At 37.9% G+C, this 72,089-nt stretch overlaps 4 protein-coding genes and 1 non-coding gene across 5 annotated transcripts in view; 4 read left to right on the forward strand and 1 right to left on the reverse strand.

Moving 5' to 3' along the window:
- The first annotated feature begins 17,153 nt into the window (after nucleotides 1-17,153).
- On the forward strand, nucleotides 17,154-18,756 carry LOC112199424. The gene is made up of 4 exons (XM_024340446.1): nucleotides 17,154-17,170; nucleotides 17,398-17,653; nucleotides 17,804-18,138; nucleotides 18,282-18,756. The coding sequence occupies exons 1-4, from the start codon at nucleotides 17,154-17,156 to the stop codon at nucleotides 18,754-18,756; spliced, it is 1,083 nt and encodes a 360-aa protein (XP_024196214.1).
- Nucleotides 18,757-27,197: 8,441 nt separating this feature from the next.
- LOC112201192 lies at nucleotides 27,198-27,301 on the forward strand. The gene has a single exon (XR_002936650.1). It is a non-coding gene; the product is annotated as a small nucleolar RNA R71 (small nucleolar RNA).
- Nucleotides 27,302-50,790: 23,489 nt separating this feature from the next.
- Nucleotides 50,791-51,914, forward strand: LOC112200800. Its single transcript, XM_024341812.2, has 6 exons — nucleotides 50,791-50,872; nucleotides 50,987-51,053; nucleotides 51,177-51,230; nucleotides 51,335-51,424; nucleotides 51,503-51,541; nucleotides 51,632-51,914. The coding sequence occupies exons 3-6, from the start codon at nucleotides 51,207-51,209 to the stop codon at nucleotides 51,743-51,745; spliced, it is 267 nt and encodes an 88-aa protein (XP_024197580.1). The 5' UTR covers nucleotides 50,791-50,872; nucleotides 50,987-51,053; nucleotides 51,177-51,206; the 3' UTR covers nucleotides 51,746-51,914.
- A 9,153-nt stretch (nucleotides 51,915-61,067) lies between these two features.
- Nucleotides 61,068-62,640, forward strand: LOC112195975 (divinyl chlorophyllide a 8-vinyl-reductase, chloroplastic). The gene has a single exon (XM_024336224.2). The coding sequence runs from the start codon at nucleotides 61,172-61,174 to the stop codon at nucleotides 62,414-62,416; it is 1,245 nt and encodes a 414-aa protein (XP_024191992.1). The 5' UTR covers nucleotides 61,068-61,171; the 3' UTR covers nucleotides 62,417-62,640.
- An 8,114-nt stretch (nucleotides 62,641-70,754) lies between these two features.
- LOC112200432 (CASP-like protein 1D1) overlaps nucleotides 70,755-72,089 on the reverse strand; it is a 2,181-nt gene continuing 846 nt past the window's right edge. The window contains exons 2-3 of the mRNA XM_024341463.2: nucleotides 71,332-71,458; nucleotides 70,755-71,228 (exon numbers count right to left, since the gene is read on the reverse strand). Of these exons, the coding sequence (XP_024197231.1) occupies nucleotides 71,004-71,228; nucleotides 71,332-71,458 (352 nt within the window). The 3' untranslated portion in view covers nucleotides 70,755-71,003. The remainder of the gene's footprint in view (nucleotides 71,229-71,331; nucleotides 71,459-72,089) is intronic.

Consider the following 72,089-nt stretch of genomic DNA (forward strand, 5'->3'; position numbering starts at 1 on the left):
TCCACAAAACTGATCATACAGGGATACTGCAAAATCATATGGAGATTTTGAATTTTTTTATCTCTTCTAGCTAGTCTTTCCCTCTGGCAGTCTCTTTAAAAGAGAAGTAATACTTTTTTGCTACTCCAGTAAGAGTAGTTTCATAGTACACCTGAAGATCTGGTGCTTCAAATTTTCCAAGGGTTAAAGCAAAAGCCATCATCAGGCTATCAACCCATTGGTCAAGAGTTTTTCTCTTGTCTAGAGCTTTGTCTAGATTTAGCCAGATACCATGAGTAGAAATTGGTATTCTGGGTATATTATCCTCTGGGACAAATCTTTGAGAATTTCTTTCTCCATTCTTGCCCGTGGGGGCTTTTTGTGTAGGGAGTTTTATTTTTCCCTTTTCTCTTATGATGACTGTTTTGGAGTTTTCTCCTTCTTCCATTTCAATATCCTGATAGGGAAGGAGTTTTATTTCCTTTCCTGTTTTGAAAATTTTCATTTCTTCGATTAGTTTTTCTAATCGTTCAGGATCTTCGCAGGATTCTATTTCATTATAGATATCATAGAGCTTTTGTGCTCTAAGCATATTTACTGGTCTGTTCAAATCAGCTTCTAGTTCTTCTTCAGTGATGCATTCTGATGGTTCTTCAGAGGTTTTAGTACCACTAACACTAGCTTCTCTAGTGCTGTAGCTTCTTTTGGAAAGATTTTTGTTTATCCTGATATTTTCAGGATAGAGGTCACTTTTTCTATGATCGTCAGATTTTAGACTGATATCTCCAGTCTTTCTGCTTTCATAAATTGCTGCTTTGGCATTTTCTGCTGGTTTTTTCGGACCAGACAATTTCCATTCAATAGAAAAGTTACTTCATTCCAAGTAACCTTGTGAATATGTTGTGAATGGTTTTTCTGGATGGTGAGGAAACCAGTAGTAAGACCTGAGATATTTGATATCTTGGTTTTAGGTTCTACTGTGGTACTCATCAATTTATAGTATATTCTGTATACTATAGCCAGTTCTTGCATATCTTTTTTCATGGATATGCCATCTGTCTTGACTCTCAGTCTTAGATAATGAGCTGCATCTTTCAGGTTGGTTGGGAAATTTGGAAAGCAGTTGAAATAAGCCACTTGATTGCATAAAGATGCTTCAAGGGTTCCCAACAAACTAGCTTGAAAATCTGTTAGTCTATTGTCTTGGAGGACACATAGAACTGAACAGTTTATACCTTCTCGGGCAAGAAGTTTTATGCCTACTTGGACTACTCCAATATGCATAAATTGATAATTTTTTGTTCTTGCTCGGGCCACTTCTGCAGGAGTGATCATCAATAGATCGGTTTCTCCTATTGTGGAGGGGGTTGTAAATTCCAGTAATTTGAAGTGATGGCTATCCATCAGATCAAACGTTCCCCTTTTGTAGATTTGTTTGAAATCTAACTTTGGAATTTATGAGTTTTTTACCTCATGTTCGATTTCATTGTATTCAAATTCTTCAGCATTTAGGAGTTGTACTCCTTTCTTTTTCCCAAAGATGCTCATCATTTTGACATCTCTTGTATATTTCGGGTTTTCATACCAAATACTAGTATGACTAGTAGATGGTTCTAGAAAAATCATGTTAGGAACAAGATTCTTATCTAGTTTCTCTAATGGTTTAAATCCATTAGCTTTCTTTGTTTTTACTGTAGACACTTTCTTGTCTTTCAGTATATTTTTCATAGAATCCAGCGTTTTTTGCTGTTCATTGATTTTTCTACTAACACTTGTTAGCTTTTCTTCTTCCGTTTTTGGAAGTTCCTTGATATAATCTATTTTGTCTTCCAATATTTCTAATTGGTAGATTATAGCAAGTAGTTTTTCTAGATGATGTTGGCATCTAGATAATTCCTTTAGTAAGATCTGATGTTTCTCATCAAAGGATTTCAGTAGAGAATTCAACTTCGCTATTATTAAATCAGACATTGTCCCCATTGGGGGATTCCCCTTTTGAGCTATTTTACAAGCTCTGATACCAGTGAGGTGCAAATCTAACCAATGCTCAAATAATCAAGAGGTTTTTGTTCCTCTGTAAGCACATACAAGAGATTTTCAATATCTTGTTCAACTTTATAAATTCTTGTCTGGGTATGGAATATGATATCCCAGTAGCCAGGAGTTTCTCTTTTAAGACTTTCTCTAAAGTCTTTCAATTTTCTCAACTTTTCTCTTTCTTTCTTCAATTCCTTGCTAGTATTTTTACAGATAACATTTAACTCAAGTCTGTCAACAATCGAAATTATGGATAGTAAAATTAACTACTTACCTTTGAATATAGAGGATGAATTATAGTTGTAAATATAGTCTAGACAAATAAATTCAAGATGCCCACCACGCTTTATCAAAAAATAATAAAGATGTAATAAGAAAGAAAAAGATGATGGAGAGGGGTATTAGTGGGATGAATAGTGAGTGTTTTGACAAGTAGGGAGAAAAAGTGGAAAATTTTGTGTGAGTGGGAATAAAAATAAGTTGGTGGGGTGTATGGGAAGTATATTGCTAGATTTTGGGTGTATGAGAATTTTCCCTTATAAAAAATGCCCCCACGTGCGCATCATTTATGTGTCAAAATTTAGACAGAAGAGTTTACTAAAACTAGCTAATTTGCGAATCCTACTTACAATAACAAATTGGTAAAAATAAATGCTACGATAGTAAATTGACATTGGAACACTAGAGTGAAAGCTAAAATAGCAAATTATTTAAAAACATCCAGCCACCCTTCCACTTTAATTTATTGAATAGATAGAACAAATTCATCACCAATGTGAACATGATGTAAGATCATACCTATTGCACAGTAACATATATGAACTAGCTATTATATACTGTATGCATCAGTTAATGTAAATGAGCTATTTTGAATTCATATATAAATACATTGACCAATATATATGAACTTATTAAGTAATTGAATTAAGTTTATATATTAAAATATCTGTTAAAGAATTTGAAATTCAAATGTGTGGTTATCTAGACAAATCTATTAGGATAGGAAGTTATTTTGACAGTTCCTTAATGGAAGGAACTGCCATGTAACTGCTGTGTTCAACAACTTTATAAATAGAATGGTATTTGTATTTGATCCGTGCTAGAACATAAAGACACTCTCATTGCGTTTGTCCCATCAAGCAATAAAGAGAGACACAGTGTATATCTAGGAGAAGATCAAATAGATAACGGCATCAGATCACCAATGGATAACAACAACAATCCACAAAGTCAGTTTTATGATTTTATTTTATAACATTGATCTCACATTTGAGATAGTATACTTGAGTTATAAGTTTATGTTTCATATTGAATCTAACAATTGGTATCAAAGCAACTATGCTCGATAATAACTTTTACTATTGTTATATGTATAAACTGAGTATTGTTTTTATTGAATTATATATTGATTATTTGTTATATGTATACATGTGAAAGTTGTATCTAACTTCAGAAACTATTGAATATTTCATGTAGATTCATATTGCTGCCAAAGTAGCCATGATTATACTGATATATACTACAGGCTAAATGAAATTTTATTTTGAATGTGTTCTGCATATGTATATAATGCTATCAAAATAGTTGTAATGTATATGTATGAACATACATTCACAAAAAAAAACTTGAAAGTTTAAATTAAACTCTAACTTCCAAAGCGGTTGGATATCAAGATTAGACTTTCTGGTTTAACATATGTATGATAATGAACATTCATAAATATATCACTAGAGACAAGTGTATCACAAATGATACCAGCATCTTGAACATAATGTATGTTTATTTATCTATCTGTATTTTTTTTTTTTGATAAAATGGAAGCATACCAATAGTATGTCCCGGTTCATAGATCAAGAATAGTACAGAAAACTACTCCAATAAAACATTTCTGCTCAGAGTAGTCTATGCCACATAAAACACCTCGCCTTGCAGGCAATCTATTCTACCTAACCTTAAACGCCGATCAGGCAATTGTGGTACACTAAAACTAAATACTTCCACAAGACTCATAGAGATAGTTTTACAGGCATAGACAATCAGTCTAACTCAAACATCTAAACGACTATAGGCTCCTGCCCTGTAAAAAGGGCAGACCTCTTAACAAACCCAACTAGCCCATAACCTGAGAACAAAGCCAAATCTAGTCCCAAGCCCAAAGGTACCAAAGACAACACAACAGTAGACGTTAAGCTGCCTCTGTCAACCATCGTCGCCGCCGCCAAGTGTTCCAGCGGACGGCCCCTCCAACGCAGCATCAGCGCCACTCCGCTTAGCGACCTTCACAAATCCACAAAAACTCCCACCGGTGTCGGAACTGGGAAGAAAGAACAATGAAATCAAACACCCAGTCGGCCAAAATGAGCTGCTGATCAGGAACGCCGATCTCAAACCAATCGTCTCCGCAACAGCAGCAACCTCCTCGGCAAACCAAACCTCGACCTCCGCCGCTACAGATTCGCACTTAGTGCACCACCGTTGCAACTCCACCGGCCAACTTTGCTGCAAACCACTCTCCAATCCGCAAAAAAAAAACCTCAAATCCCCTACCCCACCTTAGAACCACGCTTGGCAACGATGAATGTGATTCATTTGAAATGTTTATTCTATATGAATTGACATTTGAGATATGCATATGATTCTAGTATATAGTCAAACTGGAATATATGTTGAATGACTGATTTAGATTAATTTTATTCCAGCCATGCATTTTCTAATGAGCATTAATCAAATTAACGCAATAGAGAAAATGACAAGCTTGACTCAAAATCAATAAGTTAATATTTTATTGGTTATTTAGAGAAGTCAAAAGGATTCAAATTTTACTCTTGTTCAAGATCAACAGAATTTTTGAGACACATAGAACAACCATCTATTATGAAATGTATGATCAGAATGAAGATGCATGTGAATATGAGGACCAGTATTGTTCAAGTGAAGCACTTTTACTAGCATCACAAGGTGAACAACTCATAACAGCAGCACAAGGTGTGAAGCACTCATACTAGCAGCACAAGTTGAAAATCACTCTCAAGCAGTCAATTTTAGAAATCATAATTATCCAAATGATGATGTTCAGAACAATGAAAATGCAGAAATTCCATCAATAGAAGCACATGAAGTCCTGAGAAGATCAGAAAGATCAAGAAAATCTGCAATATCCAGTGATTATCATCTATATTTGACTGCAATTAAGTTTGATTTGGGGGAAGAAAATGATCATGTTTCATTCAAAGAAGCTATGTAGTCTAATAACAGCCACAAATGGGAGTTAACAATGGAAGATGAACTTCAAAGAATGTCACAAAATGGAGTGTGGAGTTTGGACATTAGTAGATAGAACTGTAGATTTGAAACCAATTGGCTGCAAATGGGTTTGTAAAACAAAAGGGATGCAAATGGCAAGATTGAAAGATACAATGCTAGGTTTGTGACAAAATGATACAATCAGAAGGAGGGTATAGATTACAACAAGTCCATTTATGGACTCAAGTAGGCATCTAGACAATGGTACTTAAAATTTACTGCTGTGATTTCTGATTTTGGCGTTGAAGAAAATAAATTAGATGAATGTGTGTACTGCAAGGTTAGTGGGAGTCATTTCATATTTCAAGTTTTATATATGGATGATATCTTATTAGTTAGCTGCAATATTGGTTTGCTGAAAGACACAAAATAATTTTTGATGAAGAACTTTAACATGAAGGGTATGGGAGAAGCTCACTATGTACTTGGAATAGAAATCAGCAGAAACATAAATCAGTGCATACTGAGATTACCTCAAAATAATTATATAGATAAGATGTTGCTGAATTTGGTCTAGAAAAATGTAGATTAGATCGTGCTCCTATTTCTAAACGTGATAAGCTGTACAAAGGGCAATGTCCTCAAAATGTTCTAGAGAGAAAAACCATAGAGGATGTACCTTATGCTAGATTGGTTGGAAGTCTCATAAATGCACTGGCTTGTACCAGGCCAGATATAAGTTTTGCTGTCAATTTGTTGTCCAGATAACAATCAAATGTTGGCATGAACATTGAGTTGCTGGAAAGAAAGTTTTGAGATATTTGAAATCTACCAAAGATCATATGCTAGTATACAAAAGGATTGAAGATCAAGAATTGAAAGTGGAATGTTATACAAATGCTTTATATAAATAGGACTTGGATGACTTGAAATCAACAGCTGGATATATTTTCATGTTTGCTAGGGGAGCCATTTCATGGAAGAATAATAAGCAATCATTAACTGCTACTTCAACTTTGCAAGTAGAATACATTGCAATATTTGAAGCTACTGCACATGCCTTGTGGTTAAGAAATTTTATTTCAAGAATGAAAGTAGTGGATTCAATTGAAAGGCCATTGACCATTTACTATGACAATGCAACTGCTGTGTTCTTTTCAAAGAACAATAAAAGGACTTCTGGATGCCCTATTAGGATATTGGGTCAAAAGCAAAAGCATTAACTTGTGGGCCTGAAAATTAACAGAGCGATGTCTCTCAAAACCCTAGCGTCGCCTTCTCTAGATGGCTTCCAGGGAGGTCCTCGTCCCCTCCACATCATTGTTCGTCTCGACGAACAAGCTATTCAGATCGCTTCCATTCTTCCATTCCAAGGATGGTGGATTGTGTGTTGCTTAGCAGCCTTGGCTGCTTTGTTAGGTTTGTGCAGCTTCCGTCATCGACCACGACAGGGAAGGCTTCGTGGTCAATCCTGTTTTCTGGGGTGGAAATTTTGGATCAAGGTAGGTAGGCGCCTTTCATATCCCCGGGCTTGGCTGACCTTTGATGATGGTATTGAGATAGCTCTGCAATTGCGGGTGTCGATGATGATTCTGGGTTTAGGATTTGTAGGCATTCTGGTTCTGCAGACACCAGCTGCTGCATTTGGCTGGTCGAAGGTCCTGTGGTTCATCACCCTAGACGTGCTGCAGTTGACGGAATTGAAGAGGTCGCCGGAGATGGTGAGGATCTGTATCGGGGTGCCCTGTTCTTGGGTGTCCAGATCAATATGGGTTTGGGCCAAAATCTGAGCCCAACAGTTTGGCCTGCATTTCCCATGGGTCTGGATTTGGGACCCAGGAGACCTTCTACCTAGTTCCTGGTTATATTTCACTACTTGTAATAATTTGGGCGTGCTGCGCTTACTCTTGGGTAAATTGATCATTGCCACATTCTATGAAGAGTCTCAGTACAATCACTCTGTGAGTACCACAATTGAGTGCCTTGGAGAGCAGTGTGTTTTAGGTTGGGATGAGTTTAGTTTTGATTGGTCTACCAAGTCCTTGCATACCCGAATTGCAGATACTGATGATTTACCCTACAAATCTCAAGGTCATGATAATGGTACTATCGTTGGTAATTATCTTGAGGAGGCTGAGATTTTATCTTCAGTTTTTGCTAAGTTCCCTATTGGTGCTTCAGAGCAATGTTTTATTGTAATAGGACAAACCGTTGGTGTAGTACACCTTCTGATTTGTTCTCATTTAGCTCTATGGTCAAGCCGAATTTGGCTTTTGTATGCTCCCAATCTCATGTGGGCTGCCCTCTTGAACGATTTCTATCGCTAGTTCAATGAATTCTCTTCTTTCAAAAACAAAAAAAAAAACTTCTGGATCGAGAAACATTGATGTTAAGTATTTCTTTGTGAGAGAAAGTGTGAGAGACAATGAAATAGAGGTGAACAAGATAGGTACAAAAGACCAACTTGCAGATCCATTGACCAAAGCATTGCTGGTCTCTGTGTTCATCAGCCATGTGGAAAATATGGGAGTTTTAGGCAGTATTGATGGTTAGTTATGTATTTCACTATAGTATGTATTGCAACTAATTAATAATGCATTGTTATTAATCATCTCAGTCATTATCAAGTTCATTCATACAATTTTGAATGAAATTGTTTTATTCAAATATAGTACTGCATAATTTAGCGTGTATATACGTTCAGATATTGCTGATTTCACATCAATAAATATACAGTTTGAATAACTTCATCAGGATCACCAATGCTTGTGAAAATCGATTACTACATAACAAACATGATCACACTTGAGGTAATCCATGTAATTTTGATTACTACGATGTGATTATAAAAGACTGACAACTTGCTAATTTGTCATTCTCTTCTATGATCCAGCTTAGTAAAGCTTAATTGACAGAGTTTTGTAAAACATATAGTATTTTTGAATTCAAGTGCACAATAAAGAATGGAAAAATTCACCAACAGTGCCTGGACACTTTGGTGACTTTCACAATGATACCTGAACTCTGAATGTTATCAATGTGATACCTGGACTCATTTTTTCATATCAATGTCGTACCTACGATCAATTTCCGTCACAGAGCCGTTAAATTTTGCACGTGCAATGCACGTGAGTTACTTAATGAAGATAAAAAGACCGATTTACCCTCCGAAAAAATTCACCAACGGTGTTTGGACACTTAGGGGATATTCAGAATGATACCTGAACTTACAAAGTTATCACTGTGATACCTGGACTCATTTTTTCATATCAACGTCGTTCCTACGACCAATTTCCGTCACGGAGTCATTAAATTTTGCATGTGCGATGCACGTGAGTCACTTAATGAAGACAAAAAAAATTTAGCCTTAAAAGTTTTTTTTTTCCTTTTCTTTTCTTTCTTTCTTTCTTTATTCTTCTTCTTCTTCTTTTTCGGTTTCTTTATTCTCTCCTTCTCTCCTTGCCAACACCACCGCTTTCGGAGAACCCACCATCGAATATGCAGGAAGAAAAATGGGGGAGAACCATAGCAACCTCCACCACCGTGCAATGACGTAGTCCTCCGCTGCTTCTCGATTGGGTTTGGGGATAAGGACTGCTTCTTCCTCCACCGCCAGCGAAATCGTGGAGGCTCGAGGCCACATTCTAAGGGCCACCAGCCGGAAGGACCGCCACAGCAAGGTCTGCACTGCCAAAGGCCCCAGGGACCATCGCATCTGGCTCGCCGCCCACACCGCCATTCAATTCTACGACGCGCAAGACTGGCTCAGATACGACCGGCCCAGCAAGACCGTCGATTGGCTCATCAAGAAAGCCAAGGCCGCAATGGTCGAGCTGCCGTCGTGGAACCCGAACTCAATTTCTGTTCAGACAACATCTTCTCCGACAGTGCCGATATCCTCCGCGCATGACACGCAGAACGCGAGCCTCCATTTCTCGATGGTGGAGGCTCCAAGTTCTTTGTCAGCTAATCGGCGAGGCGCAATGGTGGGTAGCAGCGGAGTGGCGGAGCTGGTGAATCAGAACAGCTCGAATTTTTTGCAGGTGAGGATGGTGTGGAGGCTGAAGTTGTTAATCTTTGTCTGTCTACAATTGCCTCTTATCGAAATTGGGCTAGAGGCCGAAGTTGTCGGCTAGACCGATGAAGTTGCAGGTGAGGATGGTGTGGAGATGGTGTTGCATGTCGGGAATGAAGGAGATGATGGCGGGGTGGGATTGGAGCTGTGATTTGAGAGTGCAGGGCTGGCTGTCTGAGTTTCTGATCAATGGTGTATAAAAGGGGGTCGAAGGAGAGAATGAGAGTGGTGGTGGCTAAGTCGTCGGCGGCGGCAGTGGGGATGAACTCGGAGTGAGCGGTGAAACCGCAGTGCACAATTTCAATTTGCTGTAGGATTTGAAGTGGGGGGAACCAAAAACATCTGCGGTGCATGAAGGTGGATTGAGACGCAGCGGCGATGTTTGATCGGCAATCGGCGGTGGGAATCGGACAAGCAAGATGATTTGAATCTTGATGATTCAAATCAGGGGAAGAAGAAACCAAAAAAGAAGAAGAAGAAAGAAAGAAAGAAAGAAGAAGAATAAAGAAAGAAAGAAAGAAAAGACTTTTGAGGGTACATCGGTCCTTTTTGTCTTCATTAAGTTACTCACGTGCAAAATTTAACGGCTCCGTGACGGAAATTGGTCGTATGTACGACATTGATACAAAAAAATAAGTCCAGGTATCACATTGATAACTTTGTAAGTTCAGGTATCATTCTGAAAGTCCCCTAAGTGTCCAGACACCATTGGTGAATTTTTCCCTAAAACAAACTAAGGGAAAATGTCTTTTTTGCCCTCATTTTTGGGCTCACGTGATCACAGTTGACGGAGACGTGACGGAAGTCCGCTAGAGCTACAACGATAATAAGAAAAGTAAAGTCTAGGTATCACATTGATAACATTCAGAGTTTAGGTATCATTGTGAAAGTCACCAAATTGTCCGGACACCGTTGGTGAATTTTTCCCCAATAAAGAAATAGGTTATTTACATGGTATATATCATATAATATCTAATTCAATGGGAGATTGTAAGATCATACCTATCACACAACAATAGATATGAACGAGCTATTATATACTGTATGCATCAGTTAATGTAAATGAGCTATTTTGAATTCAGATATAAATACATTAACCAATATATATATATATATATATAAACTTATTAAGTAATCGAATTAAGTTTATATATTAAAATATCTATTTAAGAATTTGAAATTCAAATGTGTGGTTATCCAGACAAATCTATTAGGATAGGATGTTATTTTGACAGTTCCTTGTGTTCGCTCAAAAATCGTCTCGACCACTTGTCACTTGGCCGAGGTCTTCTTGGCTTACAAGCATCCTTCTGGCTTGATGACTTATGCGCGGGCGTGCCAACTCAGGGCTGAGAGGCCAAGCGAGGTTTTGATCTAGGTTACTGAGTTTGAGCTGATCTGACTTCTAATCAGTCGACTGTGGGCTGAGGAAGGATCGATCTATGCAGCGAGGTTCTCTTTACCTTGGATGCAATGATTTTACACGATTCGGCTTTGCTAGCCGGAGTGTTCGTGTTGTGCAACTCGGTGAGTGAATGTGAAAGTGCGAATGATAATTGATAAATCTATAAGATGCAGATACTCACAAGTCACAGTAAAAACAAAATCAAAGTATAAGGTGTTACCCTGATGCCTTGATTCAATACGAGTACGGACGAAGAAACGCATGAACCCTAAAAACTTGTTTATATGATTTTCTTAATATGATTTGTGAAAAAGTAAATGCAGGAGAGTAGATGCAGAGAAATCAAGTGCAGGAAAAATAATGAGCAAGGAATTAAAGAACGACAAAATAAATATGCAAGAAAGATAAAAAAAATACCAGTAAGTAAAATAATTGATGAGAGATACTATAGATTGATAAAGTGTAGAGATGCGATAGAGAATTTGAGAATATTGAATTTGTATTGAGCTCTGGTATTTTTTGGTCGTGGACCTCTAACAAGGATGTCTACCGCCCTTTTTATAGTACAGAGTAAAGAAAATGAAACAGATTCAATCCCAGCTTTAATTGTTGAGACCTGGTTTTGTAATATTCTAAGAATAAAATTCATTTATTGTGCATAACTGTTAATCGATCATTATGACTCTTCAATAATTATTTTGTAAAATTTCTTTGGTAACAATCACAATTAGTGCTCTGAACGTATGATGTGATATTTAGTGACTTTTATTTGCTCATCAGCGACCTTAACTGAGTCGAACCGAGCCTTGCTAGTCTAGCTGAAGCACGGTTGGTCTTGATTAAAGTTGGTCGCGGCTATGGCTAGCCGGACCTTAGCTAGAGTAAGCTCTAGCTATGGCTAGATTGGTCTTATCTAAAACTAGTTGGACTATGGCTAGAGTTAGTCAAACCTCGGCTAGGGTGAGTAGAACCATGGCTAAGGTGAGCCAGACCTCGGCTATGGTGAGGTGAGCCGGGCCTCAACTAAAGTGAGTTGAACCTCAGCTAAGGCGAGCTAGACCTCGGATAAAGTTAGCCAGAACTCAGCTAAACATTTTTTAGGTCACGGCCCACCATGGCCTAGTCCTGCCTCGTGTGGGCCTTAGCTTAATTATCTGCCACGTGGGCCTTGCCAAATTTAGGTACAAACACCATGATGGAAGGAACTGCCATGTAACGGCTGTGTTCAACAGCTTTATAAATAGAATGGTATTTGTATTTGATCCTTGCTAGAACATAAAGACACTCTCATTGAGTTTGTCCCATCAAGTAATAAAGAGAGATACGGTGTGTATCTAGGAGAAGATTAAATAGATAACGGCAGCAAATTACCAATAGATAACGACAACAATCCACCAAGTCGGTTTTATAATTTTATTTTATAACATTAATCTAATATTTGAGACAGTATACTTGAGTTATAATTTAGTTTCATATTGAATCTAACACATGACATTCAAGACAAAAAAGTAAATGTGAATGATAGTTGTAGTCAACAATATGATATGGAGTGTGATGAAAAAAACAATACGTTAAGGAGTTTGACAGTGTTAGTGTTATACCACCCAGTGATGGTGGTATAATTCAATTCAATCCTATATGATAATTACAGCCAAATCTAAAAGTCAATTAAAATATGATTTTTGGACCCAAACATCCTTAGATAGAAGCTCAGGCCCGATAATGCTTGTATTTGGAGTTTCTTCTCTGGTGGTGATAACCGCGATAATCTGTATTTAGCTGTAAGTTGTAACAGCGCAAAGGCGAGAGTGTTCGGCTTATTGACTGATTTTTTATTTTTTTATTTTTTAATGGTCTTTCTCCTGAGACACCATACAATCTGTCAATTTGACCTGAGACGGCAAGGAGTATATTGGTCGCTACTAGAAGTTTTAGTAAGTTTTTCATTAGTTTTCTCCACTTGTAGAGACACGTGTTGGTTAATGTAATATTGTTTTGGGAGGGCCTATTTTGTTAAGCCACTTTCTTTTATCAGCTTATGAATGAATTTTTTGTTGTCTCTTTTGTTAAAAAGAAAAAATAAATATCGAAGTTTCCTAAGTTCGTGTGAGATACATATATGAATTCTCTACAAGAGATAGAGAAGAGTTTCTACTATCGAGATAGTGTTTTGTGGATGGATTGAGTGAGTGACGAATAAGATTATAATGCATTAAAGGAAAAACAGTTTCGATTTGCAGATATACACCAACACCACTATTTCAGCTTTTGATCCCCTCCTACTTATGAAATAGTTAACCTTGTGTATAAAGTTAGAGAGAAACCATGAAGTGAACTTCCCCTCCAAAAACCTGACCTAGCCACTCGCGAGCTAGGGTTACTTTCTTGGCGAAGAAAGCAAATTTAGCGTCCATGGATTTGGATGCTCTTAGCTGGAATTGCAGAGGGATCTGCAATGATGCTACAACTAGGACTCTGAAGGATTTGTGCTCTCAGAATCGCCCACAGATTGTATTCTTATGTGAGACTAAGATTAGCAAAGTTGAGGACTTTGAGAAGTTATGCAGGGCGCTAGGTTTCGCTCATGCTAAGGAGGTTTAAAGCGTAGGGCAGGTTGGGGGTCTAGAACTCTTTTGGACTGATGATGTGAAGCTTCAGATTGGCACCAAATATGCACATCATATCGATGCCGTGGTTGTGGGTGAATCTGGGGCTCCGTCATGGAGATTGATGGGTTTTTACAGATATGATCGAATCGGTGACAGGGATAGGTCATGGCAGTTGTTGCATGACCTTGCCTATAGTGATTCACTTCCTTGGGTGGTCATAGGAGACTTCAACGAGATTCTTAACAATGGGGAGAAGATTGCAGGCCCAATCAGATCGGAGAGACAAATGAGAGGCTTCCGGGAGGCATTGGGCTATTGTGGTCTTCTGGATTTGGGGTATCAGGGGGCCATGGCTACTTGGTGGAACTCAGAAACTTTGCTGCGGTTGGATCGTGCTGTGTGCACTCCGTCATGGGTTGATATCTTTAACCACACTAGAGTCCGCCATCTGGCACCTTCGGACTTAGATCATGCTCCTATTCTTGTGCGCGCTAGTACAACCCCTCTACTGGTAAGGCCTAAATATCATCGTTTCACGTTTGAAGCGTTTTGGTTACAACACCCAGATTGTGATGGGGTAGTGAAGGAGGCGTGGGGAACGGACGTGTCTGGCACACTTATGTTTTGTGCTACCAAGAAGATCATGCACACTAGAATTCAATTGAATAAGTGGCAGAAAGAGGTTTTTAGGGGTAGGCAATTACTAATGTTGGGAATTCTTTCGAGGATGGAGGAATTGTTTAATGTTTTCCCTTCAGTGAGTGTACAATCTGAGAAGAAAGAGTTGTTGGATAAACTCCAGCAGCTATTATTCCAAGAGGAGTTGTTTTGGAGGCAGCGATCAAAGATCACTTGGTTAAAAGAAGGTGATCAGAATACTGGCTTCTTCCTTCGGAAAATAGAGAATTGGAAGAGAAAGAACACCTTGCTAGGTTTATTTAATGAAGATGGGCAGTGGCAAGAGGATGACGTGGGTATTGAGACAGTGGTTACTGATTACTTCTCTAAAATGTTTCAAGCTTCCGAAATTGATTTTGAGGCTATGAATTTGACTCTTGAGGCTATTACTCCTTGTGTCACTCAGATGAATGATCAACTTTGTGCGCCTGATACCATGGCGGAAGTACGTTTTGCTCTTTTTCAGATGTACCCTACTAAATCTCCTGGCCTTGATGGAATGCCTCCTCTCTTTTTTCAACACTATTGGGAACTTATTGGTGGTGACATATTTGACGCAGTTCATATTTTTCTTCAGACTGGTCAATTTCTCAAGCAAATTAATTTTACCCACATTTGCCTTATCCCGAAAGTAAGTAATCCAGAGAATATGTCAGACTTGAGACAATCGCCCTATGTAATGTTATCTAGGCCTGGGCTCAGGTCGGGCCGGGCCCGAAAATCAGTAAAATCGAGACCGAGACCGAGAATTTCGGTTCGGGCCGGTTCGGGCTTTTTTGGAAATGAAAACCGACAGGGACCGAACCGGTTTGGGCCGGTTCGAGCTTTCGGGCTTTTTTCGGGCCCAATTTCCAGTTCAAGAATGTTTGCCTGTTTTCCCTGTTTTCCAAATACAATTCTGCACCCTGTCATTTGCCACTTATTTTGGCACCTGGAAGACTAGAATGCATATCCAATTATCTCATTAACATAACAGTAATCATGCATTATTACAAATTTATATAGTTTACAACACAAAGTCACAAACTCACAAATACATTGTCCATTGTCCAACAGAAAACAATCCAACTTATTCAATCATTTCAACCATGTGTTCAATCATTTGAAATTCAAAGTTTGAATGGTACTACAACTGCAACAGAAACATGAACACAATCCTCCCGTTTTGCACAAAATCACAAATTGCTGCTAGGCCGGCTCCCATGCTCAACAGGTCTAGAACTCCATGACAACTCCAACTTGCAGCTCTACATTCACATTTGAAAGCTGATCAATTTACAAAGTTGAAGAGAGAAACAGAAAAAGTAACTGAGAAACCCAGTTCCATTAACTGAAAAAGCCTAGAACAGTTCCATTAAACGCATGAATCATCACTAACCAACAGTTCCATTAGAACAGTTCCAATATCATCAGTTCATCACTAACCAACAATCCATGAATCCAATATCATCAGTAACCAACAGTTTCAGCCTAGAACAGTTCCATTAAACTAATTTCAGCCTAGAACAAAAAAGCATAAACGCACAGTTAATTATAAAAGTTTATATGTTCAACTGCTTAAAAATTAAAATGGATGGGAAAACCTAACAAAAGTATTTTTTTTCTTCTAGAACAGCACCAAATACCAAATAGAGACACACCAAGTTGATATCAAATTGTAAATCATACACTTTTGTATACCTTATAGTATTTACTTTTGCAAAGAACACACTGACTTATGTTTCAATCATCATATAAAAGCAAAAACCAGAAACTGCAAAAATTTTGAGCAAGATTCGACTTGGTTCATTCTAAGAGCACCAAAAACCCGACCCTCTTCGATTTCTTGGAGTCCAAGAGTCCCGGAATCACATACTCAAAAATCAAAATAAAGTAGCAAATAAGAACGAAGAAAACCCAGCCAAAGAGCAACAGCCAAATATATAAAAGAAGTAACAGTCACATATGGGGTGTGAGTGAGAGAAAAAGTTGATGTTGAGTGCATACCAGTAAGAGTAGAGAAGTGGGTTTTGTTTGTGAAGGCGTAATAAGAGCTTTGAAGCTTCAACGGCGGAACACAGAGAACGAGAGGCTTGAGAAGAATGAAGAATGAACAATGGAATCTTAATCACTATCATTCATTTTCCAGATGTCCATTTACTTAATGATGCAGTTAAGCCCCATAACAAGAACCAAAATACTCAGTAGTCATTATCCTCAATTTGGTTTAAGCTTCGAAAATTCTATAGTCCTATTTAGCAATGAAACTCCGGAATCGAGAGTTGTTGATTAGTCACTTGTTTAGCCTCCAGAGATTAAGCGTAAGTTAAAAGTTTTAACAGATAAAACCTTGATAGCACATGAACTGCAGAACACAGATTAAAAAAAGAAAAAGAAAAAAGAACCCAGCTTTGGTAAGACAGATTAGTCATAGCGAGAGAAGAAGAAGAAGAACCGAATACCTGGGTATAGCAGAGAAGAAGGAGAAGAAGCTTTGATCACAGCGAGAGAGAGAGAGAGAGCAGGCTGGAGCTAAGAACTCATATTTAGCTTCCAGGCCAGAGCAGACCGGAGCTTGTCAACATGTGCCGACTCCATTTCCTCTCCTCACCTCCCCTCCCATGCATAGCCTTGCATTTTCCCCAATCCCGATCGTGCCTTCAATTCCAACACTCACCATAGATCGAACACTCACCATGATTTTCCCTTATCAATCCACACCCTTCCAATTCCCTTATCAATCGCGAAAACCCATATCGCCCATCAGAATTTTCTCCACCGAAAACGAAATCGAAACCCTAATTCCACACACCGGATGGCTAGCTGGGTCTTCCTTCCGCCGATCCAATTCAAGCTCAGATCCAATACCAACGTCTCCAACTTGCGAGCCGCCCTTTCGATCTAGAGAGAGAGAGAGAGACTGGAGAGAAACTAGAGAGAGAGAGAGAAAGAGAGGAGGGACTGAGAGAGTGAGAGGGACTGAGGGAGATTTGGGGCAAGCAAAGAGAGGAGGCTGTCGTCTGTCGAAGTGTCGAGTACTCGAGGACTCACTGGAGTGGAGGACACGGAGGCCTTTAGGTTTAGGGTTGTGTATTAATTTTTTTTTTAATATTTAACTTATTATTTTAACACCCAATCATAGACTGACATGTGGCATGTGCTACAGTATTCGGTTCGGTTCGGGCTTTCGGGCCTTGAAAATATGGAACCCGAGACCGAACGGAAAATTTCAATTCGGGTCGGGCTTTAGACCGAACCGAGAATTTCAAATCTAAAACCGAATCGATTCGGGCTTTTTCACTCGGTTCGGGTCGGGCCCTCGGTCTTTCGGGTCCGGACGCCCAGCCCTATAATGTTATCTATAAGATTTGTTCGAATGTTATTGCTAACAGGCTGAAGGTCATATTACCTGAGGTGATATCCCCCTACCAGAGTGCGTTTGTTCCTGGCAGATTGATTACGGATAATATATTGGTGGCAAATGAACTTGCTCATGTTGTCCATAACAAGCGTGATGGAGATGATGGGTACATAGCTTTGAAATTGGATTTGTGCAAGGCCTATGATAGGATGGAATGGATTTTTCTGGAGAGAGTGATGTATCGGTTTGGGTTTGCTCGAAACTGGATTTCAATGGTGATGCAATGTGTAAGTACTGTGCGGTATTCTTTTTTGATCAGGGGGAGACCACGGGGATATGTTATTCCTAGCAGAGGGTTACGACAAGGAGATCCGTTGTCACATTACCTATTTCTTATTGGTGCTGAATGCTTTTCAACTTTGCTGCAACAAAAATAGGCAATGGGTCTTTTACCAGGCATTGCTGTATGTACTAATGCACCCATAGTGAACCATTTATTGTTTGCGGATGATAGTATGCTTTATGCACAAGCCTCATTGGAGTCCTATTCTGTTATACAGGAGGTTTTGGAGACTTATGGGAGGGCTTCTGGCCAGGTAGTTAATTTTGCTAAGAGCTCAGTGGTGTTTAGCAAGAATGTGCTGGTTGATTTACAGGATGAGATTTCCAACTTGTTGGGTGTGGAAGTTTTGGAATCTGATGCAAAATATTTAGGTCTGCCCACTTATGTAGGGAGGAAGAAGACGTCTACCTTCCAGTATATTAAGGAAAGGTTGTCAAAAAAACTATCTTCATGGCAAGGAAAATTATTGAGTGGTGCTGGTAAAGATATCTTGATTAGGGTGGTGGCCCAAGCTTTGCCTACCTATGCTATGAGTGTTTTTCAACTTACAAAGAGTTTTTGTGATGACCTAGAACAGCAATGTGCAAGATTCTGTGGGGGAGCACGTTAGATAAAAGGAACATACACTGGAAGAGTTGGAATGCTCTTTGTAACCCGAAGGAGGAGGGTGGTTTGGGTTTTCGAAGCCTATCCGACTTCAATTCTGCCATGCTAGCCAAACAAGCATGGAGGATCCTGATGACTCCTTCATCTCTTATTGCTCGCATCTACAAAGCGAGATACTTCCCGGATACTTCGTTTTGGGAAGCTATGCCTCATACGTCTCCCTCTTTTTCGTGGAGAAGTATTTTCTCTTCTAGAGAATTACTTCAACAAAGTTGTTACTGGCAAGTGGGTAATGGGGCGGATATTGCCATCTACTCGGATAATTGGGTGGTGGCGCTACCTCTTGGGCGGCCTACCAACCCGGGGTTGGCAGCGGTTGAGGTCACACAAGTTAGTGAGCTGATGAGTGATGTGGGACGGTGGAATATCCCTCTAATATAGGAGATTTTTTTGGAGGAGGATGCAGCTGCAATTATAGAAATTCCTTTAAGTAGGAGGGTGGTTAGTGATCGGCTTTGTTGGAAACTTTCGAAGGATGGTAAGTTTTTAGTCAAAAAGGCATATCGGTTTGCATTCATGCATTCAACCAGCCTCAATCCTTTGCAACTTCCTGTTGGTACCAGTTTTTGGAAAAGCTTTGGAAAGTGGTTATTCCAAACAAAGCAAAAATACATATCTGGAGAGTCTGCTTGGATATCCTTCCTTCTTTGGGTAGGCTGGCTTTGAAACGTGTGGTTCTAGACTCGTATATGTGTGTTTTCTGTGAGAGTCAAAGTGAAACGGCTCTTCACTTATGTAGGGACTGTCTATTCACTAAGTAAGTGATCCAAAAAAATGCCATTCTCCAACAGGTCTGTTATAACCCGAGCAATATGCATAGTGATGTTATTGGCTGGATGAACCAATGTGCTCAAGAGTTGTCTTTAACTCAGTTTAGCTAACTTTTATTCTCTCTTTGGGGGATTTGGAAGGAAAGAAACGACCGGATTTGGAATCAGAAGAAGTGTCAGGCTGTGGATGTTAGTGTGGGACTTGCGTCCAGGCTGCAAGAATTTAGATTCCACAGTTTGAAACCATCCCAGCCTAGAAATACAGGCAGTGGTATGGAGAACTCCTCCGGTGGGTTGGGTGAAGATCAATGTTGATGGTGCATTCCATCATGTTTCTCGGAAAGGGGGACTGGGTTTTGTCTTCAGGAATAAGGTATCATGTTGGGAGGTGGTGCTTGTCGATTGAATGGTTTGATATCCCAAGAACTGACTTGATTCATAAACTCTCGCAAGCGTACGAATCGTTGTCAAGTAAGGGAAGTATTTGAACCTTGATTATCGTACCTCAGGGATTAGGCGTTGGACTTAACCGAGGTAATTGGCGCTAGAGTAACTTAAAGGCATACAATGAAAAATAAAAATAAAATAAAGCAAAATAATATTCACAAGGCACCAAGCCTCGGCAATGCTCAGCTTGGCTCACACTAAGCCTAATCAAAGCCACTAACTTGTAGCCCAAATGAGTTATGCACAATTGAAGGTAGAATTTTGTTTGGGAGTTTTGAATTAGGAATTAACTAAAATAAAAGCAAACAACAAATTATCAAGCAATAAATTAAATTCGGATTTCAAATTAATGGGAACATGAGAGTGTCGGGTGATCCACACTAACTATCTTGTAAACATCGACGCCAATTTCACAAATGTATGCATTTCCTATATGTGTCGAGTCCCGTATTTAGTACCGGTCAAGGCTACTAAACCAATTATCCTTTCGGTGTATTGATTATGCCGGTTAGGGCCACAATCAACTCTCTAATTTGGGCATTACGCCGGTCAAGGCCGCAATATCCAAAATTAGAGGCCTAGAGAGCAAGATAATAGAGACCCAAGCAAGCTTAGTTACAATTAAGGTAGCTAATGGTTGCCACACTTAAATACTAGATGCAACATGACCAATAATTTGTCATTTTATCAATCTATTCATCACATTTGCCCATAACATAATTTCAAAGGGTGACAAAACCTAGAAACATGCTTCTAAGGACCAATAAATTCGGATTTAAAGCATACACAATGAAAATTGCATTTATTAAAATTAAAGTATCAATATTTATAAGAGATGAGTTAGGGCTTCACAACCCTAACTCTCAAATTGAACTACTCACAACCCATTATCAAATACATCACCAAAAGCATAGAGAAATTATGAAAGAGATAATGAGGAAGAGAGAGGAGAGTTAGCTTGGTCACTTCTAGCTATGGGATAGTATGACCCAAGTAATTTCTTCACTCAACTACCTAAAAACGGATGTGTACTCTTGATGATGATTTCCTTGAAGCCTTGACTGTCCAATCCCAAAAGATTGAAATTAAAAATGAAGAAGGGAAGAGGAGAGAGTGTGAGGTGATGGGTGAGAGAAAATAGGAAGGAATGATAAATGGAGGTGGGTGTGCGGGCACTGTTGGAGTAGAGAATATATATAGGTCTCTGGCTTTCGGCTACCCAAGAGTGGAAGGGGAATGGGTTAATTCAACTGAGTGGCTGGGATGGTTTCGTGAGAAAGAGGAAAGGATATGGGACAAATGGCATGGCTGCAATGGTTGAGGGGGAGGGAGTGACGTCATGGCTGATTAATCACAAATGGCATGGCTGCAAGGAAAAGGGAGAAGCACGTGGAGCTGCTGACTTTACTAAACATGATTAATCAAATAATTGGTTAATTAACCAATTAGTTAATTGGTTAATTAATTGATTATCTGCCAATTCATTTAATTAAGTCTCCTTCTTTGCTTCTTCTTGTTTTTTTTTTCTTCTCTTCTTCCTTTGCTTTTCCTGAGCTCAAGCCAAAGATTTTCACATATTTGCTTGCATTGACTCATTGACCATTGTTGACTTTTCGTCTTTTTTTGTCGATAACTCCAATTAGCTCCATTTTTGCACAATTTCGTCTGAAATCCGCAACTCCGCTTATTTACTACAAAATAAATAAAAATGGATTAATTACATAATAATTGATTTGAGGATTAACTTATTTCTAGTGTTTTAGATACAATTATATGCATAAAAATGCGTGTAATCACACCCCCACACTTGAACTTTGCTTGTCCTCAAGCAAACTAAAGTGAAATTTAATCCAAAAATGTACTAACTCACAAACATAAAGATAATGTAGTATTAGCCTTTCCAACCATAGCCCTCGGAGAACTAATTATGTACATGACCATGAAGTAGACGTAAGAACAACATAAAATATTTGAATTTGTAAGGCAATTAAGATGCACGTGTAATAGATGCTCAAGTATATGCATGTGTTGACCATGTGCCAAATTAATCCACCATAATCAAATAGGCATATAAAAGACCCAACATAACCCGCTAAATTCACATAGGTTCACTAAATATTACCGCTCAAGTGTTTAGGGGCTATATGTGTTTCACTCAAAAGCAATTTCATAACATGCGCCACCATATGCTTGCTCTTCGATCTCATCTCCGCTAGGTAGCTCACAACATTCAAGATCAAGAGGTCTTTTATTTGGTTGTAATGGGGCTAAGGGCAAGTGCTAATAGATATGAAGGATAAGGAAATATAAAGTCCATAAAAATCGGTGAAGCAACTCTCTCTTGTAGAGATTTAAGACTTTTGCTTTCGAATGCTAAGTCACTCACTCTAAAACCCAATATACAACCCACACTATACTACGTAATATTCATCTTTTTTTTTTTTTTGAACTCTTTTTTTTCTTTTCTTCACACAACTTTTTTTTTTCCTTGAATTTTCTTTCTATTTTCATTTTTTTTTTTTGAACTTTATTTTCTATACAAATCACTCACCCCCACACTTATTCTTTTCTAACCTCACACTTTTGACTTTTCTTTTGAAGCACTCAAACATAAAGTCATTCTCTCGAATCGCTTCACCAACTATCATGGAAGGGTAGGATAAAAGTGTATAGGCTAGGTAGGGATTTGTGGTGGTAATGAACAAAAAGGCTAAATATATACATAGGCTCAAAGTGGCAATCTAGTGGTAAATATTTTTGGGCACATGCTTCTTTGGCCATGGTGGAATTAACCTAATTGCCTCAATCCTTTCTATCTCTTCAGAAGCTAAAAGTAGCCTCGAGAGGTCTCAAGCAAGTTCTAGATATGCAATGTCATGAAATTGTACACACATGAAAAAAAAAAATGAATGAACGACGCATACACTATAGATATAGGCACAAAAGCTCACAAATAAGGGCATGCAAGTTAATCGAATAATCTATATGCTTCTCTAACTATGATGAACGAACCTAACATTGGCTATGTGCACACATATAGTCAAGCATAAATCACTATAGACTTAAACACAAAACAAATTCAAAGTCCTAGATCATGCTTAATCTATCCACAATCATAACAAGTTAAGTCCATGTCTCGTCATTGGGGTTGGAAAAGGCATTAACCACTAAAATATAATTACAAAAAGCTAATTTTTTTTTTCATAGGCGCCCGAGCCCTCACCCCTACACTTAAAACCAACATTGTCCTCAATGTTGTAAAGTGAGCTGGAAAGCTAAAATCCGTGGCGGATTCAGGCATGAGAGTGAAGTCCGGGCGAAGGCACACAAATTAACTATAAAAATGAAAATCTAAATGCGGATAAAAGTTACGGAAAACCCCCTTTGTAGAACCTCCATTGCTTACGACCTTCGGAAAAGACTAATATGAGACACCAACCTCAAGACACAAGGTCTTGACTTCCTTAACGTATGCTCCAAGCTAGCTCAAGGTGCCTATGAAAAGATCGACTCCATTTAGAACATAAATGTCCTTGAGCAATGCGTTACACAACAACTACTTCAAAGAATAAGGAAAAGAGTCCTCCATTAAGCACATGGCCTTGAACACATCCAACACATCTCACAACAATCTCCAAAGATGAAATGAAAGTGCAAAGAAGTCCAATCAACCTGAGTGAACAAAAACTAGTGAGTGCAGAAAACTTCTAACAATGACCTTTATGTCTTCAAATGCCCATATCTAAAACTCAGAAAAAGATAAGTAAGTAAGACTACTTGGAACAGAAAGTAAACTCAGAGAGCTTTCTATCCATATAAAGTAAGCCACCTATCTCCAACTGAGATGAAAATCAAAGCTGGTCAAAATTGCCTATCTGTCATGAAGTCTTCTGCTGACCATCAGTCACCAAAACAGAAATATTTGAAGCTCCAGAGGTGAAAATAGGGTGAGACCAATTGTAGATAAAAATAGACTCGTCGAAATGCCTTCTATTAAAATTTCACTGAAAAATAAATTCTGAGTAAAAAATCGTTGGCCTCCAAACTCACTGATCTGTTCTGCAGTTTCTGCTGTGCCCTGTTTCTAATCTCTGTCACTTGGAACATAAAATGTGAAGGTAGGAAGGTTCAAATCAAAAACTATTCTCCTGTATATAGAGGACATGTGAAGACACATCTCTGAAAAATTGTAGCACCAAATTGCTTTATATGTAGAGGGTGTAGCTTCCCAAAGTCACTCTATAGTAGCTGCCTCTGTTCTGACCTTCTTGCATTGACCACTAAATAACTTGAGTTCCAGTGACTCAACAGGGCTGAAATTTTGGCAGTACATAGTAGACACACAGAGATATATCTCCAAAAAATTTCAGATGAAATTCTCATGTGGATTGGAAGCTATAGTCAACCAAATTCAACTAAACTTTCTGGACAGAAACTGCTCACTGCCAAATTCTTTCTTTCTCCACTTTTCAATCTCCGGAGACCTCCCATCCTCCTAAAAAGATGGATAAATAGCCTTATTGATGCAAAATAAATAAGAAAATTTCAAAACTACCTAGGTTGCCTCCCTAGAAGCGCTTGTTTTTAAAGACCCCAAGCCGGTCCATGAAACTTGATCTCTTCAAGGTGGCTCCTTCTTTCCACCACCACCCACACAAGCTTTGGTAGAACTAGAACCTCCACAAGATGATGCAAGAAACTTGATATTCACCAGAGTATTCCACTCAAGATACCCTTTCTTTTTCTTTTTCAACCCACAAATCTCCTCTATTGTCTTAATTTGATTCTTTTGCCCCTCACTCAATGCGAGATCCGCATTCACATTTAGCTCATCAAGAGTAGAAATTGCAAACACTTGGCAAGGAGAGGAAGAATTAGAACCCAATGACTCTTGGTTGTAGTGTGGGACTTGGTTCAATGGGCCAAATATTCTATCTCTCTTTGCTTCATTGCCCTTGACCAAGTTAATAGAAAGCACACTTTTTACCACCTCCAGAGTGGGTTCAAGCCTCTTGAGTAATACTTTTTCGCCCAATACCTTCATTTTGATAGTGCCCTTTTGAACATTAATTTTTATCCCCGCGGTTGCCATAAAAGGTCTACCAAGAATGATAGGTATGTCCTTGTCACTAGGAGGTACATCATCCATATCCAATACCACCAAATCCACTGGTAAGTAGAACTTGTCAACCTTGATTAACACATCTTCAATGACGCCCATAGCTCTAATAATGCTCCGGTTCGCAAGTTGCAAGTATATAGAAGTAGCTTTAATAGGCCCTAGATCAAGTTTCTGAAAAGTCTCAAAAGAAATAATGTTAACACTTGAACCAAGGTCCATCAAAGCTCTATCAAAGACTTTCTCACCAATAGTGCAAGAGATAATAAAGCTCCCCGGGTCCTTAAGTTTTGGAGGGATCCGTCCTTGCAAGATAGCACTAACCTCCTCACAAATTTCAAACCGCTCATCATTCTTTATCTTCCTCTTATGGGTGCACAAGTCCTTTTGAAATTTTACATAAACCGGCAATTGTTGAATGAGCTCAATCAAAGGTAATGAGCTCAATCAAAGGTATATTGACATTGATCTTCTTCAAAATATCATGCACTTCAGACATCAAGCCAACTTTCTTCTTCTTCCCACCAGTCTTCTCATTTTCCTTTCTTGGCACATTAGGGTAGGGAAGTTGAGGTTCCGGTGTGCTCAAAGCAAGAGGTGGATCAAAGGTGAGACTCCTGGTGGTGCCCCTAAGGGCAGTCACGGCCCCACTAGAATTCTTAGCCTTCAAGGCCTCGCCTAGTGATGAATAGACCGGACCACTTCTATCACTAGAGCTACCATGAGCATGTAGGCCTTCCTCCTTATTCCTCCCCCCTTTTTCGGTAGAAGTTGATGGCTCAAACTCATAGGATATGGGTCTAATATCATCAAGAACCTTCCTAGAGGTGTCATCGGCCTTAGATGGGTCCCTAGCCTTCATGGCCTCACCATATAATCTTGAAGCCGAGATATCCTCATCCCTAGAAGTGTTATTTCTCAATAAAGCTCTTTCCTTGCCACTATCAATTAAACCATATTTTCTCGCATCATTCTCAAAGGACAAGAAACCATAACCACTATTAAGAATAGCTTCTCCGGAAGGTACATTTTCTTCCCCTCCGGCTACCTTATCCACTCTCTTATTTCTTCCTTTTGCATTCAAAGTCACATCACCCACTCCATATTTACCGGAAGGTACATTTTCTTCCCTTCCGGTCCCATCCTCCTTACGATAAATAGAATCATGATGTGTATGCAATTGGTCATCAACAACATAGCCAAAAGGTACATTTTCTTCCCTCTTGGTCTCATATGAATGCAAACCGACATCATCATCAAATAAAGGATTTGAATGGAAACTAGAAGATGAGGGCATGTAAACATGATTATCATATACCTTTCCTAAACGTAAAGTGGTGACGGCATTGCATTCATGGACATTTCCTCTTGGGTTTGGCTCCGGTTGTGAAGGTAGGGTTCCTTGTGGACGTGCTCCAAGCTCTTTTGCCATTTGACCCAATTGAATCTCTAACTTCCCCACACATTGTGCAAGTGAACTTTGACCTTGAGCGATAATACTAAGAGTTTGATCGGTCTTTGCTTGGCTTTGTGTAAGAGAAGTATGACTTTGAGCTAGGGTAGCCAATATATCATCCATATGAGACTTCTTTGGTTCCAGTTGTGGTGCTTGCCTATTTTGAAATCCGAGAGGAGCATTTTGTGTAGGATTGGCACCTCCAAATGAATGGAAACTTTGAACAAACCCTTGAGCATCATGTGGGGCTCCTCCATAAGCATGTGTAGCACCAAAAGATGGCCCTTGGCCTTGAGAATTGTAAGTAGATGCTTGCTGCCCATAATGATTTTGTCCACCAAATTGTGTGTTCCCATGACCGTGGGGACTAAAAGATGAAGAATTAGGGCCTTGATTCCCTCCATATGAATGAGAACCAACTTGGTGTGCATTAGAGGACCTTCCACCATCTCTCCGTGAGAAATTTGGGTGATTTTGCCAACCCTGATTATATGTAGTAGAGTAAGGATCATTTTGTGGTGGCATTTGATAAGAACTAATAGCTCTAACTTGCTCCTCAACAAATTCCGGAAATTGAGAGGCCAAGTGACAATCATGAGTGGAATGATGAGGGGACTTACAAATCAAACAAAGATGTGACGAAATAACACTCTTGACATGTAAAGAGGACGAACCACTACCCTTTTGTGCTTGAAGAAGCATCTCAAATTTCTTGTCAATCTTTGCTTCAAGCCTTTCAAGTTTAGAACTCATAACTCCATCATCTCTAGAAACATGAGAAACATCATATACACCTCTACCACGAGGCTCCATATCAACTCGGCCTCTAGATGTGGTGTGGTCATCTCTACCTCCTCTTCTCCTTTGATGATTATCCTATTGACTAGATTGGGTAGCTACTTCCTCACAAATATCCCAAGCGGCATTAGGACATTTCTTAAGAAAATTTCCACCCGATGCATTGTCCAATCTCCTTCTATCATCAATAATCAACCCATTGTAGAAAGATTCACAAAGAAGCCACTTGGTGAGTCCATGATGAAGGCAACCTAACTCAATATCCTTGAAGCACTCCCATGCATCATAAAAAGTCTCATTATCCTCTTGAAAGAACTTGGTCAAGCTATCTCGCATATAAGTAGTCCGATGATGTAGATAATAAGCATTCAAGGAGACTCTTTGCATATCGGCCCAAGAGAGAATGGATATTGGCTTAAGCTTATGAAACCAAGTGCGTGCTTGATCTTTTAAAGAAAATGGGAATAATCGAAGCTTCAAACCTTTCAAAGTTAATCCTTCCAAGTGCATAGTGGAACATATGGCATCAAACTCAATTATGTGATCATGTGGCCTCTCACTAGCCATGCCATGGAAAGTAGGTAGAATAGACAACATGTTAGGCTTGATCTCAAAGTTGACATTTGTCGGAGGAAGCACAATGCAAGATGGAGCATTTACAATGCTAGGACATGAATAATGGCTCAATGGAATCTCCTCCTCATCTTGTAGTTCTTGACGCTCGTTGGCCATATCTACTACTCGAATAGGAGACCTAGAAGGTGCTTGTGAGTGATGTCTTGGTCTCCTAACTCTCCTTGTTGGTCTTCCTCTAGGTAGTCTTTGCAAAGCACGACCACTTCTCAAATTGATAGGTAGTAGTGTGTCGCTCATATACCTGAGGAAAACCAATAAGAAATCAAGTATCTCAATGACAAAAATATAAGCAAGATAAGCACCAATTCAACTCGCAACAAATGGACAAGTAATTAGAGGGGTAACAAGAGAATGAAAAACAACTAGTACTACATTTGACTAAACTAACCGAAGAAATGAAAAATCAAAAAAAAAAAAAACAACTAAACAAAGAAATAAGAGATAAAAATAAAAATAAAAATAAAAATAAAAATAAAAGTATGCTAAAAGTAATCCCCGGCAACGGCGCCATTGACTTGATTCATAAACTCTCGCAAGCGTACGAATCGTTGTCAAGTAAGTGAAGTATTTGAACCTTGATTATCGTACCTCGAGGATTAGGTGTTGGACTTAACCGAGGTAATTGACGCTAGAGTAACTTAAAGGCATACAATGAAAAATAAAAATAAAATAAAGCAAAATAATATTCACAAGACACCAAGCCTCGGCAATGCTCGGCTTAGCTCACACTAAGCCTAATCAAAGCCACTAACTTGTAGCCCAAATGAGTTATGCACAATTGAAGGTAGAATTTTGTTTGGGAGTTTTGAATTAGGAATTAACTAAAATAAAAGCAAACAACTAATTATCAAGCAATAAATTAAATTCGGATTTCAAATTAATGGGAACATGGGAGTGTCGGGTGATCCACACTAACTATCTTGTAAACATCGACACCAATTTCACAAATGCATGCATTTCTTATATGTGTCAAGTCCCGTATCTAGTACCGGTCAAGGCTACTAAACCAATTATCCTTTCGGTGTATTGATTATGCCAGTTAGGGCCACAATCAACTCTCTAATTTGGGCATTATGCCGGTCAAGGCCGCAATATCCAAAATTAGAGGCCTAGAGAGCAAGATAATAGAGACCCAAGCAAACTTAGTTACAATTAAGGTAGCTAATGGTTACCATACTTAAATCCTAGATGCAACAAGACCAATAATTTGTCAATTTATCAATCTATTCATCACATTTTCCCACAACATAATTTCAAAGGGTGACAAAGCCTAGAAACATGCTTCTAAGGACCAATAAATTTGGATTTAAAGCATACACAATGAAAATTGCATTTATTAAAATTAAAACATCAATATTTATACAAGATGAGTTAGGGCTTCACAACCGTAACTCCCAAATTGAACTACTCACAACCCATTATCAAATACATCACCAAAAGCATAGAGAAATTATGAAAGAGATAATGAGGAAGAGAGAGGAGAGTTAGCTTGGTCACTTCTAGCTATAGGCTAGTATGAACCAAGTAATTTCTTCACTCAACTACCTAAAAATGGATGTGTACTCTTGATGATGATTTCCTTGAAGCCTTGAGTGTCCAATCCCAAAAGATTGAAATTAAAAATGAAGAAGGGAAGAGGAGAGCGTGTGAGGTGATGGGTGAGAGAAAATGGGAAGGAATGATAAATGGAGGTGGGTGTGCGGCACTGTTGGAGTAGAGAATATATATGGGTCTCTGGCTTTCGGCTGCCCAAGAGTGGAAGAGGAATGAGTTAATTCAACTAAGTGGCTGGGATGATTTCGTGAGAAAGAGGAAAGGATATGGGACAAATGGCATGGCTGCAATGGTTGAGGGGGAGGGAGTGACGTCATGGCTGGTTAATCACAAATGGCATGGCTGCAAGGAAAAGGGAGAAGCACATGGAGCTGCTGACTTTAGTAAGCATGATTAATCAAATAATTGGTTAATTAACCAATTAGTTAATTGGTTAATTAATTGATTATCTGCCAATTCATTTAATTAAGTCTCCTTCTTTGCTTCTTCTTGTTTTTTTTCCTTCTCTTCTTCCTTTGCTTTTCCCGAGCTCAAGCCAAAGATTTTCACATATTTGCTTGCATTGACTCATTGACCATTGTTGACTTTTCGTCTTTTTTTGTCGATAACTCCAATTAGCTCCATTTTTGCACAACTTCGTCCAAAATCCGCAACTCTGCTTATTTACTACAAAATAAATAAAAATGGATTAATTACATAATAATTGATTTGAGGATTAACTTATTTCTAGTGTTTTAGATACAATTATATGCATAAAAATGCGTGTAATCGAGAACACATTGAAATCTTGGCCTGCAAGGTGGCTTTGGAGTTTGCGGTGGAGCATGGTTTTGGGCCAGTTCTGCTGGACTGATGCAATGGAAGTTCAGAGTCAACCTTCAGCTCATGATTCTGTTAACACATCATTGCTTGGAAGAATATATGAAGATGTTAGGTTGTTGTTGGAGGCTCAGAATGTCTTACATTTGAGTCACCTAGGTAGGAAAGGAAATATGGTGACCCATTTGCTAGCTAGCCATGCTTGTTCTCTCACAGAGAATGAATTTTATTTTTCAGTCCCAGATGTTTTACAAGCTGCAATTGTAGCTGATATTTGTACTTTGTAAACTCTTCTTTTATTAATAAATAGCTAACCTCCTTGGATTAAAAAAAACTATCAGTTTTCTTAAAAAAATGGCACGAAATCTATCTAATTCTTAACAAAAGCTGCAAATTAGAAGTACAATTTTTTTATAAAAAATTAATCATTTCCACCTTGTGGAATTCTTTTTTTTTTTTTTGAGATGACCACCTTGTGGAATTCAACTTCGTTAAACTTCAAAAATCTTTTGCTATAATTTGCGGTTTATGGAGTCATGGCTACTCATTTACGAGATTCATTAATCTACCGTTATAATGACTAGCCTAATTTAAATTAATCATTTCCACCTTGTGGAATTCGACTTCGTTAAACTTCAAAAATCTTTTGCTATAATTTGCGGTTTATGGAGTTACATGGCTACTCATTTACGAGATTCATTAATCTACCGTTATAATGATTAGCCTAAAACAATATCTACATTACTTTTGGTGACAAGAATATCATTGGTAATAAAGTCCATGCCACATTTTTATTTTATTTTATTTCTTTAAAATCTAATGCCCACAGTGAGATTATCAACAGTTAACAATGATAATTCTAATAAGTTATGAAGAGTCAGAGTATCTCCAATAGCTTCATCTTTATTTTAGGGGAAAAGATGAGTAATTTTTTTGCTCCAACATTTTCTCTATACGTACATCTCTCTATTTTAGAGAAAGTGAAGAGATAATAAACAAAAATCTTTCTATTTACAACAAACTCTAAAATTATAAGCTTTTAGGAAGTTTTTACTCTCATTCTCTTTTCAAATAATCATTTGATGTTAAAGGAAAAACACATTATGTGCCTTCGTCAAAGTGATTGACGAAGAGAGAATCAAGGAATTGCAATTACAGCTCAAACAGTATTTAGTATCATTATTGTAATTAATATTTCCGTTGTAATTCTATCCTTATATAAATGGACTATGAAATTAAATGAGTAGACTAATTCCCATTTACACATTATCAGCACGAGTCTCTAACCCTAGCTTCGAGAAAAAAAAAATCCAAACCCTAGAAGAATTTTTTTTGGGCCAGTTCTGCCGCCACCCTTTAAAAAAAAAAAAAAAAAAATTCTACTTCCCTGTCCAGACCGGTCTTGTCCAGTCTCCTCCCCTGCGCAACCTCCACCCTTACGCAACCTCCTCCTCGCCTCCAACACTCTGCCCAGCTAGTGCCCCTGCCCAGTCGCACAGCACATGTAACGTTCTGTATCTTAATTTACCTGTTTACTAGTCATTTGGACGGTAAACGACAACTAATTTCACTTTTTACTATGTTTCGATACTTTTAGTGGCCCTAAAAGTTGACTTTTGTTCGGGTCAAAATTTCAGAAAATTTCCTTCATGAAAGTTGTAGATGACGTTAAATCGAGTCTGTGGACATGTGGTACACTTAAATCAGAGTTTATATGTGAAAGTTATGGCCGAAAATATAAAAGTTACTGTTTATGGTAACTTTCTATATTTATAGAAAGTTACTGTGGTGAGTTGCCATTTTTGGAAACCTACCCAGTTTTCTCTCTCTTCTTCCCCGATCCTTTTCTCCTCTTCGGTCCGATTCTTCCTCCTCCGATTTCTTCCTTCTCCGGCCGACCCACGACGGAATCCGGGCACCGGCAAGCTCACCTCTTCCTCCTTGTCACATATGTGGTGGTGTTTTGCAGTGATTCGGCCAAAGGAGCTCGATTTTGAGCCGTGAAGTTCACTGTAACAGATCAGAACTTTCGTCGATTTTCGACGATTCCGGCCTTCTCTGGCCACCAAACTGGCATCGAAAGTTCGGTTTTTGCCAAGGATCATTTTGCCCCTAGCCTTGAGCCACGATTTGCAGTGTGGAGGTCAAATCGTCAATTTCAAATTCTAGGGTTCTTGGGTTTTTTCTGGAATAACTTCACCGGCCAATTTCGATCACTTACAGGTAAAATTGAAACTTGTTGTAGTTGTGAAAAATGCTTGGACTGTTGAGTAGGTGGTGCCAAAATTTGGTGGCCATTGGAGCTGCCACCACTGTAAGCGGCGGCTGCGGCGTGTAAGGCAGCTTTTTAATTTTCGAGTTTTAGCCTATTAAATCCTATAATTGTTGTAGAGGTTGAATATGTGATTTTGGTGAATTTTGGAGGAGTTTGTTATCAATTGTGAATTTCCGAAGTTCGCGGTTTTAGAGGTTCTATGGGAATCCGACCTTCGGATTTCCCTTATTCCATTATGGAATGCTTTAATCGACGGATTGATATTAGTAGTGAAGTTTGGCTTGAATCTGGAAAGAATTGGAGATGTTGATTTACGTGGGGTTTTCGGGTTTTGGTTTAGAATCGTATTAAGTGTCGAATGGTTATTTAGGGAATATAATTTTGTACAGGACGAAGTACCGACCCATTACTCAATGAGGATCTTTACGCTTGGGTGCCACGTTAGCCGTATACTGTGAGTGGACTTTTAATTTTAAGTGATGCATGCAATATTGTTTCGTAATTAATTATTAAGTTTATTTTTTTTAAGAATTTAAATTGATTTATCTCGGTTATAATTTTAGAATGATTTTTGGCTCTAAGTTTTAAAAGGATATTGTGAATTTCGAAATAAAGTATGATTTGCGATTTATTAATGATTTTCAACAAATTATTTTCCGAGGTGTGTACCGGAATTAAATATTGTTGTCATTCGTCGATTTTGAGATTTCTGAAAGGTTTTCCAAAATGGGATTTTCGAGAGAATTTTATTCATCTATTATTATTGATTTATGAATTCGAGAATATTTTGGGGTGCCGAGCCACGTCGTTGGAATATGTATTTTCTCGTGAGATATTGGGGAAGCCATACTGATTTTCGATTTTCGTATGATTTTAACCCACCATACCTAGGTCGTCATATTTATTGCCAACTAGCCTATTAGTACTCCTCCCTGCTTACTATGTGTTCGTGGGTGAGTAGAGCAGAGCATGAGATGCTCCAGAGTGTGGGACACTCCGATCCGAGCCTGGGAGGCTCCCTTATTTGTATGGTGAGAACTTCTTCCCCATATTTGATTGATACCTTCACCTAGCAGGGCTAGCTCGATTTCTGTTGACCAGCGGGGCTGGAATGTTTTCATTAATTTTCATGTTGCAAGAAATATGTTTTATCCACGTTGCATGCATCAAGGTTTTTAAAAGATGAACATGTGGGAAACTATTAAAGTTTTACTTTCATTCGAATTATCTTATTTATTTATTTTTGTCCACTCACTCTAACGTGTTTTCAATACTTTTCCCCTGGGCCCTTCGGTTTCAAATGCCTAGTTTGTAGACGAATTAGTAGAGATCGGGCGTACATGGCATTTCAGGCATAATTGTCACTACTTCCGCATTGAAGGATCCCTTGATCATTTACTCTTCTTTTTATATCTTTGTGTATTAGTATTGCTTTGATAACCTTTGGGATTAGTATTGTTAAGTTGAGTTTGGTGTTTTGTGAAAGTGGAGTTGTTGGGTTTTGGGGAGCAGGGTGGCTCTAGGAGATTATGGATGATTTGTTAGAAGTGTGAATGTGTTTTTACAGGTTTTAGGTAGTCCATTTTAGGGGTGATTCTGCTGAATTTTTTGGTAAAGTTATTCCTAAGGTGGGCCCCACAGGGTCACCTCCGATTTCAGGGTGAAATTCGGAGCGGGTCCTGTCAGCGTAGCCCTATGCCTGTTGTAGATCCCACCACTGCCGAGCCGACTCCAGCCCTGCACCGCTAAGCCGGAGCACGCACGGCCCAACCCGGACGCTCACCCCTGCTTACTCGTCCCTCCACCAGCGACGATGTAGCAGCATCTGCAAAAAAAAAAAACCAGAGAACCAAAAGGAAGAAGAAGACGTGAAGAAGAAGAGAGAAAAAGAAAGAAAGAAAAAAAAACAGGCCCTACGTGGTGACCCAACCCAAAGAAAAATAAAACCCGGCCCAAAAAAAAGAAAAAAAAGTAGGCCTTCCGCCCAACAAAAAACAAGAGAAGCAGGCCCTACGGCCTAGGAAAAAAAAAAGAAAAGAAAAAAAGTATAAGGCCCGTGGCCCACTACTGAAAAGAGAGAGGAAGCGGCCAAGATTTTTTCAAGCCCAAAAACATCGCAATGCACGCCCGCATCAACACGCGCGTGTGCTAGGATTGTTTTGTTTTCTTGAAACAGAGTATGTTTTTTTTTAATTTTTGGCTGCCTTGTTTATATTCCACTCTTCATATATCTTATTATATGTGTTATATATATTCGTGGAATCTAAAGTATGTGCATTTTATTTATGTTTACTATTTTTAAGCATGCCTTATATTTTATTGTTTATGTTTTTATTATTTATGAAATTTTGAGCATGTTTTTATTTTATCTATGCTTATATAATTATGCCTACGCATGCCTTTATATTGTGCTATTGTTTATATTTTATTTTTAGCTTGCCATATATATATATATATATATATATATTTATATATTATTTGTGTAATTTTGAGCATGTCTTGTAATTTACGTTGCTACTTTCTATAATTATTTTATGGATTAAATATTGTTTACTCGCTCTACTTATAGGGTTTCACCATTTCAATCCTTGACCTTCGAATTTCACCTAAAAAGTCCCTGAACTCTCAATTTCCTCCTAATTGGTCCCTGCCGTCAAAATTTTCTGTTAAAGTTGCCGAAAATGTCTATTATGCCCTCCCTTACTTTTTTAAAAAAATTATTTTTCTCTGTTTTATTTCTTTTTTTCGTTTCACCTCTTAAAGGTCTGTGGATTGGAACCATCTTGATGAGGAGATGAACAAGAGGCGAAAGAGCCGGAAGAAAAAGAGGTAAAAAAAAAAAGGAAGAGAAATATATATATATATATATATATATATATTTAAAGTAAATGAGGGTATAATAGACTTTTTAGGGGAAGATAATGGAGTTTGTGACGAATGCTTGACGGTAGGGACCAATTGGGAGTTCAGGGACTTTTTAGGTAAAATTCAAAAGTCAGGGACTGAAACGATGAAACCCTATAAGTATAGGGAGTAAGCAATATTAACCCTTATTTTATTTAGCATGTTATATAAATTGCGTTTTTCCATGATAATGAAAATTCATGGGCATTATAAATACATACTTACCGTGATAAAGTATTTTCACATAGCATCGAAAAAAAATGACCATTCTTGGTCGTGAAATCTAATTCATGTTTTTGAAAAATAATTCACGTGGATGTCTTTATGACTGCGTAATTTATATATTTTCTCTTGTTTATATAGATGGCTGATCCAACTCGACCTGAATTTGACATTTTGGACTCAGAAGGACTTGAGTACCATCGTTGGGTTTCTGATGTGGAAACCACCTTCGTGGCAAAAGACTACACTGCCACCATTACCGACCCCAAAGACGATGTAGCATCTAATAAGGTTAAAGCAAGTGCCTTAATGTTTCTGAGGTGACATATTGATCCTAGCCTACACTGGGAGTACCTTCAGTTGAAGACACCCAAGAACTATGGGATGCCTTTAAGGGACGTTTTGGGAACATTCATGACACTTTGCTTCCAGAACTGAACGTTCAGTGGAATGAAATCCGCTTGCTTGACTACAAAAGGGTCAATGACTTCAACAAGGACATGTTGCGCCTAAAAGCACGTCTCAATTTCTGTGGAAGGGAACTCACAGAAGATGATATGATCTAAAAGACTCTTTCCACCTTTCCTATTTCAGCACTTATACTAGCGAACCGGTATAGGCTGGAGTATGATAACAAAAGAATTACAACCTTCAATAAACTGATCAACCTACTACAAGTGGCTGAGAGGCATAATGAGGTTCTTTTGAATAACAATGTCAGACCCCTTGGGACAAAGAAAATTCCCAAAGCTAATTATGGCAAAGTGAAAAGTGGAAAGAACTCCAATGCAAAGGGGGTTAGACGTGCTGATCCCTACCCATGTACCAACAATGCATCATGTGGAAAGGGACATGGGGGTCGTGGTATGGGCCGTGGAGGCCCTTCCATTGTATGGCGCAGAGATGGTGGTGCTGGCTTTAGTGGTCATGGAAATAAGGTGCAAAAGGCACCTAAGAACCCTTCAGTAAAAAAGGAAAGAGTTGGCAATGAACCATGCTATAGGTGTGGAGTCATTGGGCATTGGTACAAGAACTGCCAAGCAAGAGGTATAGGGAGTCTAAAGAACAAGAGGCTCACTATATGGAACAAGAAGGCCATGACCCAGATGTCAACCTCACAATTGCAGACTTCAATGGCAACAAGGAATTTGCTCAGTCAAAGGATGCTCCAGATTTTGACTGATCTACTTTATTTATCTTATTTTCCAAAGACAGTTATGAAGGCATAATGCCTCATTTTTAATTAGGCTATTGTTTGGTCTTAAAATTTATTTAAATAATGGTTTGATGAATTAGATTTCTAAACAAGACCTTGATTTGATTATCGTTGGCATATTAATAAATTTCGAATTATATTATGAAGCATTGAATTTATTTGATTTTATTTACTACACATATATACATGGTTCGAAATAGCACTATAAAGATGTAAAGCAATACATCTAGAAAAAAAATTTATTAGAATGAAAAGATTATCATTCTACCTAAAATAGAAATACTCTAAAGAATATGAGATATATTTTTCGAATTAATAATATCTCCCATTTACTTGTAGGAATGAATCGAGGAGAACTTGAGTGCTTAGTTGATAGTAGGACTACCCACACCATATTAAGGAATATGCAATTATTCATTGAATTAATAGCCTATAATTCCTCTGTGACCATGGTGATTGGATCATCACAAGTAATAAAAGGGTGAGGAACTGCCAAATTTTTGCTGCCTAACGGCACAACATTTAAAGTCACAGATGCTCTGTATGCACCAAGAGCTAATCGAACCTTGTTAAGTTTCAAAGATATTTGTGCCAACGGTTATCATGTAGAAATACACCGTGAGAATGGAACTAAATACCTTTATATTACCTCTAATGAATGTGGAAGGAAACACATTTTAGAGAAACTAATGAGTCAATCTAGTGGACTGTACCTCACTACTATTTTGATCATTGAATCTTATGTTGTCACCAACAATGAAATGTGGGATACTGACTCATACAGACTTTGGCATGACCGCCTAGGGCACCCTAGTTGTGACATGATGATCCGTATTTTAAAGAAATCACACGGACATCCATTCTTTGGAGTGAAAAATAAAATGGGAGAAAAATCCACTACACTGCAAGGTGTCGGTCCTAGAATTGCTCAAATGCAGCCATTGCCTTCTGAAGTATCAGAAGAACTACCTCCCTCCCATGACGCCTTATTGGCTATTTCAAAGGCACATCACTAGTTTTGCAAAGCCCACTCTTTAGCAAAAACAGGATCGAGACCTTCTTATGCTAAAGATACAAAACAAAGCATTCTATTCTTATAAAGGATACAAGGAGATATCTGTGGACCTATCTATCCAGAATGCGAACCATTCAAGTACTTTATTGTTTTGGTGGATGCTTTGACACGCTGGTCACGTGTCGCTTTATTATCCATAAGAAATGCTGCATTTGCAAAACTCCTAGCACATATTATACGTTTAAGGGCTCACCACCTTGATCACTCTATCAAGTCTATAAGGCTTGATAACGCTGGAGAGTTTATATAAAAAACATTTGATGATTATTGCATGTCTATTGGGATCGATGTAGAGCATCCTATACCCCATGTGCATACACAAAATGGTCTAGTAGAAGCCATCATCAAAAGGCTACAGATGGTGGCTAAGGCACTGGTTATGCGCACCAACCTGCCTATATCTGCTTGGGGTTATGCAATATTGCACGCAGCTTTACTTATTTATTTTCAGACCCACTGCTAGCCAACCATTTTCTGCGTACCAGTTGGTAACTAGATATGAGCTTGACATTTCTTTACCGCTTGACATTTCTTTACCGCTAGATTTGCGGATTATCACTTTAATGAGACAGTCTTCTCGTTGTTAGGGGGAGATAGGAAAAAAGATTTTTCAAGGGAAAGACATGAGTTGTCGTGGTTTGTCCCCACTCTGTCTCATTTTGATCCCTGCACTTCACAATGTGAAAATGAAGTGAAAAGAATAATCAATCTTCAGAACGTAGCAGATTCGATGCTTGATGCGTTTACTGATATCACAAAAGTGATGAGATCACATATACCAACTGCAAATGTGCCTGCAAGGTTAGAAGTCCCCAACAAGGGGCACGGCACAGCAGATAGAGGCACTGCAACCACACTTAGTGGAGGTGTGGTTGAGGCCATGGCTCCCCAAAGGAAAAGGGGGAGACCACTAGGTTCGACTGACACTTACCCAAGGAAGAAGAGGTCGACTAAAGCATAAACCGATCCATTAATCATCAATGTAGAGAATCCCTCTCATGATATTGTCTTTGATTATAGTTATGTCCATGAATCAATACTGGAGGACGCTCCGATGGTTAAAATGATTCCAGAGAACAAAGAAATCTGAATGGATTATGAGTTGATGGAAAGATCTTCCATATTCATTAATGATGTATTTGCATATACTATTGCTCAATAAATCATAGAGCATGATGATATCGAACCACACTCTGTTGCAGAATGTCAACAAAGAGCAGATTGGCCTAAATGGAAAGAAGCAATCCAGGCAGAATTAGATCCTCTGGTAAAGAGACAGGTATTTGGTCCGGTAGTGCTGACCCCATTAAGTGTAAGGCTTGTAGGACATAAATGGATCTTTGTCAAAAAGCGTAATGAAAAGAATCAAGGTTTCTCACAATGCCCTGGAATTGACTACGAGGAGACATACTCTCCTGTAATGGACGTTATAACATTCCGCTACTTAGTTAGCTTGGTAGTTTCTGAAGGGCTGGAAATGCAGCTTATGGATGTGATTACTGCATATCTCTATGGGGATCTTGATTTATATATATATATATATATATATATATATATATATATATACACAGAGCTTCTCCACTGCGGACGTCCACAGTTTTTCTTAGATACGGATTTGGCCTTTTTACCCACTTTTCGATCATATTTTCACATCTTAACCTTTCAGTTTTTAGGTCCTAATGTATAGATCATCTCTACAAATCTTCAGCCAAATTGATGATCATTAAGGCATTCAAAATTGCAATTTACCATTATAAACATGAACAGTTCCGATTCGACAGATTCGGTTAGTTAGTGTAAATTGCAGTTTTGAATGCCTTAACGATCATCAATTTGGATGAAGATTTGTAGAGATGATCTATATATTAGGGCCTAAAAACTGAACGGTTAAGATGTGAAAATATGATTGAAAAGTGGGTCAAATATGGAAATCCGTACCTTTTTGCTTAAGTGCGGATATATATATATATATATATATATATTACCCAAGTCAAGTGACTCTTAACCACGGAGTGCGTTTGCAATTAGGTTGAAACACTAACTTTACGGATTGAATCAATTCGGACGGATGTGGTTTACCCGTCTACGTAACTACTTGATTGGGAAGGGATATACGAACGATGAAATATGCCCTTGCGTATTCATAAAGAAAACAAGTTCCGTATTTGCAATTGTAGCTGTATATGTCAATGATATGAATATAATAGGTACTCTTGATGAAATAAGAGAAACCATGAGCTACTTGAAATCCGAATTTGGGATGAAGGATCTTGGGAAAACTCGATTCTGTCTAGGCCTTGAATTAGAACACCGAGTTTATGGAATACTAATCCACCAGTCTGCGTATGTCCAAAAGATGCTCAGGTGATTTAACATGGACAAAGCACATCCTGCTAGCACTCTTATGATTGGTCGAAGTTTGGATGCAAAGAAAGATCTATTTCGTCTAAAGGAAGATGACGAAGAGGTGTTCGGAGCTAAAATTCCCTATCTAAGTGCAATAGGCGCATTATTGTACTTAGCCCAATGCACTCGACCAGATATTACATTCTCAGTGAACTTGTTAGCTAGATTTAGCTAAGCTCCAATGCAGCGTCACTGGAATGGTATCAAGAACATTTTCTGATACCTAAATGGAACCATTGACTTGTCATTGTTCTTTTCCCTATAGAGAGACAAGAGGGACCACAGATGGAACTGCAATCCCTAAAGGAAATGTTGATGGCGAAATCACCACTCACTACACCAAAACCCCAAATTATGTTTTGGTTGATTTTGCTGATGTTGGGTACCTCTCTGACCCACATAAAAGGTCGTTTCCAAACTGGTCATGTATTTACCATTGGGAACACAGCGATATCTTGGAGATCAACCAAGCAAACCCTTATGGCTACCACCTCGAACCAGTCTGAGATGATTGCTCTACATAAGGTAGTTCATGAGTGTATATGGTTAAGAGCTATCATTACACATATTCGGGGGACTAGTGGTTTGAGTTCTACCACTGAAGAGCCTACTTGCATTTATGAAGATAATATAGCTTGCATCGAACAGATGAAGCTAGGTTATATCAAGGGTGATAATACAAAACACATATCGCCAAAGTTTTTCTACAATCAGCAATAATAGGCTCTCCTCAAGATTCAAGTGAATCAAGTAAGGTCTGAGGAGAATGTGGCAGATTTGTTCACCAAATCATTGCCTAAGGCCATATTTGAGGGACATGTGAAAAAGATAGGAATGCGAAGACTTTCTAAGTTCCCTTGACTAATGTAAGGATCAGGGGGAGGTGTAGACATCAGTGGTACGTAGTCTAACACACACACGTGTCATCCTCAAATGTAATAGGTGCGTTGTGCTCTTTTCCTTCCACTAAAGTGTATTTTTTGTCCCACAAAGTTTTTATTGTTACTTGGCAAGGTTTTTAGTAAGGCAACAATTCATGCACCATTTCGTCTTTGACTTGGCACAAGGGGGAGTGTTAAAGGAAAAACACATTATGTGCCTTCCTCAAAGTGACTGACGAAGACGGAATCAAGGAATTGCAATTATAGCTCAATCAACATTTAGTATCATTATTATAATTAGTATTTCCGTTGTCATTCTATCCCTATATAAAGGGACTATGAAATGAAATGTGTAGGCTAATTCCCATTTACTTTTACATTTGAATATATTTTTGAAATGTTTGAAAATATTACCATGTTTAATCTTGGATAATAATTTTTAGAGAATATAAAGAGAAGTTGTTGGAAACTTGGAATTGCCAAAAAAAATATGGAGATTTTTACTTTTTTTTTTTTTTTTGAATCAAAGAAATGAATTTATAGAGAAACCCCCTAATGAGGCTGATTACAATCGAATTCAAGAACATCCAGAATGCACTCTGGAGCCTTATTAAACCAAAATGAGCCTTGATTAGATTCATAGGCAGTGTAGGCCAGTCGATAAGCCACCCTATTACAAGTTCTAGGAGCTAGCATAAGAAATTGAAACTGTTGGCATGGTATTCAACGGTACCTTGATATCATCAATCAGCCCTCCTTCTAAGTCCATATAATAAAGCCTTCTAAGTCCATATAATAAAGATTTGAGAAAAATTCAGTCACCGTCCCCAAACTATGCTGCCAAGGCCAATTTGATAGCCAAACTCTCAAAAGTATCAATGGATACCCAAACACGTATTTTGACATCAACGTGATACTTCCGTCAAAAAATCCTAACGGGGCCGTTTGTTTGCTGACGTGGCACGCACGTGGGTCCTATATGATATTTTTATCAAGGGAATAATAGTCTTTTACTCCTAACTGATTTATAAAAAAAAAAAAATGAAACACAGAGCTCCAACTTGCCCCAACTCGGTTCTGATTTTCGGGTTTCTAGATCAGTCTCTCGCTCTCTCTCCTTCTCTCAACCCCCGTCTCGCTCTCTCTCCTTCTCTCAACCCCCGTCTCCTCTCTCTCACCAACTTCATCCTTGATTTCTTCACTATCCACCATGCCTCCATATCCATAGTACCTATTGGTACTCCTCCACGACCAACCGATCCGGACACCAACATCGACAACGACGATGCCGCCGCAGCCATCGATTTCGAAGACGACAAGGATGGATCCAAAACGACGCCGTTGTTTTCCCACTTGCAGCTGCTCCCCAACGGCGAATTATGAACCAGGGGCAGAGGGGAGTGTCGCTCCTCAGATAAAACGACGACGTCGAGGGTTATGGGCGGCTGCTGGCGGAGGTGGCGTCTGAGTCGCAGTGGCGGAAGTGGTCGAGCGGCCTTGATGGTGGCGGTGGCCGTGCGTTCATCAACGGCTTGGGTAAAGATTAGATTTTTTTTTTTGGTGGTAAATTCTGGGTGTGTGATATTGAGGATGGTTGATGTTATGGTTATTGGGTTTGTGATTGTGATTGGGTGCGTTCACATTGAAGAGAAGCAGAACGGCGAGCTTGTGGAGGGAGGACCAGCCGCCGGGAGGCTCAGAGAAGGCGGGGAGACAAGATCAGAGACGACGAAGCAATGTTCTAATCGATCTGTCTGGGCTTTTACTTTCTGGGTTTTCAATCAATCTCTCTCATGAACATCTCCATTACTTTCTGGGTTTTCAATCGAAGAACCTCAAACTCTTGGTTGCTCTCTTCCTCAAGCAGCAAAGCAGAAACTCTTGGTTATTTTCTGGTTCGATTTCTGATTCTTCAATGTTAAAGTCTATCTCTGAAACTCTTGGTGAGTTACTGTGTTGAAGACAGAAACATGTTATGCTTGGGAGCTTGGTTGACCGATTCGTTGGTTGGGCGCTGCCGTTGCTTGGCAATTTCACCTTGATTAGATTGATCGAGCTATCGAATTGTATTGTCTTGTATTGTACTATTGATGATTAAAATCATTAAATTGGGGTGGGTGGCTGGTGGTTGATGACGATGTCAGGTAAGTAAGGAAATGTGGTGGTGGAGCTTGCGGCGGAAGTTGCGGCGGTTTGGCTAGAGGAAAATCCCAGAAGAAGAAGAAGAGAAAGAACAAAAAGAAATGAAAAGAAGAAGAAGAAGGAGAAGAAGAGAAAGAAGAAAAAGAAATGAAAAGGAAAAAAATGAATTAAAAAGGGTAAATTGGTCATTTTACATTTTTTTGGGGCCCACGTGCGTGCCACGTCAGCAAACAAACGGCCCCGTTAGGATTTTTTGACGGAAGTATCACGTTGATGTCAAAATACGTGTTTGGGTATCACATTGATACTTTTGAGAGTTCGGGTATCAAATTGGCCTTGGCAGCATAGTTTGGGGACGGTGACTGAATTTTTCTCTAAAGATTTTATAGAGAAATTTTTGGAGATGCTCTCACAAGCAACAACAATAATGAAGACCGCTACCATTGAAATAGAGTATTGATTATAGAAACTATCCTATGGCTTCAGAAAAAAAAGGTCATGATAACCATTCACGCAATCAAGATCTTGTTATTAAATGGGTTATTTTTGCATCGAAATATTAAATATATATAAAACGCATCAGATCTAATGGCATAAATTTTAATTTCTAATATAAACTCAAAAGTTTTTATACTCACAGTTCAAATTCATTGCGGATTCAAATTTCTTTATATTTTTGGTTCCATTGTAATTTCTATATAAACTCAAAAGGATTCATGGATAATGTTTACCGCTCCAAAATAAGAAGTATTTTGGAATTCTCCATCTACTTAGAACATCTCCAACAGATTCTCTACACGTCATTTTTACCAAAAATATAAGAATTTCTCAAATATCAACTCCAATAGTTCCCTATTCCCTATTTTAGGGAATCCCTAAAATAAAAATTTTATCTACTTATTCCTATACCAAAAAGAGAGAATATAGGGGATTTTTCTCCAATTTTTTTCTTTTTACATATGTTGGAAATGCAATTAATGACTAAAGACATTTTTTTTTATTGAAAGAGAATTTTATTAACTCAAAAATTACATCAATATGGGGAATATATATTCTCTAAATGAGAACTCCCACAGAACTAACAAACTAAATTGGTAGAAATTAATTCATGGAGCCAAGGGCCTCCTGCATCCTTGCAAAACATAGCTTGAGTCAAGCTGATCTCGCCAACTTATGAGCCACCCCATTGGAACGCTTCTTCACATGTTTTCAAGAAACCATTTCAAACTCTCGCATCATCAAACATTAATAATATATTTTTATTACAACTTAGAGATAAAGATTATTCAAATATAGCTAAATTTTAAGTAATATTGTTGGAGCAAGTTATCAAAAATGGTTAGTTAAAATAACTTTGAGGTGCATTTTCTTTAACAAAATAAGAAAGTTTTAGATTGTTGGAGATATTCTTAATAGACTAGCTTGAAACAAGTTCTCATTTTGGGAAAAAAAAATCTGATTTTGGATCGAGTTGTGTTGAGTAAGTTGGTATCACAAGTTAGATGGTGGAAATAAACTCCTTTTCAAAAAAGTAGCTGAATAAATGGAAAAAATAAAAAAGAAGTACGTTATAATGGATATTTCAATCGACTAAAATTACTCTATCTATCTTTCGTGTACGTAAGAACTTATATCTTATTGTTTCTGAGGTACATAAATTTTAAAGTGTAGAAACTTTGGATGTCGTTGTTCAAATGTAATTAACATACATAGAGTACTTAATTACTTACACTTATTATATATATATATAGATATATATATATATATATATATAACCTTGCTCAGGTGCAGATATCTGCACCTAAGCAAAACGTACGGATTTCCCATTTTTACCGACTTTTCGATCATATTTTCACATCTGAACCTTTCAATTTTTAGATCCTAATGTATAGATCATCTAAACAAAATTTCAGCTAATTTAATGATCGTTAAGGCATCCAAAACTGCAATTTACACGAACGAACCAAATCTGTCGAACTGGAACCGCTCGTGTTTATTGCAGTTTTGGATGCCTTAACGATCATCAAATTGGCTGAAAATTTACAGAAGTGATCTAAACATTAGAATCTAAAAACTGAACGGTTAAGATGTGAAAATATGATCGGAAAGTGGGGAAAAACTGGAAATCCGCACCTTTTGCTTAGGTGCGGATATCCGCAGCCAAGAAGGGCTGTATATGTATGTGTGTGTGTGTATATATATATATAATTTAATTTTTTTAAAACTCTTAGGTCATCCCACCCTTACATATGTCAGTTAGAATCGAACCTATGACCTTTACAATGTTGCAATTATAACTTATCAATAGGTCATAGCTCACCGGTTTTGAAACCTATATATTTGTTGAAACAAAGAGTTTTGGTAAACCAGAAACTATATATGTGAAAAAATAAATAACCTCAACTTTTGCCAAATCAACACTTTTGTCACTCACATCTGAAAAACATCATTCATCGTTTTAGTCCCTTAGCTTTAACTTTATCTCACACTTTCGTCTCTCCTGTCTATTATTTTGTCACAATCAAGCCTTAAAGTTGAGGGTATTTTGATTAAATCACTAAATATTAATTTTAAATATAAATAAGAATATCACCTAATAAAAATGACTTATTTTGTTTGCAATGTAACACTACAAATGAATAATTTTATTTTTCTAAAAAATTAAAAGGATGCATATTTTTTTTAATTATTGAAATATTGATAAAATTTCAATAAAAAATAAATATTCATCAAAAATAAAAAAAATCAAAATAATTTTTATTTAGTAAATGAAGGAAGTTTATTTTAATTTCTATTCTCACATTTTAAATTTTGTTCTCTTTATTTATTTACTTATTATTCGATGAAAATATCCTTGAGAAGGTGTGTTATTTACAAAAATACCTTGATCAAAATACGGTAAATATAATAGAGGGAAGAATTGTAAGATAGTGTTGAAATTGAGTGATCACAAGGTTACATTTCATAGAATCTCAGGGATGAAAATGTTGATTAGGTGAAAGATGATTAAGGTGTTTTATCCTATGTGGAACTATCACTTAATCAAGCTTGTGTAGGTAGATATTGTCTGGTAGGCACACTGTGTGGGACGGAATATAATAAGGGCTTTTCTCACCTCATACAAGTCGTTTGACGGAAAAAAACTCTCTGAATTGGGTAAAAATTGGGATCTTCGATCTCTTCTTTAAAGATTGAGATGAGTTGATGTCGATCGATGGTGTGAAAATACTTCTTGATGTCGAATTCCAAAAACCTATATATAGTGTATCTGGATATTCTATTGCTGCCGTGTTAAATTGCTCATTTATTATACATACATGCATGCATACAGCATACATTCATAACGTGTGTATATGTATATGTATGTATGTCATATATATATATATATAGGGCTTCCACTAAGGGATCCTTTTTTTTTGTTTTTTTTATAGGGATAAGCATTAAACCAATTTTTAGATCATATTTTCACATCTTAACCGTTCAGTTTTTAAGTCCTAATGTATAGATCATTTATGCAAATTTTCAGCCAAATTGGTGATCGTTAAGGCATCCAAAACTGCAATTTACACGAACGGACCGAATCTGTCGAACCGGAACCGTTCATGTTTATAATGGTAAATTGCAGTTTTGGATGCCTTAACAATCATCAAATTGGCTGAAAATTTACAGAAATGATCTATACATTAGGACCTAAAAAATGAACGGTTAAGATGTGAAAATATAATCGAAAAGCTGGTCTAATGCCTATCCCTATAAAAGACCAAAAAAAAGGATCCCTCACTAAAAGGGCCCTGTATATATATATATATATATATATATATATATATATATATATATTTATGGAATAAACTCTGTTTTGAAGTTAAATCGCTTATTTTTCATACATGGGAAAAAAGTTTTTGCTTCTTTGAGTAAGTTTTCAATCAAATACTCTAAGAAATCCATTTTCTTGGCCATTTACTCCAAATGATCTCTTTAGGATTAACTCAAGTCACTAAACATCATGCATGACGGTGCTAAGCCGCGTTCCAATATTGGAATAATCTACATAGAAATCAATATTCAATAATCATATGAATTTTTAATAAAGAAAAACAAAAAAAGAATATTTTTCTAAATAAATGGGCTTGCTTCTATTAGGAATCCCATTGTTATATTCGACCTGATAAGTCCTACTCAGATGCTTCATCAAACATTATCCTAACTTTAAGAGCCCAAGACTACGATCCAACTATATGTTTTTGTTTTTAGTTTCAATTTTTTTTATTAGTAAATTTGACACAAAAAGGTCTGTGTATTTATTGACATGTTCTGTTAGGATATCTTCTAGTTCTTAGCTGTAGTAGCAATCCGATACAAGCGGCCATGATCTCGTCGTCATGGAAGGATAACACTCTTGGATGGTCCGGCTTCAATTACTGTAATTGGACTGGAGTAAGTTGTAACGAGGACGGACAACAGAGTGATGTTCATTATTATCTGCAGAAAAAATCTCAATGGTTCGATCCCAGCTTCTATTGAAAACAACAAATATCTTATGAAATTAGATGTTTGAGGAATCAATTAATTGGGCTTCTTCTGAGTCTTCATGAATTGAAATTATTGGGGCGGCTTCTAGCCAATAACAATAATTTTAGTTCAATCCCAGTATATTTCTTCCCCCGATATATCCACCTTGTTTCGTATTGATATTAGTCAAAACCGCTCCTACTAGGGAAACCTGGACGCCTTTAGCCGCGTCAACTTTCCTAGTTTGGTGAAATTAGAGCTTTACTGTACTATATGAGTTTACTCAAGTGCAATGCAATGAAAATGATAGGCAAAGTGAAATTTTGTAGGGTGGCTGATGAAGCAATAAGGTCGTTTGAGCGTGAGGTTCAAGTCCGCACCAAAGTGCGACATACCAACTTAATTGGCATCATTTCTGTTGGGATGCAGAAACCATGATAGTACGTAGTGTATGACTATATGGCTCAAGGGAGTCTCTGAAGACATCTTTTTAACTGAGAAGATGAAAGGATATAACCTCTTGCTTGGACCACGGGACTCAATATTGCCTTGGATGTTGCAAGATATCTCCACCGGTTTAGAGCTTTGTTTATAGAGACTTTCCAACATTTTTATGTGCTATTTCTTTACGTATTTCATTAATTTTTAATTAATATATATTCGCTAGGATTTAAAGAAATCCTGAAAAAATTATTACCTTAAAACATCTTTACCATAATCATTTGGTTCTTTAAATATTTTGGAGAGCATGTTTAGATTCTTATTCATTTTAGCAACTGCACTAGACTTATCTAAGCTCCTTAGCTATTTTGGAGAGCATGTTTAACTTTTTGTCAATTTTAACAAATGCACCAAACTCTTGTGAGCATCTTCAACAGTAATAGCTATTTTTATTAGAAAAACTTTATTAACTAATGCTGGCAATTTTTTAGTCAAATTTTAACTAAACAAGCTAAAAAATCCATTTTGGCTAGCCACTTTAAAAATATTTTTGTATTAATTCTCTCTATTTTAGTTAGTTTTGAATTTATATTATTTTTTGAATGAACAAAAAATAGTTTTTATTTATTTATAAATGACATACAATAACTTTAAAAAGAATGTTTTAAGTTAATAAAAATAATAAAGAGTCTCATCTCGCTTTCTACATTCAGGAGCGAGATAGCTAAAACCTAAAATGATGAGCCAATTAGAGCATCTTTAGCAGACTCTCTATTTTGGCTTCTTAGCTATTTTGAAGAGCATGTTTAGCTTTTTATCTATTTTATCAGCTGCACCAGACTCCTAAGTGACTCTCTATTATAACTTTTAGATATCTCGCTTCTAAATATGGAGAGCGGGATGATGCTCTCTATAATTTAAAACATTCATTTTAAGTTATTTTATGTAATTTATAAATACATTTAAACTATTTAATCTTTATTTAAAAAATAATATAAATTCAAAACTAACTAAAATAGAGAGCATTGATGCAGACATAATTCTAAAGTGACTAGCTAAATAACTTTTTAGCTATTTTAGCTAAAATTTGACTAAAAAATAGCTAGCATTGCTAAAAATGCTCTTAGGAGTGTGGTACAACTGTTAAAATGGATTAAAACCTAAATACACTCTCTAAAATTACTAAGGAGATAAGATAGAGAGTTTACTAAAAATGCTCTTAGCTAAATTGGCTTAAAATGAAATATAACTACCTACCTTTTGAGTTCTGTTCTAGTAAGATAAGCAAAATTCCAAGTTAAATGAATTTGAACGTTAGAGAATTTGAGTTTTAGTTAGATTGGTTCTCATATCTAGCTAAATAGCAAGAGAATTTAGCAAAAAATAAATTTAACTTTTATTTAGATATTTTGTTGGAGTAAAATTTATCCTAAAATTAGTTAAATTTTAAATTTATCTTAAAATAAGTAGTTTGTTGGAGATGCCCCAAGTAACTCGTCATTTTAACTTTTAACTATTTCGTTCTTAAATATAGAGAGCGAATTTTTTTTTCTTTGCATACGGATGGTTCACTCATGACATGTATATCTCGGTAAGTTCTCTATAATAAATAGCTAGTTTGATAGTCAAATAGTGCGTGCTTGATGTGTTATTTTATCAGGGAAAGGTTTAGGTTCCCAATGTCCTAGGTATGATTTTGGGATGCAACGCAAGACCCCAAATAAATAGCTAATGTCTCTTCTTTTTTTTCCTAACTATTTAGTTAGACGAACGAGCTAATCATATTATAACCTAATATGTTGTTGCTTTTACGTTACATCTTTGATCATAATGCTCTATCTTTAGATGTCTACCATCATATATTAAAGATACCTGAGAGCTTTCTTATACCTAAAAATGATGCCAATTTAGAATAATACCCTTATACTCAATCAAACAAGTTGCAACATAACTATTTCATTTGGTATCCAAGATTGTATTCCGATAGTATGTGTTATCGTTTCATCATTCTTGTTATTGTTATCCCTTGAAGTCAATTTCTCAAGAAAATAAGTAGCAATTAAGCATTGTTTTTGTTGTGGTTAAACTTTTCAATGTTATACTATAACTTGTCAGCATGTTTTTTTTTCCCTCTAACTAATTGGTTTGGAAGCGGATCCTCTCCTGAGCCACTTAATGACCTGAGCTACCTGAGCTCTCTACGAGATGACGACACGTGTCCAGACTCATCTAACGGTGTACATAGTGCCACATTCTTCTCTCTCTCTAACCCATAGAACCACTGCCAGCATTGGCGAAACCATAGCCTCATCCTTATTGATGCTCCCAACTCTTCGATTCCTTAATGTCATGTTCGCATCCGATTCGCAGATTATACTCTCTCTATTATCCAAAACCCAGTTTCGTAGGTACTCTCTCTCTCTCTCTTTCTGTTAAGTTTTTTGACTCGTTCTTATGAGTTTTGGTGGTTGCTAATATCCTTATGGGATTGGTTGCGATTGAATTGATGGGACGAAATTTCTTGGGATTCAATTGATGGGTTCAATTTCTGGGGCTAGGTGTTCAAAATGATGGGTTTCTTCCCTGTAAAATTTCATCAACTAATACCTGGGTACTGGGTATGAATGACCCATTGCAATTTTCAATTAATACTGAATTATCTGGGCTTGTTTTTCATCTCTCGAATTTGGGGATCTGCATTTTAGATTGATTTGTTCAATGATTGAGTTGTTTGGACTTTTGGAGCCAGAGTAGCGGATTTTGGAGTAGCTAAGGTGGTTGATGCAACTGGTTGCGATGAACACAGTAAAGCTCCTCCTTGTACCGGGTAGAAATTTGTTTCATCTAAACTAAGTTTTGTATTTAGTGCAAAAGAATGAGGGTTTTTAAGTTATAGAAGTCATCCTGCTTCAGGAAACTAGAATGAAATACTGCATTGCAGGTGGATAGAATTGATGGCTCCAGTTTTCTCTCAAGCTGCCTGGCGTTGCGTATGGTATATGATCCAGGTGTGTTACTTCTACTATTCCTGGAGCTCGAGATAGCTCTTCTAAGTGTGACAAAGAATGGACATCTTATTCCCTTGGTTAACAACCATCATTGATTCTTAATTGTTGTTTGTGTATATGCAGAATAACTTGATCCATGCTTAGGGACTAGATATGCAGCTTGGCTATTGTGCACAGGCAAGCTCCTTAATGTATCTGCATGTCATTTGATCTACTGTCTTAGTATTTCCTCCGGCCTCTTCTGTCTCCTAAACAGGACCTTTTGTTTTCCATTCTAATAGGGTAATCGAATGAAGAAAATTGGTGTCGTAGATGCTGAGTACATAATCCATTATGGCCGCCCTACTTTGGGAGGTCCGGACGAAAATGAGGCGAAAATTGTTAGCCTAGCTTTGTATTCAGCTGTAACTTTTATCTGAGACTGACTCTTTGATGTATTGGTATTGCAGAAATTACCTCAGTCTATTGCAAAGGACCATAGAGTTGATGTAAGTCTTGAAACGTGAATGAATCTCAGGCTACTGTTTTAACATAATGTGATAGGCGTTAAGTTGGACTTAGAAGCTAAATTCATACAGGTGAGGAGGGAATCCTACAACGAAATGAAGATCTTCAGAAGAAAATGGGAGCGTGCTGCGAAGAACGATGAGTGTTGGATTGATCCATACCCTGTTAACAGTAGCCGGCACTAAGCAGTGAAGTTCAGAAGTTGGTGTAAAACTAGTATCATACATTTTCAAAGTCCAAACATGCAAGTCTCTGAATGTTCTTGTTTTTGTACATTGTACACGTTGGAAATGTAAATCATATAGCTTAAAGATGAAAAGGAATAAGTAAGAAATCAACTCCATTTGAATGTCCCCCAATTTTCTAATTTGTTCAGAACAGCTATGCTCACTTTCATGTAAGTTCTTACATGAATCGATGATGGAGCACCTTCACTCTTTTTAAGAAGATAGTAGATGGTTCAACTTAACGAGTACAGACCCTAGTCAGCAAGTCTTCAATATGAACTAAAGCAATGAAAAGAATGCCAAATCAGACATAAACCAGTTTGGAACCCAGAAATTGGTATTCTACATATGTAACCCAGAAATTGGTTCCAGTTTGGAAGTTAGCAAGTACAAGGCTGCACATTTGCCCTCTCTTAAACAAACAAAACACTAAGCTGCAGAATTGTCTTCTCCATTTCCTACAAAAACTATACAGAAGCTGCAGAATTGCCTTCTCCATTTCCTAGAAAAACTATACAGAAGCCTGCACTACACAATTGCCTTCTCCATGAAGCCTGCACTGCACAATTGCCTTCTCCAATCTTTACAAAAACTGTACAAAAGCCTGCACTGGACAATTACCCTTTCCATTTCTTATAAAAACAAAACAAAAGCCTACAACTCTTCTCTTACAAAAACAAAACAGAATGATGCAGAACCTGCTAAAAACAAACCAATTTCATATAAATTACAGAGACAATATATGAAAGACCAATATATGACAGAAAAATATATGAAGACAAACCTTTCATATCCAGAGGCCATGAAAAATTGCATTTCATTGGGTATCGTTGTTTAAATCAAACTCCTAGGATATTCTTTCCCCACAAGAGGATGATTGTGCTCTTCAACAAAATGGGTAACAAAGAACTTATTGTTCCTCCTATTCAATTTAATACAGAGTTGAGCACCGCAACCTGTTCTTGTCTCTGCTCTGGGTTTTCTGATCATGTAATCCCTGTTATCTTTGGATCGAATACCTTCCTTACAGCAAACAAATAATCTTGAAGTGAGTTCTTTTGTTCTTTTATTCTTACCATGAGTCTCCCTTCTAATACTAAACCCCTTTTTTCCTCTATATCTATTGTAGAAGTCATAAGCTGCTTGTTCAGAATCAAACTCCATTCCTTTTCTAGGTTTCCAATCCAACTCCAAATCAGAATTCTCAATATCAATGTCTGTAGCACCCAATGAATTATCCATCTGCAACCAATTTCTTATATAATAATTATAACAATCTGCAATTGACACTTACTAAACTAAAAAAGGACAACCGATACAACAAACCAATGCAGCTACAGATCAATAATCAGACCCAAAAAAAAAAAAAACTGTAGATACAAAAATTACTTTGCCTTGATGCGTTCTTATGGTTTGATATCAATAACAAAGCACTGAATCCTACTTGGTCAATATCAAATACAAGATTCCTACACTCTAAGACACACAATATGAAGAGAAAACTTTGAAAAAAAAAAAAAAAACCCAAAATAATGGAGTATTTCGCTTACCTCTGGCAATGGAATGCAGGAGAAAGTGAGAAGACACAAAGCTAAAGTTTTGAACTTTTGATTAGATCTCCCTGCACATAGCCATTGAATTTAAAGACTGAAGACTTGTGTTTTTTTTGTTTCATAGCAGAAGCAACCAAGAACAAGAGGAAGAGAGCGGGGAAACGAAACCAAGAGCGCGGGCTGCGCGGCAACATAAAACTCAAAAAAAATTGGAGATAGAAAACCTAAATTTATTGTGAGCCATCAGATGTTAAGTTGGCCACGTGTCATGATCTGAGAGAGAGCTCAGGCAGCTCAGGTCTCTAATTTGCTCAGGAGAGGATCCTCTCCCAATTGGTTTAGCTCATTTAACATAATGACAGGATCCGCCCCGGATTTCACCCCGAAATCCGGAGTGGCCCTGCGGGGCCCACCTTAGTGATAACTCTACCGAGAACTGGTCGAGTCACCCCTAAAGTGGACTACCCAAAACAGTAACCCACAATAGATCAGAGCCAAACAAAGAAGTGCGGAAGCTATTCGTCAACTATGCCTCGAACCACGTACGCCCGACCTCAACTAATAACGCCTGCAAACTGGGCATTAGAAACCGAAAGGCCCAGGGGAAAAGTACAAGAAAAACGTTAGCGTGAGTGGACAAAAATAAACAAATATAAACCAAATGGATTTTTTATACTTTCCCACATTTATTTCTTTAAAATTCCCGATGCATGCAAGGATTTACGAAAATAAAACAAAAGGAGTTCCACTCATGAAAACCGACTAGCCCCGCTAGCCACATACGATTTAAAATAACAGTTGGAACTCTGATATTCAAGGAAAATAAGACCAGCCCCGCTGGTTAAACAAAAATCGAGCTAGCCCCGCTAGCTAAAGTAGTAAAGTGAGTGGGGGAAAGCGATAGCCATACAAGTGAGCCCCCCAGGCTTGGGTGATAGCCTCCCAGGCTAAAGAAACTCCCATAACTCCCGTAATATACCCTTACACCACTAAGTGTAGCGATAGGATACCGGGCTACAGAATTACTATCACATAGACAGTAACCTGCGCCACAAAGGCGGAGGGCTACGGTGATCCCATCACCGCGCCACAAAGGCGGAAATCAATGCTAGCAATGATAAGTCACCCAAAGTATGGCAAAGAAAATCCGAAAGCCAAGTAAATCCATAAAACTTCCCCAACTCTCGTAAATAAATTTCCAACGACGTGTCCCACACGCCAAGATAACCTCATCTTCAAAAATAAATAGGATATAAATAAGTATAAAGATTAACTTCATAGAATTTCATAAAAATCTCAATTGTCGAATATAAATATAATATAAGTAGTATAAATCCGGAAATCATATCGGAAATAAATAAATAAGAAAAGATAAGCGTAATCCAATGGCGTTACCCCGCACGCCATAAAATCTCCAAGTAAATCAATTAACCAAAACCGTTTCCGAAAATAATCGTGTGCTCAAGAAAGTAAATTGATAAATAATTTATAACTTCGGAACTATTTAAATAAATGCATGCATCATTCTTTTGCCAATAAAAGTCCACTCACAGTACTATTGGGCGACCACACAAACGAGTTCCTTTATCTAGCCGTAGCTCGCAACATTGCCCTGTACACAATTAAATTTCCGTAAACAGCAATCCGATAAAATAATTACGAACCTAAACGAAACCTGAAAATCTCTATCTCCATTACTTCTCAAATTCACCCCAAATCTCTTCCACAATTCCAATTCCTCAATTTACATATTCCATAATGAAGACGAGGGAAATCCGGCCGTCGGATTTCCCACAATTCCACCACAAAACTCCAAACTTCGAAAATTCACAAACAATTCCAAACTCCTCCAAAATTCACCAAACTTCACATATATGCCCTATGATAATTATAGAATTTAACTAGCCAGAAAATGAAATTAAAAAGCTACCCTAGCCGCCGCTACCGCCGCCCACAGTGGCGGCACCGCCGCCACCGCCACCAGCTCCGATGGCCACCAAACTTTGGCAGAAGCACCTACTCAACACACTGATTCAACTTCTCAACTACAACATTCCCAAATAACAATTAAAAACGGCCGAAATCGATCAATGAACAAAACCCAGAAATCCTCAAGAACCCTAGAATTTCCATTCGTCGATTCGGCATTTACACAACAAATCGTGATACAAGGCCATAGGGGAAAAGATCAGTGATGAAAACCGAACCTTCGACGGCGAGATGAGGACCGGAGGTGGCCGGAATGGCCGGGAATCGGCCAAAATCCAAAACTGCAACCGGGGAGGAAATTCGTTCGATCCGAGCTTTTCCGGCCAAATCGTCCAAAGATGCTTCCACAGACGTGACCGGGGGAGGAAACCGAGCTTGGGGTTGGCCGGATTACGTCCGGAGGCGGCCGGAAGAGGAAGAACTCGGAGGGGGAGCGAATCGGCCGAGAGAGGAAGGGAGAGTCGGGGAGAGAGAAAGAGAATGGGGGGTGGGTTTCCGGTTTTGGAAACCTACCCTGGTAAGTTTCTATTTTAATCAAAAATTACCATGAACAGTAACTTCACATTTTTGGCCATAACTCTCGCATACTAAGTCCGATTTTTACGCACCACATATGCACGCGCTCGGTTTAACGTCCCCTACAACTTTCATGAAGAACCTTTCCTCAAATTTTGACCCGAACAAAAAGTCAACTTTTAGGGCCACTAAAAGTACCAAACCGAAAGTAAAAGTGAAAGTAAAGGCTGTTTACCGTCCAAATGACTAGTAAACCGGTAAATTCAGGTTCGGGACGTTACACATAACATTTTATTGCTTTGAGTTTGATAAAAAAGATAGAGCACTATGAAATCTGATCTTTCTTGTTGTATATATTGATGATCACACCAATGGTTTAGATCTTGCCACAACAACGAGTGATTTGATTTTGTAGTATAATATGTCTTAAATTATACTTCATCTCTCATGAAACTTTATATTGTTTTAGATAATGGCCGTTTGTGAGAGCAAGTTTACTTGTAGTCAAGAAATGTCAAGGTCGAAAAGTCAAGGCGTCGACCAGTCAAGTAACCGTTTACTGCCACTGGACATGGGTTTCCACCCGTTTGTTTTCTTGACCTGTCAAGACTGTTCATTTTTCACTATTCATCCATTCTTAACTGTTCATTTTCACTCTTCATTGAGTGTTTTTATTTTTTTATTTTAAAATTAAAATATATTTGATGTAAATAGATGATAATAATGGAGATTTATGGATAATTAATGTGAGCCCCGGAAAAGTTTAATGAGCTAAATTGAGATCGTTCGATAAACTACTTAACAATCTCGGTAATCATCAAAGCGCTCGAGAATATTTTTAGAAATTTTCACAAAGTGAAATCCTTGATTTAAGGAGTTGGATAATAAAGTACACGACACGACGAGTTCGTGGAAATTTTCGGGGAATTTTTCGGATACCTGAGCTATATGTTATGATTTTCGGAAGTTTTGGATTAAGGAAAATCTTTTGGAAAAGAAAAGGAATTTTATGATGCAATCTGGACCGTTCAATCTAGCACCGCTTCATCAGAGCCGTCCAAATTAATAAAGAAGGGAGTGTAAATAGAGGCGGGATCAGATCAGAGGCTCAGATTATTCAAGACTCTCCCAGAAGCCTCGACCCGTTTCGGTAGCTAGATGACCCGCGACTAGGTCCGACCACTGCTCCTCCCTCCGGCCACCTCAGGCGGGCGCACCGCCACCGATCTCTTCCTCTCGTCATCGCCGTCACGTATGCAGTCTCAGATCGTCCATGCACTCGATGAGAAAGAAGAATCGACGGTGAGAATGTCTGACTGCTCCGGCGAGTTTCTGCAAATTCCGGAGACTGATTGGGCTGCATGTGGTATGAAAATCGCTCTTCTCGTCATGCTCTACAAGTCTGTGTAATTAGTTTTTCAATTTGATCAAGTTTTGACAAATCGATTTCTGGGTTGTTTCGAGTTCGGCTTCGTTGCTACCGCCGGCAGCTGTTCTAACTTCCTTGGTTTGTTTCCGACGTCGTGGAGCATCAATTGAAGTCCGGGGAAGCCCAGTTTATTGAGTTGGCTGAAGTGAGGAGCTTGGGTATGTCCTGCCTCCGTCGTACCACCCTTGTGGTGGCGGTTTGAATTTCTTTTGGGTTTCATTTCGATCACAGTGTGTCAACGTCAGCCACGATAGGTACCTGTCGAGCTGGCAGCCGGCGAGCCTGGTCAGGAAATATGTCAAGGCTTTGCCTTTTTTCTTGGCCTCGGTCAAGGAAAGTCAAACCTTGGCTGGGCAAGATTGGGCCGGTGGAGGGATGATTTTTCCCTTGCCCGGTCAACACATCATCAATCCTTGCTGGTGCCCGGTCAAAACTATACTGGTGAACTTGCTCTAAGAGCCACAATAGTCCGTGTTCAGAGAGAGTCATCTGTCCACTATGGTAAACCTTTATCGTAGTCAAATTCCGCGTGAGCAACAGGGCAACCATGCTTTAAAGGACGGGTGGGTTACCCAAAGTTAGGGGGTTGATCCATGGATCGATCTCCTTATCCCCCAATTTGATTCAGCCGAGTCAAAGGCATTTAGAAGTAGAGGCTTGATTTCTCGCTCTCTCTTCTTGCATTGCTGATTTCCAATTATCGGTTGGTCTTTGATTGGACAAACTAAAAAACAAACATTTTCACCTGGTTATTGATCCCATACATCTTCTTTAGCTTTCCTTCACTACTGTTTCTTTATCTTCAGGGAAGAAATTGGAGATTGGATTGCTTTTGTTGTGGTTATCTTGCAACTTTTCTACCCTAACGATTCCCAAGTGTTTATACTATATGATTATTGGTAGTTTAATCTACTTCAGGAGAAGCAGTTTGTGTTAGATTGGCTAGTTGATTCATATTGTTGATTGCATCTATGGTCATCCAAAAGCTTTTTTTTTTTTTTGAAAAGATGGTCATGCTAAAGCTTATTGGTTGCAGTATTTGTTGAGTTGGAACATTTTGATTATTGAAACAAATACTGCAGCAAACATTTTGTTAAAAAAAAAAAATACTGGCCATTTGCCATGAGTTTAAAACCGATGTGTTCGAATGTCACTTATCAAAATAATAGCATGTCACTAAATATAATAACAACGTAAAAAAACCCCTCCAATTACAAATCTTAGAGATCCAAGAAAGCTTGTCGAAGCCAATGTATGATGCAGTTATCCTAAACGAGTAAACGCCCTACCCAAGAGGCATGGAGAGAAAAGTCACGATGCATATTAATCCTGTCCTATTTAAGTTAGTCACGAGGTTGGCAAGCAGTGGCGGAGCCAGGAATTTAAGTTTACTGGGGCACAAAAAAAAATATAAATACAAAAACATACAAAATCTTTAAATGTAATTTCTATCTATTACAATGGTAATTGTCCTCGACTAGATTTCATATTACATTAGGATGACAACTTGAAATTGGAGGATGATTTCCAAGATCAGAAAGATATTTTTCATTAATGTTGGGACAAGGCTTTTTAGAATTACTATCATTTTTCTTTGTTTTTTTACGGGGGATGACTCCAATGAGGTATTTATACTCGACAACTCCTCTGCACCAAGATTTTCTTTTCTTTTAAAGTATATTAACATATTTGAATGAAGAATAGAGAAGTAGTGAGAACCAAAAGAAACGACTACATCAATACTCTTCACAAAAGAATTGATTGAGAATTGTTACTTGATGAGATATATATATGTGTGTGTGTGTGTGTGTGTATTGATGTAATAGAATATTTTGTTAATTGTTTTTCTATTGGACTTGAAAATCTGAAAGTAATAAAGAAATAGAAATCATTAAACGTAAAAGGATATAGGAAAGAAAAATATTATATGATTCATATAAAAAAAATATTATATGATATTAATAGAAGGTCAAACATGGGACGGGTAAAGCCCATCAAAAAAAAAGAAAAGAAGTGTGAAGATAATTGAAAGAGTACATTCATCAGGTTGAGAAAATAATATAAAAATATATAGTATAAACTTGATATTAATATAATATTAATATTAATATGTATATGTGTGTGTGTGTATATATATATATTAATTTTTTTTTCTGAAAAGCTGAGTGGGGCACGGGACCTAGTGGGCCCCTGCCTCCCTCCGCCCCTGTTGGCAAGTCACTCTTAATCAACAAAATGGTGAGCCCAAACCAGTGGAGCAATCTAACCAATTTGAGGGACTAAAAAGGTAGCAACAATCCAACTCCTAGTACCAGAAATATTTGACTGCCTTACTTGGCGGTATTTCGCCGAAATTTTCGTTTTTCACTTGTCGAAATTTCCGTAACCTTCCGTATAGATTTCGATAGATATTTTGGAAATTTCCCGAAATTTCCAGAAATATCGCGATATTTTACAAAATTTTGAGTATTTTTTTGGAATCTTCCTTGGGCCGTGGCTGAATTTCAAATAAAAAAGTCAACAAAGTCACCAAGGCTCTAACCTTGGTCACTCCATTGCTCTTTGAGAGCCTTGGCCAACTCTGCTGTACATACACTCATGTTATTTTTGCACCATTCTAATATATATTCAATTAGCCTACGAATCTGAAAACTTAGGTACATGTCTAATCAATAACTAACATAGAACAATCTATTACATTTTGAATTTTATTTACCAAATTTACAACAACATTTCAATTTTGAACTTCTATAAATAGGGTTTAGGGTTCCACTCATTCCTTGCACCGAAAGAACAAAGTTTCTTTCTTCTTTGTTCTTTCTTTTACTACTTCTTCACTCTATAATTTTGGTAAGTAATAAGTTAATATTATTAACCTAACCATTTAGTTTTTATTGTTTATTTTATTGTTCTAATTAATTGACATTTACTACTTTTAATATTTGGTATCTTAATACATTCATTAATTTACTTAATTGGGTTTAGGGTTTAACTTTACTAAGGTGTGATGGTCTAGCCTCCCATTGGGTTTCCAGCCATAAAATATATATATATATATATATATGTTTATTTCAAAAAATTTTAGAGTTGTCAGCGATTACAAATTACTATATAACAATGTTTATTCAAGGTTTTTTTTTCATATATAGTAGACAACTGATAAAACAAACATATCCAAAAGTTTCACTTAAAATTTCCATATTTTTTTTCAAATTTCCATCATTTTTCTTGATTTTTTATCGAAATTAATATATCCTCGAAATTTCCGTTTTCGGGACCATCGATATTTCCTCAAAACTCGATATTTTAGTCATTGAACCAACCCATCCCAAGTCCCTATGGCCACCAAACACGACACACCGGTCTCGAGCATTGGTTGAAATCAGAGATTGACAATACAACGCAAGAATTCGCGACAACAAGCCGCCTAAATCTCTCCAAACCGTATCATCAATATACTTGATGGATAAAGTTGCCGGTAGAGAAGAGCCCAAGCTTGAAAAACAATAAAACCTAGCAGTTATGCACAATAAAGTTTTGTTGGCGAGACACATTGTCAGCGATACACAGAGTCATAGAGTTACGCATTGCGGAATATGACACTATTTGAATAGTAAACTAGAATTTGTTTACTATGGGTTGGTAAATCAATTAACACGGTCAGTAATTAACAGTGGCTGAACTCATTTCCATCCATCAGATTAACAATCATTCAAGAGTTCACACATTATTGCAAGAAGGAAAAAAAAAAAATTATCATTGCAAAAGCATAGGGGCCTTTGTGTTCGTGTCCCTCGCTTCATATCCACATATCAGTTGATTAGTAACCAAAGAAGTTTCTTGCCTCACAAAGCCACGGGCTTCTCTCCTGCTTCTCGGACTTGAAGCACTCAGAAAATGTCACTGTGCTTCTCCTCCACCGCATTCAATCTTCACTCAGCAAAAAACCAGAGCTTCTTAACGCGTTTCTCTTCTCACTTCACCAACCCAACTAAGGTAACCTCTTCTCTCTTTACGGGGTTCCCATCATCTCCGTTAAGCTTATCTGAAGTCGTTAAGTTCAGCAAAGACAGACTAAAACCCATTTCGGCTTCAACGACCGTTACACCTTCATTCAGGAACAAAAGTCCCGAAGACATTAACGTTTTGGTTGTGGGTGCAACTGGGTACATTGGAAAGTTTGTGGTTAAGGAGTTAGTGGATAGAGAGTTCAATGTTATAGCTATTGCTAGGGAGAAGAGTGGGATTAGAGGTAAGTTTAGCAAGGATGAGACTTTAAACCAGTTGAAAGGAGCCAATGTGTGCTTTTCAGATGTGACCAATTTGGATAGTTTGGAGAAATCTATGGAAGAATTGGGTGTTTCAATTGATGTAGTGGTTTCTTGCCTTGCTAGCCGTAGTGGTGGTGTGAAGGATTCTTGGAAGATAGACTATGAGGCAACAAAGAACAGTCTTGTTGCCGGTAGGAATCGTGGGGCTTCACATTTTGTGTTGCTTTCTGCAATATGTGTGCAGAAGCCTCTTCTTGAATTCCAGCGCGCAAAGCTGAAGTTCGAGGATGAGTTGATCAAGGAAGCTAAGGAGGACAGTGGGTTCAGTTATAGTATTGTGAGGCCAACTGCATTCTTTAAGAGCTTGGGAGGTCAGGTTGAGTTGGTGAAAGATGGGAAGCCGTATGTGATGTTTGGGGATGGGAAGTTGTGTGCTTGCAAGCCGATTAGTGAGGCGGATTTGGCTTCTTTTATTGCTGATTGTGTGTTGAGTGAAAATAAGATTAACCAGGTTTTGCCTATTGGTGGACCGGGGAAGGCATTGACACCAATGGAGCAAGGGGAGTTACTGTTTAGACTTGTGGGGAGGGAACCCAAGTTCTTGAAAGTGCCGATTGAGATAATGGACTTTGCTATTGGGGTACTTGATTTCCTTGTAAAGATATTTCCTTCAATGGAAGACACAGCCGAGTTCGGAAAGATTGGAAGGTATTATGCTGCTGAGAGTATGTTGGTTTTGGATCCTGAGACCGGAGAATATAGTGCTGAGAAAACACCAAGTTATGGCAAAGACACATTGGAAGACTTCTTCCAGACTGTGCTGAGAGAGGGGATGGCTGGCCAGGAATTGGGGGAGCAAACAATTTTCTGAGATTGTGCTCTACACACTTTCTCAATTGGTTCGGCCAATTTTGTACTATAATCTGCTTCAAGGTATGCAGTTCCTTATCTGTTCACCGATATTTGTATAAGTCACAAGCGAGTGATTGTGATTATTGTTGTTACATGCTTTACTGATTCATCAATGCAAGTCATTACATTGTCGAATCTGTTTACTTATACCTATTATGCAATCAATTATTAAATTTCAATGTCTTGCAAATTGCAACCTTTTCGGCTTGCCAATGAATGCATATATGAATGCCTTCCTGGCAAAGGGGGCAGACGTTCTCTGACATGCCTATGATCGAAAGCCATTGTTTAGTGGTTCTTTATTTAGGAGTTTTAAACGTAACATGTCTGATTGATTTGGGTTTTCTTAGTTTCATTTCTATCAACATGATGTGTATTCTTGGCAACCTATGGAAAAAAATGAGCTGAAACTTCGTTACTTCAAGTACACCACACCAATCTGAATATTTTACAAGACAAATCATCTGCACTTGCATATAGAGAACCCAAGAGTCCATAATGACCATGGGTGTTTACTAACAAGTTATCTATGTAGACAGCATTTAGTCTTTAGAACGACGTATAAGCATACATGAGAAAAGCCATTATCGATTTATCTATACAATCCCAAACACTAAGATTCTTTATCACCCGGAAGGGAGGTGGAGAGGACTTGATAAATGCATGGTCTTCCTGACAAAAGCCATTATCTATCTATATATACAAACCCAAGCACTAAGATTCTACATCACCGGAAAGGGAGGTGGAGAGGATTTAATAAATGCATGGTCTTCTTCACAAATTCCTATTTGAGTTTTCCTGTAGAGTGAGGAAGTGCAGAGCCAGACCAGAAAGACCAGAAAGCCTGAGGCAAACAATGACGTATCGAGGGCACCTGCTAATGTTTACAATACTAGCAAACCAGAACTCACCATGTGCCACTCCACATGTACATTGATCCAATCTAGGCAATGTCCTGTTCACTACTGGTGGCGACTGCAACCAGACCTAATGTCAGCTGCATCATCAGAATTGCACATATATAGTCTGTCAACCATATATACCATAACAGGGATAAACAAACCATTCTATGCTGTTTGGGTTTTACGTATATTTTCTAGAAGTATCAGCATGTTAAGTAATATCAAGGTTTATTCTTCTGTGTCAGATGTCTCAGTTATTGGAGAATATAGTAGAGCTTTCCACATCCTAAAATGCAAAATGCAGCAAGAACTTTGTTGGGCACTCTAGCTTCCAGATTGACAGGTAGAGCTGCCAGCATGTTCAAATACTGTAGATAGCTGCAACAAATTGTGCATCCACAAAGTCTGAAACATTATAGAGCCACTTAAGATTGTGAATAACTTACAGATCTAAATATGATACAGTATATATGTTGAACAAATTTTAAAAGACAAAAGGAATCCTTGCTTATTATTAAGGCAGTTTAGGATTTTTTTAATTTTCTCCCTCGTTTCGTAAGACCATGCTTGTTCTTTACATCACATTTCTGGCACCTGCTTGGTGCTCTTGTGGTAGAAGAATCTTCTATCCTACATCATTCTTATATCTAGTCCGTCCCTCTCAGGTGGTGTGAGAGGTAACATTGTATACATGTTTTTCTCCTTGTGGTAATAACAAATGATTGTGACATTAGTAGCCCCAGTTTTATGTGCAAATTTTTTCAATTGTAGGTCCTTTCCATCGCTAAGGGTTGTTAGAAAATTATGTTGTGGGTGAGTCGGTGATATTCATAAGTTTCATCCTTGATGCCAACTAATTTGTTTTCATGTTGTTATATCATATTATGGCTATGCTTCAACGTGAAGGGGGGATGGAGGGAGGTGGAATTAGCTTGCTTCCTCACAACCTTCTCCCCCAGTGAGTGAAGTTTGTCCCCAGTCAAGTTATAAAGGTTTTGGTGGTCTTAAGAATGGTGGTAGAACTCATTCGAAAAGGCTCGGTCGTCTTAAGAATGGTTCTGGTTGGGGTTCCCTTTAGATGTACTCTCTAATCCTGAAACACTGCTATGTAGGCAGTTGGATCCCAAAACTGAGAAATTAATCAAAAGACTTAAAACATTCCATTTCTGCACCACCAATTATAGTTCCAAAGTGTCCTTATTCTCACTGCAGCCTGGCAAAAATGCTGAGTCTAAACAGATACTTTGTTTTAAGTTTAGTTTAAGGATATATAATATACATGTAGATAGCATTGACAGAGATTCTTTGACAGTGAAGAAACAAAAAACTCAGGATTCAGAGATGTTGACAGGAAATGGGGTCTTACCTTTGGTGTCTCAGTTCCGGCCCTTAGATAGATTCCATGTTAAAGAAAACTACTTTATATTTTACAGTAACTTGATTAGAAACTTAGAAGAGGGAACTGACTTTTCGTTATATCACTTTTGATTCCGGTGCAGCGTGATGGTTGGTGGTTGAATAAATTTCTCCTTTTTGCATAGAAAAGCATCTGGATTCAATACAGATTCACATGCCTTGCTTGCTGAACTAAAAACCTGAAAAATATTAACACATTTAATCTTATTCTGTTAATGGCTACCATTAGATAAGTAAGTGTCCCTCAGGCCTGATAATTAGGAAGATTAAAACAAGATGAAAGTGTATTTGTTAAAAGCACCAAGAGTGTGTCTCTGTGAAGTGTGATAGTGACAAAGAGGGCAAAGGAATGGTGGTTTGTTTAAGAGGGCTAGAACATTGCTTCAAAAAAGAGGTTCTATATGCCAAAGGGAGTCCAAGAAATCATGGTTTGTCAAAAAGGGCTATAATAATCTTCAAAGTTATTAGTAGACTTATTGAATTGTGTGAGAATTATGTTTTGTCTCTAATCTTTATTGTATTAAAAACCTTAAGAGTAGTAGAATGCATTGGTGCTTTTGGTATTGATGAGGCTTATAATTGTTGGTTGATTATTTTGGTGGATTATCTATTTTTCGCTCATCTGAACGTAAATAAGTTTGTGAAGTAAATATATATATTTGACAGAGTTTTCTGTCTCTTTCTTTCTATCTTTATTATAAGATCTCTGCTGCATGTTGTATGTGATTTGTGTATAACAATGACAATGTTGATCATCAGTCGACAATTTAGGTGTCTTCAAGTCTGGAAATATGATCCAAGAAAGGTCCTGTCTGCTGGTTGAACAATCAAACACCTTGAAAATTTTTGTTTATTAACTAACTATTATACTAATAATTTGTGCAAAATTGTGCTTCTTGTCTTTGGAACTCACATGAAGACCTTAGAGAGATTAATCTCAGCCTCAAATTGGATAGGACCTTGGAATATGGTTTACTTGCTAGTTACTTGTTAGTGATATTGAAAACAACTAAGATCCTAATAAGAGTGGCGGACCATGCTTGCTAGTTTTCAGCCGGCTTATCTGTGAATCCGTGTATCCCATGGAAGCTGCTGGGATATATTTGCTCAAGTAGGTTTAGTTAGCAGGCAAAAGTATCTTAGTGTAGTTGCACTTGTAGACACTGGATATATCAAGGTGCATAATGGTATTGTATATATAATGTTTAGGGAATAGGGGAGAGTACTATACTATATGGTTTCAGCACTCTGAGTCAATTCATTTGAAAAGTGTGTATAATTTAGGCACTCTTAAATTGTTGAAGAACAGATCTTTCTTACAATGTGGGTCCTTCACATGTAATGTCTTGCATGGTGATCACAGATTAGACTGATTATAATAAGATGATCTTTTTCCACTGTAGAGAGCATAATTAAGTTCCCATCGTGAAAATCTAGAACTACGTCTTAAGTCAGTCATCAGTCAAGATCCTTGAATACTTCTCATTCTGAAAGTTCAGCCACTTTTCAATTTTGTAACACCCAGGTCCCAAGTATATAATTTTTGTTCTTTTGTTTCGGTTGGAGGCTTCCCATTTTTTCAATTGTTGACATGAATTCAAGATCATTTTCATTTGGTCAGAGCTGTGTTTTTTCTGATCTCGATAATCTCTGGTAAATGATTATGCTTTTCTTAGTTTTTCAACAATTCAGCATGCTGTACATGATCTTATTCGAATCGTGCCATAAAAGAATGAGCTGAAGTTTCAGGCAAAGCATATCATTAATGCCTGTATATTTGCACTTGCACTTAGAATACCCAGGATACCTCTAGTATATATATGTACTGTACAAGTACAGAATATTTAGAATCTAAAAGAGCCTGTAAATATACACAAACTAAAACACAAAAATCTCACCATAAGTCTTAGAAATAGTAAAGACAAATCAGAATCAAGATAAATATACCCTATTTGGTGGCTGCTGTTTTTTGAGTTTGGAATGAGGGTGGTAGTGTGAAAGGCTCCAGTCATACTTAGTTGACTATGATCCCCAAGAAGGCTAAACCCACTTTTGGGATGAAGTATAGGTTGAAGTTAGTGGCTAAGACATTGGCAAACAGGTTGAAGTTAATTGTGTCTCAAATTATTTGAGTACCAACTTGCATGCCTTTGTTATGAAGGGGCTTATCATGGACAATATTATTATAGCCTTTGAGTTCATATATGCACTCAAGAAAAGAAGGAGGAATGTGAGAAAGAAAATGATTCTAGAGATTGAGATGGCCAAAGGATACAATGCTGTGGAGTGGGGTAATGCTTTCCTACTGCTTTGATGGCATGGTTGTGGTTTGAAGCGAGGTGGGTTTCCTTCATCTCACACTGTATCTGAACTATCACCTATGAAGTCATCCATCTGGAGGACTTCCTGAAGTGGGTTTCCCCATACATTTTCCTTATTTGTGCTGATTACTAGATTCTCTTCTACATGCAGAAGTGAAAGAGAGGGTTCATGGAGTTGAAGTAGCAGATATTAAGCCCCACACATAAAAGTTCATATATCGGCAGATGTGATATAGCCTTATTCTTGGGGATGCAACTTTGGAAGAGATTAGGCGGTTGAAGGAGATTTTGTTGTGTATGAGAAGCCTCTGGCAAAATATTTATTATGATAAATCAGCAATGTCTTTTACTGCAAGTACCGAGTCTGATTGCAAGATTTCTGAATTCAGGATGCCTATTGTGTTGTGCCAGGAATGTTACTAGGGCTACGAACACAGAAGGTATAATAATAAGATCTCCAGGACAGTGAGGGACTGTGTGGTTATAAGAGTAGAGGGATGAAATGGAAGGTTTCTGTCAATGACAGGTAATGAAATACTTATAAAAGCAGTTCTCAAGCATTTCTGACATACCCTTCAGTTTGTTACTAACCAAAATGGACTGTCTCAAGTACTGAACTCTATGGCGGCCAAAAATTGGTGGGGGAGGGATGCCGGTCGTGGTTGGCATTGGAAGAAATGGAGCTTTATATGTCTATGGAGGAGTCTTTAATCCATGATCTATGGGGTGAATGCAAGCATAGCTTTGCGTATCTTTTTTGTTGAAATTGATTTTCCTTGATCTGTATGTCTACAACTGTACAATTATATAGCTAAGATCTGCTCTACTGTTACCAACAGAATTCAATGCTATAAATGCAAATATTCAAAACTAATCTACAGTTACACAATCAGTTTTGATTGTGGAGAGGTTACACAATCAGTTTTGATTGTGGAGAGGGAGGAAATCAATGTAGGAGAGTGATTTGCTCTAACATTTTTGTTAGAGCTCTGTACACCTGCTGGAGAGATTTGTGTCTCTCTGATGGTTCTTTGAAGAGAGCATATTCGGTTGTTACATGGTTGGGTGGAAGGCAAGGAGCCTGATACTTTGGTTATGAAGGTTGTTGAGTTGTATGAGGTGTTTAGGGTAGCAAACTAAAAGGCACCAGAGCAAAGTGGTGGTGTTTAGTAGCCAAAAGATGATGTCCTCTGCAAATCTGGGTTGCATGATGAATACTTTGCTACAGTGGATGTGACGAGTGGACAGTGAGGGCTTGGGGGAGTAGTGATGACTGGGAACGATGAAGGTGAGCTCATGGGTGCAATGGGGCTGATTCTATCCTTGCTTCTATATCAGTTTTGGCTGCTGAGTTGATAGGTTTACAGATTGGTTTTCAGTTAGTTATTGATGCTAGCATCTTTCCTCTGATGATCGGTGCTGGGTCTGAAGTATCCAATGTTGATCATCTCTAACGTGGTGATCAAATTACAGATTGGATACTTTGTGACAAGATAATTTGAAAGTCTAAACTTATATCTCGAGTACTTCTCATTCTGAGAGTTTACATAGGAGTACCCCCCACGGGAGTACTCAAAACTAGCTCAACCAAAGGGGCAAACTCTTCGTGGGAGGTCCAGAAATGAAAGAATTTGAAACTTTAATACAACCTTTTTGGATCCCGCTGGTGGGGGGGAGAGACCCCATATTATACCAGCATCTCTCTTTTGGTTTTTCGGTCATCCAGAGGTGTATATTCTCATTCTGCCTGGATTCGGTATCATAAGTCATATCTTTTGGACCATCTCCTCAGCCATAGCTTTCGTCGGGGTCGTAGTCATAAAAGGAATCCTTCAACCAGCTCAATGGAACGCTCCAACTTAGGTCCTTCTCTCCGGTGCCCAAATCGGCTTAATTGAGGGGCTCCGGACCGAGACTCGGATTTCACTCTCAAGTCTTGTCTTTAAGTAGTTGAGATAGCATCGAAGATCAAGATGTTTTGCTGAATCTGCAATTGTTTCTCTATGATTTTGGAGTTTTGGTCATCTCTAATTGATTATGCTTTTGTTAGTTGATTCTGCAATTGTGTCGTTATGATTATGGTAATTTTAATTGTTTTGTCATCTGATGCTCTTTCATTCATCAGTGGGAGTAAAACCTCAAAACAACTCTTGTTTTTTCTTGAGAGATATGCGAAACTTCGAGTGGAAGACCTCTATGCAGAAAATTCAGAAGGTAACGAAAGCATTGACAGTATATGCAATGTATTAAAATTCTTGGGGACCATTTTTCTGTAGCTGGGTTTTATATTCCTGATGAAGATACAGTGACTTTGATCTTGAATGGATTCCCTGTTGGCTTTTCAACCATAAGGATTTGTCATTAAAGATTGTACGACGCCGATCTCTGTGATCGAGCTTCGAACGATATTACTGGATGTTGAATCTGATACCTCTCAAGAATTGCTCCTGTAACTGCACTTGTTTCCAATCATGGGAAGCATTCAAGAACTGAGGTCGAAAACTTTGAAGGAGATTCTTATGGTACATATCCTGTTGCTCATCCAGTTGAGTCTTTCAAGAACAATTTTGATGCTTACAAACGCTTCAATCAAAGAGGAAGAGGCTCTCATGTATCATTCTAACTCCCAGAGGTTATAGACCCTCAAATGGGTTTAACAACTCATGTTCTCCGAATAGTCTAGACTTAAAACCGTTTTTCAATTAGCCACTATAATTAACTTGTGCAGTCTCTGCTCCATATCTCAACATCGAAGATGAAGGCGCTTGTATTGCAGATGGTTACATTGGTCCTCATGGTACCTTCACATCTGAAGCTTGTCAAATCTACTATAATTTTGGCCACACTGCTCACACATGTTCTCAGAGATCTGCTCCAAGGCAAGTTATTGCTTATGGATCTTATATGCATTGTCAGATTTGCATGAAGACAGGTTACAATGCCGCTGAATGCTTGCATTGACGCACAACAATAATATTCAGCTAATAACTTTGTCGCACCTCAAGATATGACTGCTTCATTTTCCTCTCCAGTGCCACTCTCAAATACTACTTGAAGTCTTCCCTTACCTATTGACAATGCAACTTCAGTTCCTTCCGCTTTCTTGACTTCTAAGCCACCAACTTCCAGGGTTATTGCACCCACATTAGAATGTCAACAAGCTATGGTTCATGCAATTGAACATTTGCAGGCACCAGGCACTTAAAGCTCCCTTCCTCTCCTCCGGACAGTATTGCGTGATATTGTTTCTGCTGCAGTTGTTAGCCACTTTTGTGCTGCAACCTGATGATTTGGTCCCTAACCCTTAGGTTGGGCGGGATGTTAAAAGTATAGCTTTAGTAAGCTTGGACAAATGTCCTCAATTCACTGGTTCATCAATAAGTTAGAGAGGTTAAGCTTGCTCTTAATCCTCTGTTGGTATAAATCCGGTCTTCCCTTCTTGTATATTCAGTTGGTCATAATCAAAGAAATACCAAAATTCATAATGATTAGTTTCTGTCTGCTATAGTTCATTGCTTTTAACCTTTAATTAGAAACTTGGTTGCACTTGCACCCAGTCTCATTATTGGCATGTGCCATGGAACTAAAAATGAGCTGAAGCTAAAGCACGTCATGAATTTCCATACAAAATAACAAAAAAGATATATACATTATGTACTCGGAAAACTGATAAGTACTCTAGCATATATTACAGAAATCCACACGCTAACTCTCCACTATGAGTGTTACAAATAATACAAGACAATTTAGAATCAATAGTTCAATACCCTACTATAGACAACATTTACATAACATATAGAGAACCGTTAACTATATATTTCACCCAAATCCAATACTAAGATTCAATATGAGACACGCTCACAAGTCACATCACACAATTTGAAGCGATATATATATTTCACCAACTCTATTTGGGAATTTTCTTGTGGAGTGAGAAAGTTGACAGCCACACCAGAAGGACCAGCAAAACCGAAGCAAACAACGACGTAGCGAGGGAGCCTGCTAGATGTTTGCAGTACTTGTCAAAAATAGAGCAAACCTTGTTCCACTGCAAATGTTCATTGCCCTTGTATCCAATATACGCAACACCCCCGGCGGTACCCGTGGCAGAGGCCACTAGACCCAGTATCAGCTGCATCATATACAAAAGAAGCGTATCATAGTACCGTCCAGTTTGTTTGTGTTGTTGGTACAAATATACTATGTACAGAAAGAATGCAGCTGAGCTTGCTTACCACATCCCAAAATGCAAAGTGGAGCAAGAACTTGGTTGAGAATATTGGCTTCCAGATGACTGAAAGGGATGCTAGTGTAGTAAGAATACCATAGAGGCCTGCAACTGATAGTGCCACTACAAAGTATCTGAAACATGAACCAACAGTAAACCAAGTTAGATAAGTTTATTATTAAATAGTCCTCGTTTTGAGACTAATTTCTTTTTATACCATTTTATTCAAAGTTTTCCAATTAGGAAGTCATAAATGATTGGGTGACTAAGATTAGATTGAATGGAGAAAAAAGAAATAATAAGGTGCTTTCCAAGTCCACTGTAACGTACAGGTAGCTGGTGGTAGGAGAATACCTACTTTTTGGTAGGAAAGCGTCATAATCTAGTACAGATTAATTGATGTTCATAGCTAGGGGAACACCAATTAGAAATAAAACTAGGCTTAAGAACGATGACCAAATCAAGGGAAAAAAAAAAGAAAAGTGTTATTGCTACAAGCATGTAGATGGACGTCTATATTTGTCGAAATTAATGACTAGATGGCTCATTGTACCACATCAATAGTAATATTTCTATAACAACTATCTCAAGTTCGACTCACATTTATTCAAATAAAAATAAAATAAAAGATGGTAAGCTCTTAAGAATCGTAGATCATCTAGTCAGTCCAACAAGGGATTGAGTATAGTATACTATATTTTGTTTTGTTTTTGAAAACAAGAAACTATTAAAGTAAATTATTTGGTTATTATAGTACTTGTCCTA

The sequence above is a fragment of the Rosa chinensis genome, chromosome 4 (genome assembly GCF_002994745.2).
Source record: "Rosa chinensis cultivar Old Blush chromosome 4, RchiOBHm-V2, whole genome shotgun sequence".
In the NCBI taxonomy this organism is placed as follows: domain Eukaryota; kingdom Viridiplantae; phylum Streptophyta; class Magnoliopsida; order Rosales; family Rosaceae; genus Rosa; species Rosa chinensis.

What these genes read in the sequence shown, in the direction of transcription:
- LOC112199424 (XM_024340446.1), top strand. An exon ending in TTTCAATGGTGATGCAATGT is followed by an intron (nt 17,654 to 17,803) that starts GTAAGTACTGTG and finishes CAACAAAAATAG; the next exon opens with GCAATGGGTCTTTTACCAGG. An exon ending in TTCCAGTATATTAAGGAAAG is followed by an intron (nt 18,139 to 18,281) that starts GTTGTCAAAAAA and finishes GTGATGACCTAG; the next exon opens with AACAGCAATGTGCAAGATTC.
- LOC112200800 (XM_024341812.2), top strand. Translation starts at nt 51,207, where the DNA reads ATGCAGCTTGGCTATTGTGCACAG. An exon ending in AGCTTGGCTATTGTGCACAG is followed by an intron (nt 51,231 to 51,334) that starts GCAAGCTCCTTA and finishes CCATTCTAATAG; the next exon opens with GGTAATCGAATGAAGAAAAT. An exon ending in CAAAGGACCATAGAGTTGAT is followed by an intron (nt 51,542 to 51,631) that starts GTAAGTCTTGAA and finishes AAATTCATACAG; the next exon opens with GTGAGGAGGGAATCCTACAA.
- LOC112195975 (XM_024336224.2), top strand. Translation starts at nt 61,172, where the DNA reads ATGTCACTGTGCTTCTCCTCCACCGCATTCAATCTTCACTCAGCAAAA.